Genomic DNA, 72,089 nt, shown 5'->3' on the forward strand with positions numbered 1-72,089 from the left:
ATATGTCAAAAATCTTTCATGAATCCAAAATCATTGTTTTGAAGGTTTTAATAGTAATTTTTCTATCTTCCTTGGTGATTAAATAAAAAATCAAAGAAATTAAAAAAAAAATATATATATATATATATATAACCTAGGCAAATTTATCAAAACATGCATAACATATAAATTATTTACCAAAATGGTAAACTGTACATCTTATTTTTGAAAACAGTAATTTATCATTTTCGAAACTATTTTATTTATCAAAATAGTAATTTTTATATTTTTTCTACCAAAAACACCTTTTTTGTTAGAAAAACCCTTCTAACATGTGATCAAAATATATTTTATATAATGCCAGAAGGATCATTTAGATGAAAATGTATTTTATACAACTTTAGAAATATCCTTCTGATATGAGATCAAAATGTATTTTATATACTGTCAAAACAATCCTTCTGACATGAAATCAAAAAAGGGCATTTTCGATAGCATAAATCTAAAAATTATTATTTTTACCATTTTAATAAATTAAAATATTTTTAAAAATGATAAATTACCATTTTCAAAATAAGATGTATAATGTTCCGTTTTGATAAATAAATTTGAAAAGTTCTCTGTCTTGATAAATTTCTCTAAAATCTAATCTCGATCGATTCAACTTCTCACAAAATTCAAGAGGAGAGAGAGAGAGGTGAGTTTTTTTTTATCATTAGGTTATGATGAATGCAATAGAAAATGAGTAAACTTGTAAGATGTTTTTTTTTTTATTATTACAATTTTTACTTAAAATAAGTACAATGGGTCATTTTGGTGTGTGCAAATAGTCATCCAATTAAAAATCAATCTAAAATGGTCAACTTGACCGAACTATCAAAAAATTGAGTGAATCAACGTAAAAGGTTTTTAACTCCATGAAGTGACCCATAACGGAACTCACTAGGCAGATTCCATGTAAGTTCTCATCGTAAGGACGATTATTTCCAAATATTACAAACTTAACTTTAGCTTTTTAATATATTGTAGTTTGGAAATTTCAACAAAGCGATGATCATTTTACTAGAGACTGCTATTGCCTCACCAACCTACTTTTACTAATCCAACACTAGTTCCTATGTAAATCCCCAAAGAGTTGCACACAATAGATGTGGCATTAATAAAAGTTGGTGTGGCAATCTCTTTTATTATTGGTTCATGAAGTTGTGCTGATTGGTAATTTATAGCCATGGAATTCATTTTCTCTCATCATTTGTTTTGACCATGTGTCTATTCATAATAACAAAGACAGATTGAAAAAAAAAATGAATATTTTGTATTGGATGTATAGAAAATTAGAAATCACTAATTAAGTTATTAACAGTCCTTTGGCGTGCTGCAATTTCTAACCATTTAAGCTATCATTTAGGGAAAATTACTTAATAGACGCTGTGGTTGAGGTTTCTTTCTCAATAGTCCCTCACTTTTGGATGTATCTGGATGATACATTTAGTAACTTTAAAAAAAAAAAATATTTATCTAAATGGTCCCTCAACCTCTCATCTACTCTCATAAAGTTTTGGAGTGTAACCAAACTACCCTTTTCTCTTCTTCTACACAAACTAACGTTTGCAACCATTCAGACGATTTTTAAAGGTAAATTAATGAATGGAGAATGGAGAATGATAAAAAAAAAACATTGAATACAATCGAAGTTGAATTCTAATTTTTTTTAAATTTCATTGTAATATTTTATTCAACTGTACCTTTCCCAACAACAATATATGCATTTCAGATCTTTCGAGAACATTTATCTAGTGTTCGAAAAAACTCACAACCAAAAAAAATCTGAATCACATTTACATTTTTGAGTTCACCACTCTATTGTCAGAGTTCCAATTTTTATTTTATTTTTTCGGGCGGGGGAGGGGGGGTGTCCAATAGCATTTTTGAAAAGTTCTTTTGCGGGATTGACTGATCGCATTTTGGTGAACCGTCTCCTAATACATCACATGATTGTAGAATTCCGAAGGAGGTATGGCCTAAGCTATTAACTATTCCTTCCCATTTACTTTCAGTTGCGATACTTGTATATGGATTCCTAAAAATCAGTTGACCAAATTAGATGCTAGGTTCAAGTATGGCAATTTTGAACTATGTACATGAAATAAAATCGTACAGTCGGAGCCTACAACTCATAAAATCTTTATTAGCCGAGGCATTATCTTCAATAAAGATTCGTTGTAGAATGGAGTATGTATGCATACTCAAAACAATGGAAAATTTTGAAACTGAATCTTCAAATAACATTCAAAGTCTTTCAAATATTCCAAAAAAAATATATGAAGTTGATATAATTGAAGGCATGGTTGATGGTGAGCAATATATTATTGGGACTCAAGCAATCAGGGATCGCAAATGTCGACCTCGGAGATACAAAATTCTCCTAACTTATCTATAGGCTTAAGTGAAAAATGTATATGCCACTCAAGAGCCTGAATCTATCTCATATCAGGAGGCATGTAATCTTGTAGATGCTATTGTATAGGATAGAATTTTGACTAAATCCTAGCCCTACATGTGGCGGGATTTAAGAGTGGTTGGAAGGGAATGAGGGATTGTATTCCAGCTCAGTTTAACCCAAGGGTACCTGTGGCCTATATCAACTTAGCTTGGCTGAGCTGAACTGGTCACTTTCCGAAATAGGAGAGCAGATGGTTGGGACAAACTCAGCCAGGCTTCCAGTGGAATTAGGAAAGTATCCCAAGAATCTCGGAAGGGTTGATCATGTTGTTCACATTCTTTCCGAATTGATAATTTTCTATCTTGCTAAAGCTCTCTCTTAAAGAACCCGAAGATCCAGAAGAGGATCATCAAGAATCGCACTCCACAGGGACAAGGGTGATGTGTAAAGAATATGGTAAAGGAAAGGGAATGTCCTATAAATAAAAGAAACCATATTAGAAGAGACTTTTTAGGTGGTGATTCAACTTTATAACCATTACTTTCTGCAACTTATATACTAACTTGAGCGTTGAAAGGTATTTAGCAGGTACCAAATAGGTGCCCCTAATCGGTGAAAGTAGACAGATTCACCATTTAAAGCTAGTGTTAAGTTGTTCAAGGTACATCCAAGTAAATACCTCTATAGCTACCATTGAAAAGTTTCCATAGATGAAAAGATAAAAGCTTTTGTGATGGGGACATCAAATCTTGGAGACTAGATTTAATTTTTATTTTAAAGCTTTAATTTCATATTTTTTGAGCTTATTTTGATGTTTTATTGGCTCATCGTCTTAGTATAATATTTAGGGGTAGTTTAATAACTTATGTTTATTTTTTATTTAATTTTATTAGGGTATGAAAATTAGGAGAGAGAAAGTTACGAAAATTAGATTTATTTATTTGATATTTTAGTTTGATTAGGATTCTTGATTTATTTTCTTTGTATAGATTGTATTGGGTTTTTTTATTAATGAAAAATGAAGATTTTAATGAATAAAAAATGACTTTATTTGATGGAGTGAAATAAGTTATTCACCAATTTTAGTGTGATTCCAAGAAACCCTTAGTGTTATTCCAAGGTTCTATCTTTTATCGTTGTTTTTTTTTTTCTTCTAATCTTTATTTTTCTTTTTTCTTTTTTTGTTTATTCTTGATTTTCTTTTAGTTCATTATTCTTGATTCTTGAAACCTACAAACCCCATTTTATTTTATCATTAATCCTTCCCCACTTTCTTTCACCCTTACTTCATTAATCTCTTTTCTAAATCTTAATCCTTAACCATTTTCTCTACCTACTAAAATTTTTGTAGTTACTAAGAAAAAAATATATTTTACTTTTGGATTTATCCTATCCTAACCCAAATCGTAAACCCTAGCCCAAATCTTTAATCCAATCCCAAATCGAATTTCCTAAAACCCCCAAATTTTCTTATCTCCTCTCATCATCCTACATCAGATTTGGTATCAGAGCTAAAACCTAGAATAGATAGATATGGTATTGGGAGTCAAAACCAAATTTGTTTTAGCTTCTGGAAAATCATTCAAGGTATTGTGCAGTGATGAATATGAGAAAAACTTGATTTCCACAATTTTTCTGAGAAGATTTGTAGAATATTGAAAATAAAACTTATTGTGGTTATCGTGATTACAACTATATCATCCAGTTACGTTAAGGAAATTTTATCTATGGTGTTGAATGCAAGGTGGTTCCTCTAAAAAATTGTCATATTGTGTTTGATCTTACATGTACAAGTTATGTTTGATGTTGAGCGAAATATTTTACATGTTACTTCAAACAAACAATATATACTCAAGGTATGTCTATGGAAACAACTCCTGTGGTACCATCAGTCCAAGAACAGATTGAAGAAAAGACAAATCAAACATCAACTTCAAAAGATAATGTGTCTACAACTCCAGAATCAACGTAAGAACATGATTATGGAGTGGAAAATACATTAAAAGAACCTAAGAAAGATATTTTGGAGACATCTACAGTTTTTATTCATGATGCAGTTGTTTCATCACTACCCCAAACCGATTTAATCCTCTCAAACATGCATAATGGAGACCTTACCAAGTTAAAAAGATCACTATTTGCAGTTAATGGTTCAACACCACATCAAGACATGAGGACGAATCTTCGCCAAAAGGGATGAACAACAAATTGTCATGATCATTCTCAAGCACTTTAAAATTCGATAACGAATTTTCTCCAACCAGATGAAAATAATGCGAAATGCAATTAATAATGAGAATTACTACAATTTTAATTCGCCAGAACCGAAATCTTTCGATTCAAGGAAAATTGATAGGGACAACAAGTGTTAAAAAGTAGATTTTAATTTTTATTTAGATTTCTATTTTAGGACTTAAATTTTCTGTTTTTTGGACTTATTTTGATGTTTTATTGGCCCATAGTCTTAGTACAATATTTAGGGGCAGTTCAGTAATTTAAGTTTATTTTTTATTTAAGTTTATTAAGGTATGAAAATTAGGAGAGAGAAAATGACAAAAATTAGATTTATTTATTTGGCATTTTAGTTTGACTAGGATTCTTAATTTATTTTCTTTATATAAATTATATTAGACTTTATTTATTAATGAATAACGAAGATTTTGATAAATAAAAAATGAGTTTCTTTGTTGAAGTGAAGTGAGTTCCCCACCATTCTTTGTGTGATTCCATGATTATATCTTTTTATCATTTTCTCTTTTTTTCTTCTAATCTTTATATTTTTTTTTTCAATTCTTTTATTTTTTTTTCTTGATTTTCTTTTAATTCATTATTCTTGATTTTTGATTTTTAAGTCTTAATTCTTGAAATGTACAAACCCCATTTTATTTTACCTTTAATCATTCCTCATTTTCTTTAACCCTTATTTCATTAATCTCTTTTCTAAATCTTAATCCTTAACCATTTTCTCTATCCTACTGAAATTGTCTTAATTACTGGAAAAAAAAATTTACTTTTGGATTTATAATCGTAAATCCTAGCCCAAATCCTAAACTCAATCCTAAATCAAATTTCCTAAAACCCCCAAAAAAAATTTATCTCCCCTCATCGTCCTACATCATTTTGCATGAAAACGAAACTTAGGGCTTTTTTGAACTACCTAAGGGCAAAAGGTTTATAGATGGCAAGTGACCTTAAGCTCACGTCCCGCGTTTCAGTGTTCTTTTTCCCAAATGGGCTCTTTTTTATTCTTCATTCGAAGCATCCGTACAGGGTAGCTATGATATCTTCATCCAAGCTTTCTAATTGTGAATGAAACCTCTCCCTAAAGGCACCTCCACTTAAGAAAGACCTTGGCAATAGGGACATTTTTTTTTGGTAAAAACTATAAAATATTTGGAGTCGAGCCTGCACTCCTACCGATCGAGCATTTTTAGCATAGTGTTAGAAAAAGTCGTTCCCGCTTCAATAGCTGGATGAAAGGTGTTGTTTTCCTCAGGTTCATGAAATTCATCGAAAACCTAAAGTTTATAGAAGTCGTTTGCCTCTAAGAAATCATTCACCCGAGAACTAGCGAAGTATATTTTAAGAACCTTGGCTAGATAGTGAAAGATTAGTGTTTTTTGTGTACTTGATTCGCCATAAAGAAAAAGTTGCTTCGTTTTTAGGGGTCTATGAAAGCAGAGTTAGCAGGCTATCCAATCCAACAAAAGATATTTTCCTCTATATCGTACTCCTTCTATAGGTTGTGTTCCTTAAGGTATTTGCAAATTCGTTCCTGGACGGTTGACTTTCTTTTGGTTGCGATCTTTAGATCCATTTAGGTTTTATCGAAGAATGTGCGGTTAAACACCTTTTGAAAAAGTGGGGGCCTTCGATGAGTGTGTACCAGTCTAGACTTTCCACATATTTTTTTGCTAAAATTTCTAGAGTGGGCTCTAGCTCGTTGAATCTTTTGTGGGCTTTCTTCACCAGCTGTATCGCTAGTGTAGACACCCAAATTTGACCGGGCCCTCGACGCAAAATGCCCAAAAAAATAATAAAAAACGAATTGAACCCTCAAAACCCATACCTCCAAAAGCCCTCTATTTCTTTCAATTAATGGCCTAAAGCTTCCCACGTGGCCCATGGACCCCAATTCCTCACCACCCTTCTAAATTCTTCAACTCAATCCAACTTAAGTCCAAACCCATTTTTATTTTACCCATTACCTAAGCCCATTCAACTCAACCCAAACCCATTATTATTCAACCCCTCACTTAAGCCCACTCAACATAAGTCCAAACTCATTCTTATTCTACTCATTACCCAAGCCCATTCAACTCAAATCCATTCATATTCAACCCACAACCTAAGCCCAATCCAACACTATACCTACCCAACACTCTACCCAAGCCCAATTCTCAACCCAACCCAACATCACAACCAATTACCACAATCATCAAAGTGGGACACATGTCACCACCCCAACTCACCTCCCTCATCCCCAATCTATCCCATCACCTTTTCTCTAAACATCATCTACCCACACCCCTAACCTATACCTCCCTCTAATCTACCCACATCAACCCATCACCTTTTCTCTAAAAAATCTAATCTACCCACACCCCTAACCTATACCTCCCCCTAATCTACCCTCATCATTCCCTACAAAACCCACATCTACAATCTAAACTCACACCCCTCCTCTCAAATCAAACACTCATACTTTCGTATCAATTCATCTCAACCCTTCATTTCCACCCATTTTAACACATGACATCATCTCCCACACCCTTCCAAAATATTATAAACCACCCTCTTACACCCCCCCCCCCCATTCTTTCAAATCCAAACACTACTCCCCAAACACTCAACCCATCCATCACTCTCTTACACCCCATCCTCGCCATTTATTATCCTTCACCTAACACTCAACCCAAATGGGTTGAAAGATCCAATCCATTTGGATTGTAAAACAACTCATTTAACCTTCTTACACAAATACCCTCCAAACACTTCTAATTTACCCCTACCTTTCTTTTAAACCCCACACCATTCTACCATTCCTCCTCATTTCACCCAATTTTACCCTTAAAAATAAATCTCAAACTCTATAAAAACCCCCCCTCATTCTCAACTCTCACTACCTAATGAAAATTTGAGAAAAATACTCTCTAAAAAAAAACTCTCTACTCACCTCACTACTCTCAACTCACCTCCATTACCTCCAACTCTCACTACTAACAACTATCATCAATTCTCACCAAATCTACCAATCATCATCTCTTATTAACTCCACACCAAGTCTCACTAAAAAAAAAATCCCTACTCTCTCTAATCACCTCTTTGTATTCTCATATTCTCATACTCTCATATTCTACTAAGGATTCAAGAAGACTCAAAGAAGAAGAATGAAGGAAAGAAAAGAAAATATTGAAGCATCAAAGTGGGTTTAAAATACGCCCCCCCCCCCCCTCTTTTCTTCTTCTCTACCCTCTCCTCTTCTCTCTTCTATTATCCCCTCTCCTCTTTATTTTGTTTTAGATGGGCTTAGGATGAATGGCCCCCCAAGGCAAAGGTTTATAAGGATCATTTCCATCAATGGAATGATCCTATAATCGAGTCGAAAGCAAATCCTATTAGGGTACAAACGCACGACACGTGGCACTTTATTTTTCACATTTTTTTTTTAAATCAAAATGACCGAGTTGAGTTGAGGTTACCACTATTTAATGGGGAGAAAATGGTGTCTAATACCTTCCCTTTTCTCCAACCGAGCCGCTTACCCCGAATCTCAAGGTTCGATTAGTTTCTATCCATCATAAGTCACTAAATGCCAAAATGTCATTTTTTTCGAAAAATATACATCGGGTGACCATTCACACCCACTTACAATATGAATGGTGGTGACTCCTAACAGTAGATGTGGTCATCGTAATCGAAAATCACGTATCTACAACTAATATTCGTTCTAAAGTATCGTCCCAAACGAGGGGCTGTTTATCCTCTTTTGTTGCGTAAGCACACATGGAGTCCCACGCTTTGTGGAATTTTACATCAATTTGCTTCCCCTCAAACTCAAGGAAGGTCTCTCTTATTTTTTTTTCATGGTGTCCCATGCATTTTGCGTTTCAACCAGGATATGAAAGTAAAAACCCCCATCTTCGTGCGTTTCACTAGCGATAGTTACTCTTCTGCAATTGAAGCAACTCAAGACCCTTTTTAAAGCATCGCTCTGACTAAGGTCCTTGTTTTCTACATGACTTAAGGTGATGAACACCCAAGCTCTAAAGGTAGATACCTTTCTTGTCATTCTCATTATGTCCTACTTCCCGTTTTAAGAGTAATTCAAATGATAAAAATTCCTCTCTATTTTTTTCCTGATTTTTGACTGTACTTTTCCACTTCTGAAAAAGGATGTTAATGTGAATATCACGTATTGACTTCAACAAAATATTTCTGCAATTGTTTGTTTAGTCAACATCCATGTTGTGTGTGGTGTTGTGTTGTGTTGAGCATGGCGGTAATTCCCGACTTAGAGTTCAAGCAATCAGATGTTTTAACTTCTTGCATGATAATTTCAATGAAGAAATTTACATGACTCAACCGAGAGGCTTTATGGATGAAAGCAAGAAGAACCTAGTCTGTTGACTGACCAAATTGCTACACGATTTAAAACATCTGCTAAGGTTCTGGAATGAGCGATTCAACCTTTATTTAGAGCTTGAAATTTCATAGATGTGAAGCTGATCTTTATAATTACTATCTTGTTGATGATATTGGTGGCTTATCCTCTTGTTATTATACGCCGATGTCATGTTGGTTATAAATACTAAGTGACATTGTAACATTGAAAGCTAAATTGGCTATGAAATTTGACATGAAATATCTAAAGGATGTTAATCAGATACTTGGAATGATGGTACTTAGAGAAAGGAAGAACAAGAAAGTTATCCCAGACAAGTTATGTTGAAAGGATTTTACACCACTTCAATATGCGCAATGCCAAATACTTCATTTTCTATTGGCTTGAAGTTGTCTTTTGAACAATATCCTAGCACAGAAACAGAGAAGCCTGAGATGTCCAAAGTACCAATTTCATCTGTGGTAGGAAGCCTAATATTTGTTACAGGGTGTACTAGACTCAATATTGCACAAGTAGTGTAATCTCAGGATTGAGCATTGGAATGTTGTAAAGTGGATCCTTCATTATTTGAAAGGTACCAGTGCTACTGAAACCTTACTATTCACTATGGTGAAAGTCAAAATTTAGATTTTGCTGATTTGTTGATTTAGATTAGGTAGGTGTGAAAATAAAAGGAAATAAAACCACATCACAGTTTTCCTTCGGCTGGGCTATAGTTAGTTGACTATCAAAGATTCAGTTTGTGGAAACCTAGTCCATTTTAAAACCGGAATACATGGCAGCTATGCATGCAGGTAAAGAAGGTATGTGATTGAAGAGATCGCATAGACTTGGAATTTTAGCAAAAGAAAGTGATAATTGATTGTGATAGAGCACATCACATTTGGCAAGAAAACATGTTTACCATGCACGAACTAACCATATTAAAGTTCAGTATCGTTTTGTTCATGATGTGGTGAAAGACGAGATACACACTGGCGATGATGTAGCACATATGTTGATTAAGCTTGTTCCAAAGGAGAAGTTCGTATGGTCTAAGTTCTCTCAGGCTTCTTATTACCTGATCATTGGTGAAAAATGGGCAGTTTTTCAGTGGGAGTATTTATCATAACTAAAAGAAACTAGTCTTCAAGTAGCTAAGTGATAAGATGTGTGGAGTGTTGTTTCCAAATCCTAGGTTCAAACCCCCTTGAGCCCAGCTTCATTTCCTAACCACTAACCCTATGCCTATCAAAAATAAAAACCAATCTTCAAGTAGGAGAATGTTGGAGATAGATGTTGCTGTGTGGTGTTTTGGTAGTTGATAGGGTAGTAGCAGGCCTATTATTATCCCTTGAGTACAACCACTACCACTTCAAATGTAAATCCTAGTTAATCTTGTTCCGCATCTTATATTTATTTTGGATATTGGTTTGAAGTCAGACTTAAAGATGTATTGCGGGGTGATTGCGATCAGCACACCATTGTACAATGTTTTCCCTTTATGTGGAACCCCATGGACGTAGGCAATCTTATTGAACAACAACAAAAATAATAAAAATAGACCGCATAGTTTTAGATAGACTCTTCAAGGATTGAATAGGATGTTGCCAACACCAAATACTTGGGAAAAAGGCACTAATAATGATTAAATTTAAATTAATGCAAGAATAATTCAAAAACTACAAGAATAACAATGTCGTGAAAATTATATTAATCGTATCTTACATCAAACACTCTCACGCAATGATCAGCTCCACAAGAAGCAAGTTGCATGGTTTGGCTATCTCCATTCTCAGAGTTTCTCCATGCCAAACGGTGTACCGTAGAAACATGGCACATTAATGGATCAAGTCGAACTGCAGGAGCAGCACTGAAATCATACACTGCCACACCACTACCATCAGTTCTTCTGCCAGAAAGAACCCAGATTTCGATGAGTCCACTTTCCATTCCAACTGCAAGAAATCCACCATTTCTTGTAATATTACTACTGAACCAAGATAGTGCCGTGACACTACTTTTGAACTGTGGCAAAGTCATAAGCAGCTTAACTGAAGATTCCTTATCTACAGCCCAAATCTTCACAGTCTTGTCTCTGGATCCCGTAGCAAATTCATGACCAAATGGGCTCCATGAACATGTCCATATTATCCTTTTATGTGCTTCCTGCCGAGTGACAAGTTGATAACTGACTTCTTCCACCCCTAGAATTTCCAGACCAGTAAGAGGTTTTGTAATTGAGTCAGACCTTTAATCAAGCTTCTATAGAAATAGAAAAACTGGAATATAGTATCATTAAAACCAATCATGGAGCACTAGGTCCACTCATTTTGGGCTGACCAATAGAAAGATCCAAAGTAAACCCATCTGACTGAGGATAGTCCTCCATGGATTCAAAACCAACAATTTACAATTTTATGTTAAGTATTTCATAAAGGTGCATTCAAAGTATTAAATACAACCAGGCACCGTAAATGCATGGCTATAAGGCTGAAAGGACCGATATGCCCCCAGCAAAGGATTTAATATGAATGATGATTTAAAACTGCACCTGGCAAAATCATTTCCAGAGAATTATAAAGAATTCACTAAAAGAACAAACTGATATTCACTGAAAGATAGCACAATAAATCAAGTATAATTTACAACCACCCACACAAAAAAAAAAAGGAGTAAATTCCTGGAATTTAATTATAGCAGTAGACCCTTTTTTATTCCATTCCTTGGACTACACAAGAATTTGTCAATATTTCCAATTAAATTTCTTTATTCGATGCTGATTTTATCAATGCTTTTTTTATTTTCCAATACTTGAAAGGGAATAGGGCTTAAAAAGGAACAGGTTCGGGCCGAATGTTAATATATATCCATATCCAAATCTTTTTTTCGGATCCGTATCTGAATTCGACTAGGATCCTATTTAGCTTAAACCATAACTGAACCATTTTGCTTTCATTAAATCCGGATCCGACCTGACCGAATTACTTGATTTGGGTCTCTTGGAGTAGACCTGGATCCGACCCGACCGAATTACTTGATTTGGGTCTCTTGGAGTAGACCTGGATCCGACCCGACCGAATTACTTGATTTGGGTCTCTTGGAATAGACCTGGATTCGACTCTAATTGCTATACTATTATACTTTTTTTACCTCATAAAAATTCATGTTATATTGAAGTAGTAAAAAAAGATACTTTGAAAAACACAAAATATAATTTTTCAAAGCCGTATCCAACCTGGATCCGACTCAGATCAAGGGACATCGACCCATATTTGACCCATTTTTTTTAATTCGGGTCTACTCCTGAAGTCCAAACCTACTAAATTCAGATTTTGGATCACTCAGATTTCGGATAATATCCGACCCATTCATACCTTCTATTTATATATCACAAAGGATGATTCCATATTTTATACTATAAATGAAGGATCACAAAAGATTAGACAGGCTCTCTTTTGTTGATCAGTAGAATTTCTTGATTCCCATTTAAGATATATACTTGATGGGTTTTCTTAAGTTCGAAGTTTGAACGATCTCAAAGTTGGTTATGTCTCTAATTGTGAGACATCGGGCATAAACAAACTTGATCCAGTTTTCGAATCAAATCGTCAAGTAGCTGCTGATTGCGTCAATCGACTTGAGTCTACTCTAGTCCACTAAACCATGTTTCGAGTCAGGTCAAAAATTTTAAAACCTTGACGGAAACGGAAACAGCCAAACAGCAATCAAATTGTTTTAAGGGCACAGTTTCGGAAAATTGCAAGAGTTTCGATATACCTGTTTTTTTAATTAAGAACACTGAGAAGTGGCGATCCCTTGACACAGCCAGAAGCATAGAGTCATCATGAGAGAATTCCATTTGTGTCACAGTCAGGGTGTGAGCCTGTAATCGACCAAGTGCCTTCCATGATCCTACTTGCCATAACCATATCTCTGCCACAGTTGCTGATTGGGCCTGCGAGTTGATTTAGAGTAGTCATTTAAGAAGTTGCCTATGTTTGCAAAATGGACTTTGCATGACTATCAGATGTAACAAACAATCAAATTATTTAATTAAAAAAAAAACATGAAAAGATAAAAGTAACCATGTCGGTTGTCTGGATTTGGACATGAACATGGACACAGATACGGGATGGGAAGTCGGGATATGTTTCCAAAGCCCAGGGCACAGATTTGGATATGGGTACCCAACCAAATTCCCAAAAAATACCTAAACATATAATGGTTTTAAAGTGTGGAGACACAATTTTTTATGTACATATGATGGTGAAAATAATAAAATTATAATTACTATCATGTTTCTAATAAAATTAAAAATGCCAGAAGTACCCTGCCCCTATCCAACCAGAATCCTTGTCATGTATATATTTCTAATAATGGTCCTTCAGCCCACTTCATTGATCCTCTAAGTATTCACTTCAGACTCCATTCAAAAAACAGAATCCCAGTAATAAACGATTTTCCTTTAATAAATTAAAAGGCAGTTTGTACAGAAAGTAAAGAAACAGTGAGATCCGATTGGAATTTCAAGGAAGATAAGGAGATCAGCTACTCTTCTCGATTTTAGGAAATCAACTTGTATTGATTCTCATTAGTTGGGGGGTTTGCTGTTGTGTCCATTGGTTGTGGCGCTTTTTTTTTATTATTATTATTTCTTGCATGCGGGTCCTCTTACCTCCTTTCTTTTGATAATATAATCTTATATTCATCAACAAAAAAAAAAAGTTTTAGGGCTTGTTTCCTATAAAGAGATGCAATGGAAACATGTAAGAAAAATACTATTGACAATTGAATATGATTTCCCTCAAGGATTCTTTGGTTTCCTATGAACTTTTGGGCATTTGTTTTAATTAGCATCTTCAGGTCCCTAGATTTCCAAGTAGTCTTGGCTTTGCCGGAGATTAAAGTAAAATCACTTTGCCCTACCACTCTTCCAAATGTCCTACATCATATTTCATGTAAGATGTAAGGTCATGATACAAAAACTGACAAGAACAAGTCAATAAATCAATAAATAGCTGAACATAGTGTTGAAATTTCGTATGCCATCCAAATTATCATATTAGCACAGAAATTTGGGAACAAGTAACAAGACCATTGACACATCAATCACATCATATAACACATAGGACCTAGTAAGCCATTAACAAACTCATACAGTATTTACACCACATATAAAAAGGTATTGCAAGAAGCACAAACAATTCCTAGAATGCCTTCGGGCATCCATCCATATGCACTAAAATTTGTTGGAATCCAGGACAGTAACATCCAGAGGAAAACTACAACATATTAATTCAAAACAGTTCGTGAGAACTAAACACAACAAAACTTAGGGAGAAATCATAATATATGACGACAGATGCCAGCACATCAACAACTACTAGAGAATACTTGTCCAAATTACTTTTTCGTAAAAATCTTACTTTATAATAATTATGTATAAAGTAATCCCAAAAGAAGTGACCAATACAGAATCGAACTGAAATGAGCTTTACGAGACTCACTGCCCATAGAAATATAAGATGCAAGATCTTCAATTATGAATTTGTGTCACCTCAAAATTGGAAAAAAAAATGCAAGTACAATTGGAACAGAATTTATACCTTACATGATGAAGCAACGAGCTTCCCCTCATGGTTACAGCATAAAGAAAATAGCTCATTCCCATGACCATAAAGCTTGTGTGACTCTGGCCATAGTGTATGCCATGCCAGTTGTTCCTCGATAGGTGGTTTAGTCAAAACTATTGGAGCTGCATGTGGAATAGTTTCCAGTGAATCTATAACATCACTACCAAATTTCTCTGGGGCCTCAGTTGCAACTACATGAACAAGTAAACCATACAATCAGAATTAATTTTTTGTACACAACAAGGCCTACATAAAGTTATCTAAAGAAACTCAGATCATCAATTCAATACAAACTAAAAGGTCGAGTGAGGATTTCCCTCTGAAAATAGAAAATTTTGCACCAAAACATAATCAATTTCTCTTGACGAATCATTGATAACAAATAATTATGCAAAATGAAAGTAACTGAAAAAGCCCCTGCGAATAAGCCTTATAATGGATAGAAGCCTATTGGAAGGAAAATATTGTTTGGTCCAGCGTTTCCACCATAAAATGGAAACAATCAAATTCCGGTACTATTAGTTGGATTAAAGGAAAAGTTGCTAAAACATGGTCAGCAACAATCAACAATAGTACTTTTCTTTATTTTCTTTCTTTTGATAAGATTAAAATGTACTCGAAAGAGGGAGCACGCCTGCAAAGACGACAATATATTTTCTTTCTTTTGATAATATATTTATGCCACATTCGTTGTTGTGTGCTAATAGGCAAATTGTTCGAAGCAAAGTGAGCACATTTGTATTGGACACCTTGCATTGCCGATTGCATTGATCTAATGTTGGAAGATATTGAATGCTTGCCTATTGTTGAGAGAGTTATAAAATAACACCGACGAGTGGGCCTCCTCTGGATTCAAGATCGAACAGGGCCCCTATGGTCCTATAACCCCAAGTAGGGCCTCGAAAGTTGAGCCCACAACCAGGCTCACTTGGCAACTGTTAGCCTTGAATGATTCGATCTTATCCATTCCATCCAGGGAATCAGACACATGGGAACAATCTTCCCCTAAGAAATCTTTGATGGAGCCCCTCTCACGTTGACTCGCAGCTAGCACCCTGGCACATATTTCTCACAAGCAGGAATCCCTAAGGCGTTGAGAGATGTGCGCCAAATGTAAAGCCTTCTCTCTCTTCAGCAAACAATCAGCCTCCAAGGTGTCGTAACACGATTGAGCACTTCCCTTAAAGAAACCACCTGGCTCTTTGCAGAAAGAAGGTTCGGAATTCAAAATATTTTGAAAATTCTCCCCATACAATGATAATGCCACGCTCCCCTTGTTAGCACCAGAGTTGCTTCCTCACTTGCCCTTTCTAGACCCCGACACTACGCCAAAATCTCTCCAACCAATTCTCCATTCCAAAAACACAAACCTTCATTCTCAGCTCCCCCACACCTTAATCCTCAAGAGCACGAATGGCTGCACTAGGGCTGGAAACGGATCGGTTCAGTACTGGATTAGTACCACTCCAATACCGATCCGAAATTTTTTAAACATGTACCCGATCCGATTGGATTAATGAATATGTGAACCGAATCCGATCCGTTTCGTTTCATCCTTAATCCGAAACCGATCCGACCAAAACACATGCCTTATTTTTAAATTATCAAGGTTCAGAAAATTAAAAATATATAAAATCATATAAAAATTTTAAAAACCCACTTTTCAACTACAAATATAGAGGGAAACCAAAAAGACTAAAATGTTTTATCTATATGCATTTATATGAAATTAAGAATAACAAAAACAATTAAAATATATGTTCGGATAGGATTTTCTTTGGAACGGTTAGGGGTACAACCGATCAGAAATTGTATCAAATTTAAGATGTCAATCCGAATCCAATCCGCAAATCTGATTTTTCATTTTTTTCAGATCGTAACAGTTCGGACCAGTTAGGACATCGGATATTTTTCAGATCATTGTCAGCCCTAGGCTGCACCTCAAGGTTAGCTAACCAAGAGGACAAACCACTTTATAAGCACCAGCCTTCTCTGGACCCCTCTGCAACTTAAGCCCATCCTTCTTATTGGGAAACAATGTCTTATTATTTCAAAGTTTTCTATTCTCTCTATGTAAGGACATTTATGTCCATTCACTTTGGTTCATATAAATATCCTGACAAATCTCATTGTGAGACTTGACTAGTCTTCTTCTACAATTCTTCTTGGTATTAGAGCCCTAGAGGATCTGCTGCTCCTTCTTAGGGTTTCTCTTTTGTCACCTCCCTCTCTTCTCTTCTCTTCTCCATCAACTCATTTAATCTTTGAGACCAAACCCTAGCCAGTAGCCTTTGTTGGAGGGTCTCCCCTTCAGGGGTTTCTTCTTTTATTTTTTGATTCTCTTCCCCCAATTGCAAGATGCGATAGAGATTTCAGGATGTTGGTTCCCTGTGATAGGGTTCCTCTCTGCTGTGTTGGGCTGGCAGTAGTGCTTCTGCTGGCTGCAAAAGGGTGCTGCTGTGATAGAGACCTGCTGGTACTGCTGCGACTTGGCTGCAAGAAGGCCAACCTTGTGGACATGAAACAGCAGCACTGCTGCGACTGGGCTGCTGTTTTTCATCTCAACTGGGCTGCTCTGTTCTGCCATGCTGCTGCATCATGGCTGCTGTTTTTCATCTCGACTGGGCTGCTCTGTTCTGCCACTGCTGCGATAGGGATATTGTTACTGTGGTTTGTGCTGGTTCGGTTCTTATGGGCTGCCCTTGCCATTTTCTGCTTGGTATGGGCTTCTCTTTCCCCCTCCTTTGATCTCGCACAGTGGTTTGGGACTGCGAGAGACCTCCCTTCAAGCCAAGGTCTCAAGTGGTTTGCCTCTCTTGATGCATCAGACATTCTCGGCTGATTTTCCTCTTTGCACCTTCTATTGGTTCTCGCAATAAACGTGTTTGTCAATTGACCCTACTCTTGTTTTTGTGCTATTGTCTTGTTTCTCTTCTTATCCACTTGTGTTTGTGAGATATGACTTTGAACCAAGAAAACAAGGACTCTTCTATTCTAGGGGGAAATTCCTCAGCCCAACATATTACTAATGTCATATTGGATGGCCGAAACTTTTAGTCATATTCTCAGTCTGTGAGACTCTATTTGGGAAGCAAAGGCAAATCTGGATGGCTTTTGGGCACTATTAACAAATCACCTACTACTGATTCCAAGTTTGAACAATGAGAGATTGATAACTGTACTATTATTGGATGATTGTTTAATTCCATAGAGCAACGTATCTATACTGTAGTTAGCCCTCACTCAGGCATATGCACATGCTAAGAATGATTCAAAGATTTATGAGCTCTACCGAGACATTTCCCAGGCTACTTAGGGTATAGCTAATTATTTTAGATTTCTTCAGTCTCAATGGTAGGAATTTTCTCATTATAAGTCTATGGCTGAACTATTTGCTAAAATTTTCGAGACATTTCCCTTGATATTGTGCTTCATGTTCCTTACATATCTCTTAACCTTTTGTCTATGAGTAGTATTACCAAATCTCTAAATTGCTCAATAACATTTTTTCTTATTCACTGTATTTTTCAGGATCTGATTTCGAAGAAGATTTTTATAGCAAGGGGTATGAGCGAGATGGGTTGTACCTATTTGGATCTCCACATAATGTTGTTCCAGCTTCTGTGCCTCCTCTGGGAGTCATATGTTTTCATCTCAGTCTTTAGATTTGTGGCATGCATGCTCGTTTAGAACATGCTAATTTTCAGCACTTATGTTCTTTATTTCCTGCTTTAAAAAATTCTTATAATGGGCACAAGTTTATGTTCTCTGTGTGCAACCTATCTAAACAAACATGTACTTCATATATTCCTCGTATGCATCAATTTATACAATGTTTGATTTAATTCATTATGATGTGTGGGGGCCTTCCCCTGTTACTGTTTTTACTGGTCATCGATATTATGTTATATTTATAGATGACTATTCTCATTGTACTTGAGTCTATTTGATGCATTCTCATTCTGAGATGCTCCTTATTTTTGTTAATTTTCTTAAAATAATTCAGACTCGGTACAACATTACTGCAAAATCTCTTCGATCTAATAATAGTGGGGAATATGAAATATAATTCTGATGAGATTCATTCTCATCTTCATGAGCATAGTATGTTTCATTGGTTAACCTGTCCCTATACTCCTGAGTAGAACGGGGTGACGGAATGCAAGAATCATCACTTGATGAACATTGTCTGTTGTCTTCTTCAAGGAATGCATGTTCCTAAGTTATATTGGAATATGCAGTCCTCACTGTGACTTTCCTTTAGTGTTACAAGTTATACCTTAGGAAGACAAGTACTTCATGTTCTTCACCCTGATAACACACCATCTTCCCCCATTACACTCAAAGTTTTTAGGTGCACTTGTTTTGTTCAAGATAGGGACCCTTAATCGCACGAAATTAGATGACAAAGTCATTCGATGTGTTTTCATGGGTTATTCCTCTATGTCAAAGGGGTATCGGTGTTATGATCTCATTTCTCATCGTTTCATACATTATTTTGATGTCACATTTTTTAAAAATGTTCCTTACTTTCATGCCACATCTTCTTTGCAGGACTCTTTTTCTTTGCAAGATCCTTCTCCTATAGTAATACCTACTCCAGTCTTCTCTTCATTTTCACCAACGCTTCAAGTTTACTCCCGTCGCCCTCGCCCTTCTCCAACCTTGCCAACCTCCTCCTTAGACTCAGGTATATTCTCTCCTACCCATGCCTTTATCTCTTCTATATCCGACTCTCACTTACCTATTGCACTTCGCAAAGGTAAGAGAGGGCATGTTACTGATCATCCTATTGCCCAGTTTGTTTCCTATAAGGACCCTCTCCTTCTTATCAGGCCTACCTTACTGTCATTAATTCTATTCGAATTTCCCGATCTATATCAGAGATTTTACGAGATCTTCAGCAGATTAAAGCCATGACTGCTAAGATGGATGCTTTGCAGAAGAACCATACCTAGGAGCTTGTTTATCTTCCCTCTGGGGAGCGAACTGTTGGTTGTAAATGGGTTTTCACTGTTAAGTATCTCACGAATAGCACTGTTGATTGATACAAGGCCCTCCTAGATTCTAAGAGATTCAAATAGACTCCAGGAAAAGATTTTTATGCTACATTTGCCCCTGTAACTAAACTTTCTATTGTTCGTTTCCTTATCTCTCTACTTGCATGTCACTCATGACCTCTTCACCAACTCGATGTGAAGAGTGTCTTTCTAAATGGTAATCTGACTGAGATTATCTATATGGACCCCTCCTACATTTCGTCTTAAGGAAAAGTATTCTGGGAAGGTATGTCGCGTTCTCAAATCTCTGTATGGCCTGAAATAGTCTATGTAAGCCTGATTTCAACACTTTTCTGAGGTCAACTTATGTATGAAGTTTTCCAGATGCCACTCAGATCATACATGTTTTGTTCGTCGAGGATGGGATGGCCATTGCACTATTGTTCTGGTTTATGTGGATGATATTAGTCTGACTAGAGATGATGTCCAGTGGATTGACAGGGTAAAGATGATACTAGATCATGTTTTTCAGGTTAAGGACTTGGGTCCTCTTAAGTACCTCTTAGGGATAAAAATGGCCTACTCTTACCATGTTATTTCTCTATCTCAGCAAAAATACACATTGGATCTTCTTCAAGACACTGGTATGCTTGGGTGTCGTCTTCCTTCCTCTCCTATGGATCAGAATCGCCTTCATGGCAAATCTGATGATCTCATATCTAATTATTCTTCTTATCAGAGACTCGTAGGCCATCTAATTTATCTGACTAACACTAGACCAGATTTGACTTTTGCGGTTAATGTGGTTAGTCAATTTGCATACTTCGCGCACTTCTCACATTGACGTCGTTTATCATATTCTTCGCTACTTAAAGTCGCGTCTTGGTCTTCTATTTGTCTAATACTTAACCTTATTTATCCTGCTTCATTGACGCTGATTATGCTGGTTCTATCACGAATAAGAGATCTACCTCTAATTTCTATGCTTTCCATAGCAGTAATATAATCTCGTGGAAAAGTAAGAAACAAAGTGTGATTTTCTATTCTTCTGCTAAAGCTGAGTATTGAGCTATGGCCCTTGATAGATGTGAGCTTATTTGGCTTTAATCTTCGCTGACAGAGCTGGGATTTCATGTCACTAATTCCCCTACATTATTTTGGGACAACAAGTCCTGCTATTATGTTTGCTTCTGACTCTGTCCTTCACGAGAGAACCAAACATATAGAGGTCAATATTTACTGTCTCAGGGAAAAGGTTCGTTCTGGTGCCCTTCAGACAATTTTCACATCTTTAGATTAACTTACCGACATGCTTAAGAAGTTTATTGGTCCTAATGTCACTAACTCTAATCTTTTCAAGCTAGGGTTAGTTGATATATTTACCCCAACTTAAAGGGGAATATTGGGAAATAATGTCTTGTAATGTCCTATTATTTCATAGTTTTATATTTTCTCTTGTAAGGGCATTTATGTCCATTCATTTTGGTGATTATAAATATCCTAGCAAGTCTCACTGTGACACTTGACTAGTCTTCTTTTACAATTCTTCTCTTCTCTACACCAACCTCAACAAGGAAGCCAACATGTGTAACCAAGATGATCACAAAATGAAAACCCTCACAAAAAACTCTCAACCCTCTTGGAGTACACCATCAGCTCCAACCAACTCTGATTCTCGCAAAACACAAGCTCTCCAAGCTTCTTCGAAATTGGATCAATCTTTGACAGGCCACCCAACTCGTCCCCCCAATTACCTAAAAAAATTAGGGAACCCAACGGTGGAATGGGAGCCCGACAATGCAAACCCAATGTCCTACCTCCTTCCAGCTATCATCCAATCGATTCACCCAACAAACCAAAATTGATCAAACACTCCTCACCACCACCAACTCTCTTGCCTACAAATTTGTTTGGCCAAAGCAGCTCTCTCTGAAAGCAAGACACACCCTTCATCCCCCCCAAGGAATCAAGCGGGCCCTCACTAGATAATGCCAAATCTTGCACAAGACTAATCGTGTAGGGCATCTGACACGCAAACCACCACCCAACGCCACCAACCGAAAGACTCCATTGATTTCCCTCCCCCCTTGAGCTTCCCAGACTCCTCCCTCATAATCGTCCTCTCAAGATCAACTTTCCTCTTAGATTCAACAACTTCCTTGAGAAAAGAACCTCCAAGGTGCTGCTTTATTGGATCAGCCTCCATTTTCTCATCAAGATCGACCAAACTCATCAGAGCCAAGGTCAGCTTTTTCCATCCAATTCCTTCGTCCTCTTCAAGAATAAAAAACGGCCTCACCCACCCTTTATCACATACTAATGGATTCTCACAAATCCACCATGCTCACTCCTTTCACCCACAGCAAGGAACACCGGGTTCCCCAAGACAAACTTGGACCATATCGGTTTCACCAAAGTCCCAGCGTCATCCAAAGCATGGCTGAACCAGCTAACCTCTTCTTTCGAAAGGCTCCACGAATACTCTCCACTTTTACCCTTTTCAAACACTTCAAAATCTCTCCGATTTTTCACCCACCTTCACCTCAAACAATTGCCACTCCACCTGAGACAAATGCACCCTCCCTTTTGAAGAGGCAATGTAACCTACAAACACAGGTCCACCCAAACACACACCCTCAACACCTACTATGCTTGATTTTCCTTATTCCTTATAGATAATTGGGACCAATGATCTTCACCAATTTGAAAATTTAAGAAAATAAATCAATGATAGACTAGGCCCCTAAAAATTTATGGTATCATTAAAAACTAACAAAAAGTATTTAAGTAAATGTTTTCAATTCAAAATCGATAGCACATTCATCAGCTCAGAAAAAAATATGATCACATTACATTATAAACCAAAATCAGTACAGCCAACATAAACATGGTATAAGATAATATTTTCATTAGTTCATATATCATACTCAGAACATGTGAAACAAAGATAAATGCATGATGCAAAGTTTTTTTCTACTTTTGCAATTTGAATAGAACTTCAAGGGATGTAGACCAAAAAAAAATAGTACCTTACGTAAAATAATATATAGCCAAAGTCAATAGATACATAAATTAAGACTCTGGTAATAGAGAAGGCAATAGAAACACAAACACGCTCAAAGAGAGAACTCATGCCCACCTTGAACATAAATAGGTTTTTGTGATAGACCAAGATTCTCTAATTCCTATATTCTAGTACTTATCCGATAAAATAATATATAGCCAAAGTCAATAGATACATAAACTAAGACTCTGGTAATAGAGAAGGCAATAGAAACACAAACACGCTCAAAGAGAGAACTCGTGCCCACCTTGAACATAAATAGGTTTTTGTGATAGACCAAGTGCTGACATATTTGCACCCAAAATCTGAAGGTCATCTTGAAAATCTTCAGATACATTATATTTCTGAAAATTGGCATGCTTTAATGTTTTCAAAAATGATAACGGGGCTTCAAACACTCTGGCAACTTTTTCATCTGCTCCACTGACAAACCGGTGATTCCCTTTTCCTTGAATGACAGTGACACAGTTCATATCATGACCATGAACTTGAGGACGAGCTATTTCATGCCATGAATACTCATTATCTTTATCACATACTTCATTTTTCCATGGAGCGAAAGTTCGAGTAGTCTGCAATTTGTTTAAAATTTGGGAGTTAATAAGATCCTCTAAAGTACAGAACCAAACTCAAACATAATAATAACTAAATTATGTACATATCCTCGAGTGAAATTTGAGAAATATTAACTGGAAACACCTTAAACTGTGTTAGGACTTCTTTCACAAAACATGAAACTATAATTTGTGACTTTCATACTCTGTTGCTGAAATTAAAATGGAACACATCTTGCTAATTAAATAAGTGAATAAATAGATTTAATGTTATATTTTTTTTGGAATGAAAACTGAGAAAGGGTATAACTCATGATCTAAAGTATGAAATTGTAAAAAAATATATTGCAATAAAGAAATAAATAAATAAATATTAGAAATGTCACACTAGAGTCCATGGTGCATCAGAATCAAACACGGGCACTTCACCCTTTTAGGACAGTTCATTCAACATAATTAATACTAAGTTTGCATGGGATATTAAATAACTAATATTTCCCTGTGACAAGATTTTAAATAACTACTGTTTCCCTTGAACTAAATGAATATACAAAAAGCATGAAACAACTGATCTAAGAAACAAAAAAGATGGGAAAACTAGGTGGCAATGGATCAGATAAAGTTCAAGATGACACTTATGGCCTGGCCCGAAATAATCGTCTGAAATGGGTTAACCTGAACCCGGAAAAGGCAGAAAAATTGGTCAGATTAGCAGCGTGTCGGGAAATTTCTGAGCAACAGTTAATTTCATCATCATGGCACTTGTGGCGTTAACCCCAACTCAGGCTAAAAAACAGAGGGGTACAAATTGTTCTGCGCCTAGACCATTCAAGTGTCTAAGCCCCCCTACTCGCTTTAAGCGAGGTTTCAAAAGTGAGGTTAAAATGATAATTTCATGCAATATTTTTGTAGAAACTGTGATCTAATGGGTATTTAATCAAATTTAGAACATAGGGGGTGTCTCAAATATTCACCTAAACTTCGAGGACATATCTAAAATTAAACGTTAGTTGAGAGGGGGCATTAAACCACTTGAATATTGGCGATTACAAGATTTTTATTTTGCTTACATGTAAGTTGTGTTGATTTATGAGCTTGCTTGGTAGTTGGTATTATCTTGATAATTGATATATTTATAATACTTTTTGTCTTCTTTTTTTTTTTTTTTTTGCATGATATTTTCTACATAAATAGAAAGTGAAACAATTTTTTTTGGGCCGCTTAGACCCCACCTAAGCCTTAAGGGGGGGTCCACTGCCTAGGCCTCACCTGTCGCTTATAACCTTCGTTAGCACTAGTTCATGAAACTTAATGATAATGGATAATATATTACCTGGTCATGGCTAACTGAGAGCATATAGTCGCCAGAGCGAGCCCATGCAATATCTGTTACTGCTGCAAAGTGGCCAGACGGAACTTTTTGTGGCTGCCAATTATCAAAGTTAACACCAACATTTTTCCACAGATGGAAAGATCCACCATACCCATGAGCTAGAATTGAATCTCCACCTGGGCTCCAATGGCCACCATAAAACCCTAAAGCACAATGACTTAATTCGCCGACAGTAACTACATTCATCCAGATACCCGTGGTCCTTTCAGGTTGCCAAATCATCATTGTCTTGTCCATAGATGCAGATAAGATGCAATGAGGTTGGTAGAAACCATTCTCCTCCGTAGATGAACTTGTAGGGGGTCTCCACTCAACTGAATATACCCAATCCTCATGTCCGATAAGTAAAGATTCTAGAGAAATCTGATAAGAGGAAGAGCCAGCAACGAGAACAGGACCTTCAATATAAGAAGCTAAGCCTATTTCTTTTGTGTATGGCGTGTTAGAATTAGCTAAAGAACTGTGCGAGGTAAACTTCCATAAGCGTATGCTTCTGTCCTGAGATGAACTTACAAGGAAAAGGCTATCCTTTTCGCCACTAGTGAAAATAGGTAAGGAAAAATCCAAACATCGGATCCAGTCACGGTGCCCTTTCAACTCACAAGCATGAATAAACTGGAGAAAGAGAAAAAAAAAATGAACTTTTCAAATAACTGAGAATATGATATGTAGGGTATGGGAAAGGTAGATGTATTTGAGGTTACAAACCTTTCCTGTCCTTCCCCCACAATAAAGGTGAATCTTGTTATCTAATCCCCCCATTGCTAATACTATATGGCCAGCATTTCCTGGCAATTCTGCTAATGAAAGGGCAACCATAGGTTTTGAACCCAGAACGAGGGACTCCAAACATGATAATTCACAGTTACCTACAATAAACACAATTAAAGATTTATGACATCAAGAGTACAAAATGTTCAGTCATATTGGATCAGGATGAAAATGCCAAAAATACATATTTCAACATTTGCAAAGGACACAAAAGAACACAAATCAAAACTAAGTAGAAAAATATATTTGAAATCAATCAATCGATAACATGATGAAGGAGATTTTGAGCTCATATAGCTCAACTAAAATCAGAGCAACCATGAGGTTTCATGTTGACTCCTAGCTTACAAATATTATGTTAATTAAACGACAAAGCATTCTTGGGACTATGAAATCTTAAGTTTTGAACCAAGATAATCCAAATCAACTATTATGTCAGCAGTTAAAATTGTAAAAGATAAGCTAAGAAGCATGCACAAGCAAAAGGAAATCTGCCACGCCCCAAGATCTGGAATCAGTATTATCCCAAATCTCAAGAGTGATTAATCACAATCTAAACCATTAGTGCTATAAAAAAAAATTGGACAAAGTCGCCTCTATAATTTCACGATCATAGCGAAACCTATAAAATATCACCTATACCAATTTTCAATAATTCTCACTTAATAGAAGTGGCAACCATGGTTTAAAATCTCGTTTCGGTTCGTTGTTTCGTTCGAAAAACCGAAACCATCACAAAACATATCATACCTTAAAATATTTTTTTTTTTAAGTCTCACATGGAAGACTATGGTCAAGGGGCATGTTATCAGTTCAAAGATACAAGGTTTATCAAATATTTACCAAAATGCAAGGGTTTTTGGTTAAATAACCGTATCTTTCATAGAAGACTGTCAAGAGCATGCAAAGTGAAAATTGTTTCACTTTCAGTCGAAACTTCTGAGTTTCTTAAACAAATGGAAGGAGAAGAAAAAAAAGAGAGAGAGAGAGAGAAAAGAAGAAGATGATGATCTTACAGCGTAACCTCTAATGACCTTGAAACCCTCAAAAACCTTGGATTCGAACCATCACAGGTTCTCTCTCTCTCTCTCTCTCTCTCTCTCTCTCTCTCTCTCTCTCTCTATCTGTGTGTGTGTGTGTGTCATTTCCTTATTCTTCTCTCATTTCCCAAAGAAATCATGAAAATTTCAAATGTTTCGTTATCCGGAGTGTTTCGTCTCGATAAATTGAAAAAGTCAGAACGTTTCGTACAAAACATTCTGAAATGGAACGAAATTTTAAATCATGGTGGCAACTTAGCTAAGTGACAAGACGTGTGGAGTGTTGTTCCCACGTCCTAAGTTCAAACCTGCTTGAACCCAACTTCATTTGCTAACCACTAACCCTATACCTATTTTTTTTTTTTTTAAATATATATATATATAATATATATATATACATTATAACTATCCTAATATGACGTGAATAACAGGTAACTAGTATAACATATTGGGCATGGTTGAAAATAATTAATAACCAAGGTTAAAAATCTCATCTTGAGACAATATTTTAGTTGAAAGAAAAAAACAAGACAATCTCGACCGATGTATCAATAGATGTCCATTGACACCTCAATAGGATCCTTACAGTCGATAACCTCATGGTGAGAGGTGTCTCATGTGAAAGTGAATTTCATTGTGAGTTTTCTAGGTCTGTTTAGTCTCATTTTTTTTATCTCTATACCAAACTTCCTAGCTATTCCCAAAATCTATAGTTGATGTTAGATGCTAGCTATTCTCATGCTTTAGGGGGAGGAAGATAATTTTACAGAATCTTTCACCATTTGTTGCTTGTTGGTGCCTTTGGAAGGAAAGAAACATGTACCTTTCAAGGGATGGAAAAATTGCTCTCCAAAATTGTGCTAGGGCATCTATTTTTTGGGTGTAAACTCCATGCTGAATTCAAAATTTCTTCTTTGAGGATTTCTAGGCTATATGGGAATATGTTTGATTCAATAGGTAAGAGGGTTAGTCTTGTTGTTGGCATAGGCTTGCCTTGTTGATTTTGTTTTGTTTTGTTTTTCTTGTTTGTTTTTGGGTTTTGTGTGGTTAGATTTCTTGACCACTCTTATTTCTCTTTGTTGCTTCAATAAAATTTTATTTATTCAAAATAAAAAATAAAAATAAAACTGAGAATTTCAATGTTTGGGGTTCAATGTATCATTATGGTCTTGACCAAAACCAGATGTCTAAGACGAAACATTCCAAAGTGGTATGCAACTTTAAATCATGCTAATAACAATAAAAAAAAATGACCATTACTAAAGCCATGGCTTAAGCCTTTTAACAGTATAGACATGTTGTCTCATTCTTTAACGAGTAGCAACATTAACAAACAAGAAGCAGATCCAGCTACCAAATAGAATAACCAGCTTTATCATTGAGGCTCTAATAGGCATGGTCCGCAATGCAATCTAAAATCAATACAATGAATCATTTGACTTACCTCCAATTGTGGATGGTAGGACCATTTCCCATATATTAACAGTGCCATCAGAAGAAGTGGAAGCAAACATTGCCACAGTTTGAGAAACCATAGTTCCACTAATGCAAGTAACACCTTTTTTGTGTCGTTCTGGTACTTGTAACACATGCCTCCACTGTGAAAATTAACCCCAGAAAAAGAAAAAAAAAATGAAAAAAAAAGTAGGTCAAAACAGTAGCAGATTTGAACAGCCACATGACACCAGTTGGCCAATTTCAAAATAAATCATAAAGTGTCGGAAAATGAATTCTACAAATATAATGCATTTAAATTTTCAATGGGTCAGGTCACAACAAATATAAAAGAAGCATCAACAAGTACCGTTTCGCCTTTAAGTGCCAATTCCCATACAGTGATGACACCATCTGCATCTCCCGAAAGTAGATAATGATTCTTTAGCTGATGAACTGGGGACAAATTCGAAGAGATTTATCAGTATGAAACTGAAAACCAAATATTTATTACCAATCATAGCTCAAGAAATAAACTTGGTTTGTGTATTTTCCAAAAGAAGCATGTTTATATGCTATCAATTTGAGTTTATTTAAGACCAAAAAGTATCTTAAGCTTTCAATTATTAATTCAACAAAAAATTTACTTCTAAATGATATTATTATGACATTGAAGCCTTGTCCAAAGATTCAGGTCAGGTGAAAGAATTATGTTCCCCCATTGTTATTGCAAGTAAGTTCACATCAGCTTTCACAGCCTCAATCCAATTTCTTTTGGATCTTCTCCTCACTCTTTCAGAATATTCAGCTTGCAAATTCCTACTAGTTGGAGTTGTAATCAGCCTTTGTGATGCTAATTGGGGTTGCAAAATCCCAGCTGAAAGAAACCAATCAACTTTCTCTTAGTTTATCCTCCTTGAAGTTACTCAAACATATACCTCAAGTCATTCATTCTAATTTTTTCTTTCTTATCCTTTTCATTCATACATCTCAACATCCTCATCTTTGCTAAAGCCCAACCTATTAACATGAAGCTTCTTGATCACCCCACATTCAGCTCCACAAACATATCTGGATCACTACCATTCATGGTTCTAAATCTCATCCGAGGCCAAGATGACTTGCCCAAGTCAACTCGGTATCATTCACTATCGAGACGGATTTACACCATGTCTCGGGTTTCACACCATCTCACAAGACAAATGAGATGACTCGGACGATATTTTGAATATCTTAACCCAGACATTAAAACTCAGCCAAATCAATTGGGATTTTGAATTTTTATTAAAAATAACTATATTTATGACTTAAATATGTATTATTTAAATATAAAAATTGATCTTGGGACTAATGATCTTATAATTTATCTTATTTTATAAAATAAAATATAAAAAAAAAAAAATTATTTATAAGTAAATATATTTTAATAAATAATTGTAGACCGAGTTAAATGGTTTATCTCGTCATCCGAGATGAGATGAAATGAGCCATTCGAGATAACTCGATCTCGTCCATGAACGACGAGACTAGACGTCTCACCGAGATCAACCATTTTCACAAAATTTTCCTTTTAATTCAATATTCATCGCAGAGATCACTCGAGCATTTATATTTGACGGATAAGTTTGAAACAGTAAAATACATGCTTTAGAAAAATTAGGGTTTTAAATTTTTACAAAAGTGAAGCAAACTACTACAACTGCCTTTGAATGAATGATCATAAAATTGTACCTTTGAACGCATCCTTAGTGCTTGGAACCCATTGGGTGCAGTTGACAACTGCCTTGTGCCCAGGAAGTGTTGCCAAAATTTGAGCTTTCTGAGGACCCAAAAAATAAAATAAAATTCTGTGAAAATAGTTTAAATTGAAGCTTTTAGAAAGAAAGAAACAGATAGATAGACAGACAGACCTTGGGACAGAAAATAGCGACTGCGTTTTGGGCTCCAAAAGCGACTAAACCTGAGGAGCCCCAAGAGACGTTGTTGACGACTCTGTTGCATCCAGCCCCTATGAACGCTCTCTCCACTTCAATGGCGCCACCAGGGGAAGACATGCTAAGAGAAAGGTTCAAGCTTTCGGCCAAGTATTTTGCTTATATGAAAGCAGAGGAGGTTATGATTCTGAACCCTATAAGTTTCCAGCATGTAGTTTGAAAAAACGGATTCAGGAGCATTGATTCTTTATTACATTGGTTTAGGAACCCGAAATCACGTCACGTCTCTTCACTTCTCTTGTCTCGCTAATACCGAGTTGATTCGCCCGAGTCATCTCATCTCAATCTAAAATACTCGTAATAATAAGACCCGCCCTCCTACAAACGCCCCCATCAGAGAACCTTAGATCATTTGACCTCCGGATGAGTATAACTATAAATATTTTTCTTATGTATCCGGAGGCAAATGATCTACAAACCTGTGATGGGGTGTAGGGGGCATTTATCATAAAAGAGCATCATTTTGTCAAAGGACAATTATATTATCCCACGATTATTAGAGAGATTCTATTGACACATCAACTTTTACTTATAACACACCAATCCTTCTGAAATTTGAAGGTTGAATTTCTATTTCGTCTACTTAATATGATGAAATTTCGAATTTCATACATTGTTCATTTTAATTCTCAAAACATGTTTTTCCAATGAAATCATCACTTTTATAATCTCGAAAAAATTATCACAAAAAATCTAATATAACAATTATTTAACAAAAAGAATCGAATTTATTGAAAATTACGAAAACGACAATTGATTTTTTTTTCTCTCCTCTTTCTTAAATAAAAGATTGAATTTTTTTTTTAATGAAACGGCCATTCAATTTCCAATTCTTTCTTTCTCTCTTTTTGATTTTTTAAATATTAAAAAAAAAACGGACATTCAATATGAATTTTTTTTAAAGAAACAGTCATTGAATGTCCGATCCTTTCTCTCATGACCGTTTTTTTTCTCTCTTCTCCTTAAATCTGTTGACCAGCCATCAAGGGCCAAATTCTCCTTCTTACAATCCAATCGTTACTTAGCCGTTTTCTTTTTTCAATCCGACCCTTACTTAGTCGTTTTTTACCGTTATTTAACCGTTATACTATATGTATGTATATATATATATATATACATACATATAGGGTCCCTATCCGTGGCCAACAGTTTGGCAAACATTTTGGCAAACACTTTTTCAAAACATGGGTTAGAGGTCTTGGAATGGGCTGATTTTTGGTGAGGATGATCTCTACGGTGAGGAGATCATCCTCACCAAAAATCAGCTCATTCCAAAACTTCTAGCCCCATTTTACAAGTTAAAAAATCGTGAACCGTCCATTTTTTGTAAACCATTTTTGATGAGGTTATAAGTTTTGGAATGGGCTGATTTTTGGTGATGATGATCTCCTCACCATAGAGATCATCCTCACCAAAAATCAGCCCATTCCAAAACCTCTAACCTATGTTTTGAAAAATGTTTTGCCAAAATTTTGTTGCTGAACATTTCCCTATATATATATAGGGTCCCTATCCGTGGCCAACAGTTTGGCAAACACTTTTTCAAAACATGGTTAGAGGTCTTGGAATGGGCTGATTTTTGGTGAGGATGATCTCTATGGTGAGGAGATCATCATCACCAAAAATCAGCCCATTCCAAAACTTCTAACCTCATCAAAAATGGTTTACAAAAAATGGACGGTTCACGATTTTTTAACTTGTAAAATGGGGCTAGAAGTTTTGGAATGAGCTGATTTTTGGTGAGGATGATCTCCTCACCGTAGAGATCATCCTCACCAAAAATCAGCCCATTCCAAGACCTCTAACCCATGTTTTGAAAAAGTGTTTGCCAAAATGTTTGCCAAATTGTTGGCCACGGATAGGGACCCTATATATATATAGGGAAATGTTCAGCAACAAACATTTTGGCAAAACATTTTTCAAAACATAGGTTAGAGGTTTTGGAATGGGCTGATTTTTGGTGAGGATGATCTCTACAGTGAGGAGATTATCATCACGAAAAATCAGCTCATTCCAAAACTTCTAACCCCATCGAAAATGATTTACAAACAATGGAGGGTCCACGATTTTTCAACTTGTAAACTGGGGCTAGAAGTTTTGGAATGGGCTGATTTTTGGTGAGGATGATCTCCTCACCGTAGAGATCATCCTCACCAAAAATCAGCCCATTCCAAGACCTCTAACCCATGTTTTGAAAAATGTTTTGCCAAAATGTTTGTTGCTGAACGGGACCCATATATATATATATATATATATATATATATATATATATATATATATAGGGTAGCGTTATTTGGCCAACAGTTTGGCAAACATTTTGGCAAACACATTTTTCAAACATGGGTTAGAGGTCTTGGAATGGGCTGATTTTTGGTGAGAATGATCTCTACGGTGAGGAGATCATCATCACCAAAAATCAGCCCATTCCAAAACTTCTAACCCCATCAAAAATGGTTTACAAAAAATGGACGGTTCACGATTTTTCAACTTGTAAACTGGGGCTAAAAGTTTTGGAATGAGCTGATTTTTGGTGAGGATGATCTCCTCACCGTAGAAATCATCCTCACCAAAAATCAGCCCATTCCAAGACCTCTAACCCATGTTTTGAAAAAGTGTTTGCCAAAATGTTTGCCAAACTGTTGGCCAAATAACGGGACCCATATATATATATATGGGTCCCGTTCAGCACCCTAAGCTTTACCACACATTTTAACAAACGTGTTTTGTCTTACATGGGTTAGAAATTTTGGAATGGGCTGATTTTTGGTGAGGATGATCTCTATGATAAGGAGATCATCCTCACCAAAAATCAGCTCATTCCAAAACTTTTAACCCCATCAAAAATGGTTTACAAAAAATGGACGGTCCACGATTTTTCAACGTGTAAACATGGGGCTAAACATTTCAAAATGGGCTGATTTTTGGGGAGGATGATCTTCTAATCATAGAGATCATCCTCACCAAAAATCAGCCCATTCCAAAACTTCTAACCCATGTAGGACAAAAAACGTTTGTTAAAGTGTGTGGTAAAACTTAGGGTGCTGAACATTTCCCTATATATATATATATATAGGGAAATGTTCAACAACAAACATTTTGGCAAACGTTTAGGGACCGTTGGATATAAGATAATCAGACGGATCAGATTCCATTTAACGTATAAATCATAAGTTATATGATATTTACAGCGCCACCCTTATTCTTTCCTATATTTAGTGCCTCATCCCTATCTCTTTAAAATCAAAATATTTTTACAAAGAGTGAGAACTCTCTACATACGCCCTTCCCTCTCACTCTCTGCAACACTCTCGCGATCAACAACCCCTCTCTCTCACTCTCTCAAACCCTTTCTTTCACTCTCGATCAATTTCCGACTGCTCCATCGAACTGAAACCCTCTCGCCCTCTCCCATTTGAAGTTGCCACCACATTAAGAACCCCATTTGAAGTAATTTGCAACTTCAAAAAATCTCATTAAATAATTACAGATTTTTCCACTTCAAATCAAAGCGTACCTGTCTTCGTCGAAAGGGAGTTGCAGCGAAAGTTGCAGCAAGAGCGAGAGATGAAGAGGGAGTCGCGAGCGAGAGATGGAGAGGGAGTCGCGAACGAGAGAGAATGAGTGAGAGGGTCGAGAGGTAGTTGCAAACGAGCGAGAGAGGAAAGAATGAGAGAAAAAGACGAGTGAGAGAGGGTGAAGGAGAAAGAAACACGTCTCTATTATGCTGTTTTGGGGTTTTAAATCGTAGGGTAGGTAATAATAAATATCATTTTGTTTAAGGATGACGTTGTAACATTTGAATTACTTTATAACTTAAACGCACCTTTGGCTCTCCTTCAATCTGTGACATCCGTTGGCGTCATATCCAACAGCCTGAAGATGTTTGGTAAAATGTTTGTTGAATTGTTGAGTGCCGAATGGGACCCATATATATATATATATATATCACACATTTATTTTTTCACAATTCTCACTATTTTGATTCTCTCATAATTCTTACTATTTTGATTTTCTAATCATTTTTTATATTTTTATTCTCTTATAATTTACATCAAATATGAATTCAAGAGCAATTATTTGTTGATATGATGATTATGTTGAAATTATCACGTATATTGGTGGAAATACACGACTTTTATCAACTTTATCAGAAATTACATATGCGGAGTTAAAAGCTCTTATTATTTCAATCTACAATATTCAACGATAATTTTCAATAAAGTCAATTATCAATTTAAATAATGAAATTTTTTTTAATTGATATTTTTTATCAAGGAACTTGGGAATATATATTAAATTATAATCAAAATTCCCAAAGTACAATTATTTTTGTGATACAACATGAAAATTTTGTGATGTATCAATTAAATTATGGTCAAGGTGAGCTTAGTTCTTCAAATCAATATCAAAATATTGATATTGACCATAATATTACATACAATACAACTCAATGTAATGTTGTAACACAAATAATTTTGAGAGTGATGTAGATGAATTTGTTGATAACAATTTGAATTCATCATCCGATGATAATGAAAATATATTAGATATTTATATTGATAAAATTTTTAATAATGTAATTGAATTAAGAAAACATATAATTTCTTTAGTTATTACTTATAATTTTAAAATAAAATATGTTATTGATAATAAACAAAAAAATTATAGTTAAATACGATATTCCAAACTGTGATTGGCACATATGTGGCGCCTCGCCAAACGCTAACACAAATCCCAAGGCCACCTCGAAATTCAGACATGGCTCCCCTTATTTATATTAGTGTTTTACGGAACTCGAGAACATCGTAATCTAATATACCACAAATTCTGACTATATATAAAGGTAACACGGAAGACTGAAAATATCTAATACGTGAGTATATCAGAATGCGGAAGTTTACAATAATGTACGGGATTACAAAAAGCTTTCACCTTATCATGAATCTAATCACTCACCCCTAAAACTAGATACATCTCTTGAGATGAACAAACTCCTAGTGAATGTAGTCTCAATGCTCACTGGATAACGGATCCTGGTCGTCGGTATGACCCACCAGATGATCCTCACTCGATGGCTCTACGACTACTTCTCCGACTACAAGCTCTGAAACTAAAAAAAATAGGAAGAAAAGGGTGAGTAACGATGGTTACCTAGTAAGTCCACAACCAATTCCTACTAATAACCTCCCCTAAACATGATCGAGTAAGCAATGCTGAACAGTTTAACATATGCAAAGTTTTACAAAAGAAAATATGATTAACTGGTATATATAGCCAAGGATGAGCAGCTAAACAGTTTAAAAGTTTACATCACATCAATTATCGGTACTCACTATACATTTTTCATCCTATACAAATATAGTTGACAACATTGAAATAGTATACACGTTTTTCAGTTTATACTTCGAAATATAGCTATAGAAACATAATACAATTGGTGAAGTATTGGAATTAAAGAGTTGGGATTCACGACTAGATCGCTCCCAGTCGGGACATGATATTCCTCAATAACATCTTAGTTCCTGATTTTGTGGTTGGTCACTATTTACCACGCTTGCGGGACCATTTATCCAATTCAGACTGGCCGTTTGATGTGATCATAAGCAATGGGTCTCTTTTCGATGTGTTAGAACGTTCGACTACTACTAGATTATTAGTAATCACTGACCAATCATCTTCGTCTATGCCTATCAGGCGTGCATGTGATTCCCAAAGTAACACTCCACTCGTATACGACCACCTTTACAATACATGTTCACTGGTAAAGATAAGAAAGGAATGGACCCGGATTCCAATTGTGACTCCACTCTCATACGCGTCCCATACCACGTATGAGCTTGGTGGTCCCTACCGTACATCCTAGGATAGTACATCCTTCTGAATGATGTGACATACTATCCCTTCAGGCATTCACAGACCCTTTAACATGTCACAAAATAGCTATATATATATATGTATTATTTTTCATTTAAAACAAAAAAAAATTAATAGAACAGGATTGAGAATTGATATCCAGTTCCTACCATGCAACTGTGACCACTTGGCCTAAAATAAACAACAGTACTCGAAGCCTCTGCGCTAACATAAATTTAAATAAACATGCAACCCTTTCATTAATAACTTGGATATCCTTTCACCAACCTACATACAACATAAAATGCAGACACCAACCCTCGGTATGATTATAACATTTTATCGATTCATCCCTTTCCTATTCTATCGTATTTTTACTTCTCGACTTTTCGAACAAAGTATTTCTTTTTCAAGCTTGCACAATCACTTTTATCATTCGATCGAAAACTATCCAATTTTTGTTTAAACGGAGTCCCAATAAGTATGCGAAGGCAAACTGCTAAAATTGGGAAAATCGATGAAAATTTGGCTAAGTGTCGGAAACTCGATTTTTCAAAGTTGTCGAAAATGAAAGTGGATTTTTGTAAATGAAGGCCCTTGACAACATGAGAAGAGTCATGTATTTTTGTAACATAATTCAAAGTAATGCAAAAGATATCACGCGAATACTTAAAACATTCCCGTCATGATGAAATTTTTTTTTTCTGTTTTATTTGAAGGAGTTACGAGGGGGTCGTTTTAGCATGTTAAAAGTATGAGGAATCCAAAAAAAATATCAGAAAAAATTTTTGAGCACTTTTTGATTTGCACGGTGGCACCGTAAATAGTGCATTGTGGCACCGTCAGAACGTTGGAAATTCACAAATTTTTCTATTTTTTTCTTCGTTTTTCACTCGTTTTCGATTCTAATAACCCACCCACGAATTAAATATTTAAATTACGATAAAACACATCAAACATAACTATTTCTAGCATGAATTTGAAGTAAATTAAGCGACATTCTATAAATTTAAAACATACAAAAGTTTCGAAACATCCCTAAATGCAATTTTTCCAAAATTTACGGTTATTAATAAGAATCGAGAGTCCCTTACTCTTGTGGTTTGACACGATAAACTAGCTTGAAATGAAGGAGTGGCGGTCCGGAATATTGAATTTGGTGGAACTTCAATGCCAAACGAATCGGTTTGATTGCAAAACCCTCGATGGAAGTGTTCTTCCCCTTTCTAATGACAAACAATGACTCTCCTACGATTTGGATGAGGCTCCAAGTGGTTATAAACAAACCCACTTATTGATTTTTGTGGGAGACCAAGAGAATGAAAAGAAAATGGAGGTTAAATGAGGTGAGCACGTGGAGCTCAACAACGCCGACGACTTTGCCTTCTTCTTCGAGGCTCAACTAGGACTCACTTGCGATAGATCTTGATGGGAAAGGTTGAAACCCTAGGTTTGGAGAATGGACTGATCTTTTGTGAGTTGGAGAGTAGAAAGTGAATAAAAGAAATGAGTTGATTCTCTTTATAATAAAAGCTGAGGGCATTTTTGTATTTTTCTTTCGTTTACATTTTCGACAAAATTTTGACCATTCGAACTCAGAAATTGACATATGAGTACTCCATTTCGAATAATTTTTTGTTGCGGACCTCATAATATGGTTATTAAATTTTTTTGATTCTTCCTCTATAAAAAATTCACTATTTTGGGTCTCACTTAACGCGAAATTCAAGGATTTTATAACTTTTTTATCCGAACTCGAATTCGAACTTGCTTACATGCTAAAGTATATATTTAGACCTATTTGAATCCAATGACGGAGTCAATTTTTATTAAAAATGATCAAAACAATATCCCAGTGTTTTACTCTAATTTTCTTCTTTGGCATTTTTCTCGAAATATCACCATTTGACTTCTTCGAGATATGAGTTGAAAATCCGGGGTATTACATTATATATGCAAAAAAATTATAAATGATGATTTATTTACTATACGTAAATTTAACACAACTCACACATATATAGGTACAATGGACTTATGACCTCATCTTCAAGCTAGTAGTAACTGGATAAAGGATAAAATATTAACTCGACTAAGAAATAATTAATTTTATTCTTCCCAATCTATAATGACTGATATTAGATATGAATATAATATATCTATCACATATATAAAAGCTTGGAAAGTAAGGGAAAAAGTTAATTGTGAAATACATGGTTGTGAAGTTGAGGCATATAAAAATATTGAATATTATTGTTAAATTATTTTAGAAACAAATCCAAAAAGTTTTTGTTATCATAAAATTAGTTCAAATAGTCATTTTTAATGTTTTTTTATATATTTTTTAAAGTTTGTATAGATGGTTTTAAAAATAGATGTTTACTAATTATAGGATTAGATGATACATTTTTTAAAGATAAATATCAAGGTATACTACTTGCTGCGATTGCTCACGATCCAAATTATGGTATTTTTTTCACTTGCATATGAAATAGTTGAACAAGAAAATAAAGTTACTTGGGAATAATTTTTAAATTGTTTTGAAATGTCACTTAGACCTTATAATTTTAATAAAATTTTATTTATTTCAGATAAATAAAAAATAATAATATTTGCAATTAATAAATATTTTCCTTCATCATTTCATTTTTTTTTGCATTCAACATTTTCAAGCAAATTTAAAAAGAATTTATAAATCAGATTTATTTTGTAAACTTTTAGAAAAAGTTGCTAAAGCTTATACTAAAATTGACTGTAAAATAAAGTTAGAATTAATTAAGAGAGAAAATATTTAAATATATAATTAGATAATATCAGAGGAAAATCCGACACATGGATTAATTCATTGGTAGTAAGTCATTCTCCAATACCTCATTTTAGAATAATAAGATCAAATGCAAATGAAAGTTTTAATTCATGGATATTAAAATTGCGTATGAAACCAATAATCGGATTATTAGATGTATTAGGTGTAAAATAATTGAATTACATAATAGACGTAGATTAAAGAGTCTTACTTGGGATTCTCAATTAGTTCGAAGGATTGAAAATAAAATTTGAAAAAGAATACAAAAAGTTATTAGTTGTAAATTTTTACCTATTAATGATATGAGATTTGAAGTATATGATCACAAGAAATAAAAAACACACGTACTTCAAATGGATAATAGACATTGTACTTACGGCGAATGTACTCAAACACTTATTCCATGCCAACATACAATCAAAGTATACGATATGAAAAGATTTGATAAATATCAATTTTGTTCTAAAGAATTTAGTGTTGAAAGATATAGACAGTGTTACACAACTTCTATGAAAGGTATTTTTGATCCATATGAGTTAGAAAATCCTCCTCAATAAGAAAAATAAATTTTGTCGCTTATGACTCAACATCGACCTGGTCGTCCAAAGGTAAATAGAAAGAAAACTAACGTTCAAGATGTGCGACCATTGCAATGTAGTCGTTGCAGAAATATTGGACACTGTGGACATGGGATTTTCAATATTTTAAAACATCCCTCCACTTTGGGGTGTTTTGGAGTCGTCACCATTCATTTTTTGAGATGGGTGTGAATGGTCACCCGAAGTCGTATTTCTTTAAAAGAACATGTCATTTTGACATTTTTTTGTTGACTCTCGTAGGATAAGGTACATGGTCCAACCTTTGATTCAAAGGTAAGGGGGTCCATTTATGGAGTAGGGAAGGTGTTAGGCACCCTACTCCATCCACGTAATGTGGTAACCTCGGATTTGGCCTTTTGAAATAAAGAAAATGAAATTGAAAAAAACATTTGATGTGTGCCCTCAAGTGTAAGGGACTTTCGATATTGATTCAAATCATTGTGGACACCTTTATGAAGAAAGGGGCCCTTTGGTGATTTAAATCATCGTGGTGTATGCAAATGTGTGGAGAAAGGGAAAGTAAAAGGGGGGAGTTGGGGGGTGTTCTTTTGTCCAAACCCACCTTGTTCCTTCCTTGACTTCCTTTGACTTTCATTGACTTCTTTTTCTTTGTTTGATTTTTTTGAGAGAAGGTTGAGAGTTGAGAGTTGGGTGTTGAGAGTAGAGAGTTGAGGGTTGAGAGTAGTAAGGTGAGTTGTCTTTTTTAGAGGATTTTTTATCAAATTTTTATTAGTTCTTGTAAGGGGAGAATGGAGGGGTTTTTATAGAAGTTGTGGAGTTATTTTAGGGGTAAAGTTGGGTGAAATGAAGAAAAATGATAGAATGGTTATGAATTTGAGAAAGAAGTAGGTGTAATTTAGAGGAGATTGGAGGGTATTTAGGGAAGGAGGGTTAAATGGGTGAATTTTGACCCAAATGGTTTGGATCCTACCCAACCCATTTGGGTGGAGTGTTTGGTGAGGTGAGTTTAAGATGGTGGTTGTGATTAAATGGTGTTTGGTTTAAGAGAATGGATGATTTAATGAGGTGGTTGATGATATTTTGGGAGGGTGAGGGAGATGATGCCATGTGTCAAAGTGGGTGAAAATGAATGGGTTGAGATGAGTTGATGGGAAAGGATGAGTGTAGGTTTAGATTGTAGACGTAGGTTTTGTAGGAAATGATGGGGATATATTAAGGGGAGATATAAGTTATAAGTGTTTGATTTGAGAGAATGGATAGGATAGGTTAGGGGAGATGTGTAGGTTGGAAGTGTGGGTAGATGATATTTAGAGAGAAGTTAATGGGATATTTAATTATTTAGAGAAAGGTGATGGGAGTTGGTAGTTGGATGAGGGAGGTGAGATGGGGTGATGACATGTGTCACACCTTGATGATTGTGGTGATTGGTTGTGATGTTGGATTGGGTTGAGTTGGGTTTGGGTTCAATGATTTGGGCTTGGGTAGAGTGTTTGGTTGGGCTTAGATTGTTGGTTGAATAGGAATGGATTTGGGTTGAGTTGAGTTGAATAGGCTTGGATAATGGGTTTGGGCTTATGTTAGATTGAGTTGAGTTGGGTTTAGAATGATGGTAAGGGATTTGGTCCGTGGGTCACGTGAGAGGCCTTGGGCCGTTTATTGAAAATAGGATGACAAAATACGTTGTATTTTATAGGTTTGGGCCTCGGAGCCCATTCCAAATTTTACGATTTTTGGGGCATTTTGCGTCTAGGGCCCGGTCAAATTTGGGTGTCTACAGCTGCCCCTCTTTGCAAGAATTACGTGTAAAGAACTGCAAAGAATAGACGAAACTGATTTGTACGGGCCCGAGGATTTTGCTTAGACAAGTTTGGAACCTCCGATTTGATTTGACGAATTTGATGGTAAGAAGTGGCTACCCAAGCACGGGGTCTGACAGGGTGAGCCTTTTGATTTCCTCAACCTCGTGGCGCGGAGCTCGTGTGAGGTCTCAGATTTGTGATAGTTTGGAAAAAAACTTTGGAACGGGAGTTTTCTAACAAGTCTTGGACAAATGAGTTGAGCTTTTGCAAAAATGTTATTTTTCGATTTTTTTGATTTTTTTTTATTTTTTGATTTTGATCTTTTTGATTTTTTTTTTGATTTTTTGATTTTTTGATTTTTTGATTTTTTTTTTATCTTTTGATTTTTTTTTTGTTTTGATTTTTTTTTCGTAATGGCGCATTTGATTCTCAACGGTGCAAACAACATGGTTGTTAATAGTTGCCACAGATCTAAGAGAGAGTTTTGATGTTGTTGGACCACATGCAATCTGGTTGTTAACAGTTGTCACTAATCTAAGAGAGAGTTTTGCTGTTGTTGGACCACAAGCAATATGGTTGTTAACAGCTATCATAGATCCAAGAGAGAGTTTTACTATTGTTGGACCACATGCAATATGGTTGTTAACAGCTGTCACTGATCCAAGAGAAAGTTTTGCTGTTGGAACACAAGCTAATCCCTTCGGCATGTTGTTTACAATACCTTACAAAGAAACTCTCTCAAGTCGAAACCAGAGGTGGAGGGACTTGAAATTCTGTTATCATCACTTGAAGGGTTCCTTTATAGTTTTCTACTAGCCTGTTGATACGACCTCAAGAGTCATTGTTCTTGGAACAATGCTGTGATTTATGATAACAACGGCGGTTTCTCGAGAAGCTTCTGACTTCAATCCAAATGGTTTTGGCCCAATTCCCCTCGGGAATGTTTGCATGTACTCATCTTCACTTAGAATCTCATAAGCATGATCAATGTTATGTACCCACAATGGATCCCCTTAGTAGGCCAGGAGAGTGATCTGAGGAGAGGCTTGCTCAGGGTCCCGATTTTGATGCCTTCGTGTCTTACCTGGTGAGTCATGATGTTTTGGACGCTAAGGTAGTGATGATGGGGAAAGCTGCACGAATCCATGCCTTGGAAGAAAGATTTGATTCTCTTTTTTTTTTTGTTAAGATGCGTGATTGGCACACATTTTTTTCTTTTTAATTAATTAACTTTTTTAAGAGAAAATAGGTTTTTTACTTACTTGGCCTCAGATGTATCTATTACTTTGAAAACATGAAGTTTGAGTAAGTCCTAGATTTTTCATCATTGGCCAAAATAGTAGTTTTGAAAACATTTGGATTTTTGGTGATTTGTCTTTGTCGAATAGATATTGTAGATCCAAAATAAGAAGATTTTGGAAAAACCTTTGTTATCTCGATGATATTTGTGCTTTTGCCAACTACTGAGGATATAGATGTCAGCAGTTTTCAGGCTCTTTTTAGAGTCATCCCTCGTGCCCCAATATTGGGTGAATATCGATTGAGCATGGGATTTGGGATTTTGGGAAATTTTCGCTGTTCACAGTTTATACCCATGCGAGTTAGGAGTTCTTCATTTTGTTTTTTTTTGTTCCCTTATTGCCCCTGGTGCCAGTTACGGTTTTCACCAGACCCGGTTTCCACATTTTTGCCCATCGATGCCTTTTTGGGTTTTCATCGTGCCGGTGACTTTGATCTTGCCATAGTCTGGTTTTCTTACTCATAGCGCCTTTGTAGGTTTTCACTATGCCCTTTCAGACTATGCTTGTATTTTTTATTTTTACTTTACATTACAAATCTTGTTTGGAGCCGCTGTGTCTTTGTGGCTTGGTGACTCAAGTTGAGCTGCGAGATCGGCGACTCTACTCTTGTAGTGGCACTCTTTCTTGAGTAACAGATCTAGATTCCCCTCTCGAGTTTTGCTGACGACTATTTGTGGCTTGGCAACTCAAGTGGAGCCGCGAGATCGGCCACTCTACACTTCGAGTACTCTTTTTTTTTCGAATATCCGACCTGGATTCCCCTCTCGCGTCTTCCAATGACTAATAAGACTTGGGGTCCGGATCAAGTTGCCAGATCATTGGTGCTGCCACCGTCATTATGACGCGTTAGAACATTTCCTGATTCGAAAGGACTTTTGATGGGACGAAGTGTTGGCTAAGGCTAAGTGTAGTGGAAAGATACAAAAAAGTTAAGGTCTGAGTTTATCTGAAGTGGGCTAGACATGGGATTCATCTATTTTGTTTCGAAAAAGTGATCTATGTCTCCTCCCAGCATCTCTCGAACTTGTTTAGGCTGAAGATTTGGGTCGATCTCAGATCAAATGTTTGAGTTTTTTGAATTTTTGATTTTTTTGTATTTTAGCCGTTCACGGTTTATCCTCATGCGGGCCAGGAGTATTTTGATGCTTTGACTTTTTGATTTTTTTTTCTTTTGTCTTTTTTTTTTCATTTTTTTTCGCATCGTTTTGTAGTTGTTGACTTGTCTCAATCTTAGATTAAGAAATGAACGTGATGGCTCAAAAGGGTTGACTAGGGTTGGATAGTTATTTTCAGGCTAGCAAAGATGGCCTTTTGTCATCTCAAGGTCAGATCTCAGGCGTAGTACTTCTTAATGGTGTCAGCATTGATCGGTTGAGGGAAGACTTGTCCGTCCATCTCTGTAAGGATCAAAGCTCCTCCCGTCATCATCTTCTGTACTATGAATGGTCCCTCGTAGTTTGATCGAAACTTTCCCCTAACATCTTCTTGGATTGGTAAAATCTTTTTCAAGACAAGGTCTCCCGGTGAGAAATTTCGAGGTTTGACTTTCTTGTTGTAAGCTCGAGCTATTCGTCTCTGATAGATCTGTCTGTGGCAAATAGCTACAAGCCGCTTCTCTTCAATCAGATTTAGTTGATCAAATGGAGCCTGAATCCATTCTGTTTCATCCAACTCTGCCTCTTTTAAGATCCGGAGGGAGGGAATCTCAACTTCAACGGGTAAGACTGCTTCCATTCCATATACCAATGAGTACGGAGTTGCCCCAGTTGATGTTCGAAATGAAGTTCGGTAAGCATGAAGGGCAAAAGGTAACATGTCGTGCCAATCCTTGTAGGTGACTGCCATTTTCTCGATGATTCTTTTGATGTTTTTGTTGGTAGCTTCAACTGCTCCGTTCATTTTGGGTCTATACGGTACAGAGTTGTGATGAGTGATCTGAAAGTCCTCGCACATCTTGATCATATCCTTGTTTTTGAAGTTCTTGGCGTTGTCAGTCACTAACCCGCTAGGAAGCCCATATCTGCAGATAATGTTGTTCTTGACAAACTTCAGAACACTGCTCTTGGTGACATTAGCATAAGAAGCTGCTTCTACCCATTTCGTAAAGTAATTGATAGTGACTAGGATGAAATGGTGCCCATTTGAAGCTTTTGGCGAAATCTGTCCGATAACGTCCATGCCCCAGAGTGAGAAAGGCCAGGGAGTAGTCATGTTGTACAATTCTGATGGTGGCGCATTGATCTTGTTGGCATAGATCTGGCAGAGATGGCATTTACGGACGTGTTGATAACAATCACTTTCCATGGTAGTCCAGTAATATCCCATTCTCATGATCTTCTTAGCAAGCATGTAACCATTCATGTGAGGTCCGCAGACTCCACCATGCACGGTTTCAATCAGTCGTCTTGCCTCTAGTTCTGCCACACATCGGAGTAGGACTTCATGATGTGATTTCTTGTATAGAATGCCAATGCTCAGGAAGAATTGGCTTGCCAGCTTCTGAATAGTCCTTCGATCATTAGACGTTGCGTCTGATGGGAGAGTTCGATCTTCGAGATAGGCTTTGATGTCTGAATACCAAGGCTTTTCTTCAGATTCTTCAACTTCGACGGGTAGACAGTAAGCTGGCTCATCTTGAGGTCCAATCTCAATAGGATCAATGACTAAGTCTTCTGAGATATTGATCATAGAAGCGAGCGTTGCTAGTGCATCAGCAAATTGATTCTTAGCTCTCGGCATATATGGAATGAAATCCTGTTAAAGCTTGAGCTTAATTCTTCGAGGTGCTCGTAGTAAGGGATCAATCTTTGCTCTCGAGTCTTCCATTCTCCAGTCGTCTGATAGACTACTAGGCTTGAATCTCCGAAAACATCGATTTCATCTACCTCGAGATCCAGTGTTGCTTTCAACCCTGCTATGCACGCTTCGTATTCAGCCTCGTTGTTAGAACATTAGAACTTCAATCTGATTACAATTGGCACGTGGGACCCATCTGGTTTGATCAAGACTGCCCCTATTCCGTTTTCCTTCTGATTTGTTGCTCCGTCAAAATACATTTTCCAGCCTGGTTCTTCATCATCGTCCTCAACCTTAGTAAGCAATATGGCTTCGTTAGGAAAGTTTGTCTTCAATGGCTCATAATCATGCAACGGATGCTCAACTAAATGGTCGGCAATGGCTTGCCCCTTAATGGCCTTTTGAGTGACATAGGTGATGTCGAACTTAGATAATAGTAATTGCCACTTTGCAGTACGACCCGTTAACGCTGACTTCTCAAAGAGGTACTTGAGAGGGTCTATTCGAGCGATGAGCATAGTCGAGTAGTTGATGAGATAGTGGCGTAGTAGTTGAGATGCCCAGACCAGTGCGCAACAAGTCTTCTCGAGTGCCGAATACTTTGCCTCATAATCAGTGAACTTTTTGTTGAGATAGTAGATGGCTTGCTCTTTTCTACCTGACTTATCATGTTGTCCCAATACACATCCCATAGACGTTTCTTGCACCGAGATATACATCAATAAGGGTCGTCCTGGAGTAGGGGGAACCAAGACTGGTGGATTGAGCAAATATTTCTTTATCTTGTCGAAGGCTTCTTGACAGTCTTCGTTCCATGCTTTTGGCATATCTTTTCTGAGTAGCTTAAATACTGGTTCACAGATAGGCGTGAGTTGCGCGATGAATCTGCTGATTTACTGTATTCTACCCAGAAATGCTCGGACGTCCTTTTCTGATACAGGTGCTTTTATTTCAAGAATGTACTTGGTCTTTGTTGGGTCTATCTCAATGCCTCTTCTACTGACAATAAAATCCAATAACTGGCCTGATATTGTCCCGAATACACACTTTACTGGATTGAGCCTTAAGCTGTATTTCCTTATCCTGTCGAACAATTTCTTAAGGTTTACCAGATGATCTTCTTCTATGCCTGATTTAGCGATCATATCATCTATGTAGACTTTCATTTCTTTATGGATCATGTCGTTGAATAAAGCCGTCATTGCGCGTTGATAGGTTGTCCCTACGTTTTTAAGCCCAAAGGGCATGACTTTGTAATGAAAAATGCCCCAGGGTGTAATGAATGCCGTCTTCTCTTGGTCTTCTTCTGCCATTTTTATCTGATTGTACCCGGAAAAACCATCCATGAATGAGAACATACCATGCCCCGCCATGCTATCGACTAGAGTGTCTATGTGAAGTAGTGGAAAATCATCCTTAGGACTGGTTCTGTTCAAATCCCGATAGTCGACACACATTCGTACTTTCCCGTCCTTCTTTGGTATCAGAACGACATTGGCTAGCCATTCGGGGTACGTGGAGACTGCGAGAAATCCTGCTTGGAACTGTTTCATCACTTCGTCTTTGACTTTGAGTGTCCATTATGGCTTAAGTCTTCTTAACTTTTGCTTGATTGGCTTGCTCCTAGGTGCGATCGGCAACTTATGAACAATAAGATCTGTGTCCAAACTGGGCATATCTTTGTAGGACTAGGCGAAGACATCTTGATAGTTACACACTAGTTCAATCATTTCTTCTTTCTGCTGAGGGGTTAACAAGGCTCCGATTTTTACAACACGTGGGTCATCTTCAGTGTTGAGATTAACTGAGTCCGTATCCTCAATGTTTGGTTGAACACCTTTTTTATGTCGTTCTAACAGGTCCTTGATTTCTTCAGGAGGGTATTCCACTTCGTCCTCAGACTCTTCTTCGATTCCCATGAGATCGAAGTCGAGTTCAAGATCGAAGTCATACTCATCATTTTCATATTCTGTTCTGTCCAAAGGTCCATTCGATTGAGACAAATCCCTTAAATTTTGTGAAAACTCTTTTTTTGATTTTTGGAATATATCTATTTTTTTTGAGATTTTGAAAGTTTTTTGATTTTTTGATTTTTTGAAGGCTTTTTGATTTTTCTAATTTTTGAAGAATTTTTGATTTTTTTGATTTTTGAGTGATATTTTCCGGACATCTGAAATAAGAAGAGCAATCATGCATTAGTAAAGATAGGGAGCCCTCAAAACAATCTTTACCCGAGGACGATGGCTTGTTATGATATTCGGGCAAACTGATATTGTCTAACGGCGTTTTTTTTAAGGCTATGGTAGCCTCAAGGGTTAGAGGGAATTCCTCCCAATTATTCAAATTTTGCCCTTCTCTGAGGGGGCGGATGAGATGTGAAAGTGATTTGTTAGGTGATTTGGTTGGCGGTTCAGAGATAACCAGGACCTCCGATTGATTTTTTTCAGGTGGGGGTATAGTCCCTCCCAAGCTTGGTGGGATGACGACTGATGCCCAGTCAATACTAGTAGGGAAAGGTGATTTTTTTCCCTTACTCTCGATTGCTTCCTCTTTTGTGGGCTCTTGGGTAGCCATTGACAAACCCTTGTCGAATCCCCATTGAATAAAACATCAATGCCTTCTACGAAGGATGGCTGGGACTCAACGACTAGATCTTCTTGGATGGGTACAGGTTTGAAATTTACCATTTTTGGCCTTTTTGCAGGTAGTGGTTCCGATAAGCTGTTAGGTCTAGCATGAGATTTCGGGAAGCTAATGCTGATAAGCGGAACTTTGCCCAGATTCTAGACATTTGGTTCACGATTTTGCTTTTTCGCTAGTCGAAGCTCTTTTTTCTTGTCGTTCATTTTTGTAATATCCTTTTTTGTGGGCCTGAACCCGAGACCAAAATAAAGAGTATGCTTTTTGGCTTTAACCGGTGTAGCTCTTCCTCTTCCTCCCGGTCCCAACCCTTGCTTGGGTCAATAACCTGCCCTTTTCATAACCCGACCAACCATCAGATTTGTTCTTGATAGCTTTGCTTTTACCTTCTCCTGCCCCTTTTCAATATGATTGATAACAGCGAATTGATAAGAGTGATAGAGTAATTTGTCCTTCGTCATCTCTATATCGATAAATGGCACGTCTGGAGCTCTCCCAGCTGGAATGAGATTTTCTGCTAGCACAGATATCATCTTTTGCCCCATGATGAACTTGACTATTTGGTGTAGAGAAGATGGTACTGCCCCAGCAATATGGATCCATTGCCTGCCCAGTAGTAAGTTGAATGTCGTTGGTATCTCCATGACCTCGAATGTTACTTCGAATGTACATGGGCCTATTGTGAGAGGTAGATTCACTTTTCCTAGAGAATCCCTTCTCGAACTATCAAAATCTCGAACGACCTTATTGTTAGGCTTGACATGTGACTAATCAACGTTAAGCTTTCGAAAGGTTTCAAGAGGACAAACGTTAAGCGTTGAGCCGTTATCTATCAGTACTCTGACAACCATCATGCCCTTGCATGTGACCATAATATTTAGTGGCTCAATGTGCCCCGTTCCTTCAGGCAAAAATTCACTTTCAGTGAAAAAAATAGGATTGGGGGCCATGATTTGGCCAACCGTCTATTCCAACTGTGCCGGTGATGTAGTTGCAGGTACTTGCGATTTTCCCAAGACTCTTAGCAATGCCTCTTGGTGCTCTTCTGAGTTTTGCATCAGTCCCAGGATACTAATTTGAGCTGGCTATTTGTTTAGCTGGTCTACAATATTATGCTCACTCTTACGAATGAGCTTAATGAAATCTGCAGCTTCCTTGTCCGTTACTTTAACCTCAGTTTCTTTATCTGTTGCTTTCACTTCCTCTTTTTTTCTAGTCGCTCTCGCTCATTTTACCTTTTCCTTTTACCTTTCTTTTCTCTTCATCTGTCATCCCTTTTGTAGTTTCTTTAGTCTCTTCCCTGATGCTTACCCCCTTTGCTGATATTTTTTTGCATCTCCCTGCCCTTGTCATATGACCGATATCAACTACCATCGTTTTCTTCATGGTCTCAACCCTTGAGGTTGTGGTGATGGTGGTCTCATAGCTCCAGGGCACTGCCTGGTCAGAGCTATAGGGGAATGGTTTAGGTGAGTGTATGGTCATGGGAGGCGGCTCGGGTTTTACGTTGAGAATCAGGGGTGGTGGCGATGATTTGGATATAGTGGTAGTAGGAGGGGTTGATGGAGTGTATGGGATGATGAGTGGTGGACGTGAAGATGCAGTATATGGTATGTGGAGAGGGGGTCAGGTTGATCCTTGAGCGTTTGGTAGTGTGTAGGAGATAACAGGAGGAGGTCGGGCTGAGTTTTGATGGTTTGGCGATCCATAAGGTATAACTAGAGGTGGTCGAGTAGTAGCATTTTGATGAGTGGGATAGATGGTGAGGTCGGCCAATCTGAGTGGTGGTAGTGAATTTTGGGGTGGGTTTGTTGTATAATGGTTGATTGTGCTGATTGTTGGTGTTTCTGATCACTGAGTTAGATAGACCCTGATTTTGGACCCGATAGGCGCTATCAACACAGAATGGTTGAAATCGAATTCCTCTCTTATAACCATGTTCACTGTAGGTCCATTTCCTCCTCTGTTATGGTTAGGTAGAGGGTTCTGATTGATATTTTGTTGTGATGCTTGGCTTGCTGGACCGTCCAATATGATGGCTTTTTGATTAATCAGATTCTGTACTTGGTGCTTGAGCTACCAACACTGATCAGTGGAGTGTCCTGGTGCACCCATATGAAACTCACAGAAGAGGTTGGGATTGTACCCTGGCCCTTTAGAAGCTTCTGGATTTGGTGGTCTCTTAGTAAGATACTCTCCCTGTAGTAATGTGGGAAGTAGTTCTGACAATGTCATCGGTAACCTGGGGAACACTCGATTAACCCTATTCGGTCTTGCTTGTTGATTCTACCCATATAGTGGCACCTATTGTGCTTGTGGAGGAACTGTTTGGAAGGGATTCTGTAGTGCTGGAGCCCAAGCAGCTCGAGGTACTGGCGCCCAAGGGGCCTGGGGTGCCTGTGGCCTTTGAGCTGGTGCCTGAATAATGAGAGGTTGGTTGGGTTGTATATTGTTGACTTGAAGCTCATCTCTTTTCTTGACTGATGGCACTGGTTTCTTCACTGCCGATGTACCTGCTGCTGCGCTTAGGGCTGTGAAGTCAAATATTAGACCAGTTCGGATCCCGTCCTCGACCCGATTTGCTACTTGAACTAAATTTGATAAGGTGCCCGTAGTGTGTCCAACCAAATGAGTGTAAAGGCATGCCCCAGTGTTGAGAAAAACGTAGTGTTCATCTCTTGCTCAGTCATTGCAGGCCGTACTTGTGAAGCGGACTCCCGCCATCCTTGGGCATACTCTTTAGATCTAGACCCACATCTGTATTGAACCGATAATTGTGCCAGAACATCTCAGCTAAGTCCTGCCAACTCTTGATGAGTGTATGGTCCAATCCCGAAAATCACTTGAGGGCTGGTCCTGTTAGGCTTCTTTGGAAAAGTTGTACCAACAATCTGTCGTCCTCGCCATATTAGCACATCGATCCACAATACAATTTGAGGTGCGACAAAAGACACCCAACCCCGTTGTACTTTTCAAATTCTGGACACTTGAACTTGGCGGGCAGCTATGCGTTAGGGTAAAAGCAAAGGACCCTAAATCTTGTCCCTCCTAAAGTATTTGTACCCTTCATTCGTCTCATTTTTTCTTGGAGAGACTCGATTTGTTGGGCCATTTTGTCATCGGTAGAACTTTTGACTTCGGGAACATTGAAGTTACACTCATCGTCTGGGATTACCATTGGAGGTGGTTGATTTTGTGGGATGTAGAGTGGAGGGCCCTGGTATACTAGTACAGCAGGAGGCGGGGTGGCCTGTTGATCTAGTCGTGTTTGTTCATGGAGTTCAAGGTTTGACCCAAATGCTTGGTGTTGAGCTACCTGTGCTTGCAGAAAATTAGTGCCACTCAAAACGGTCGTCAAGATTTGTTCCTGCCTTTTCGTTGTTTCCAACAACTTTGCTATCATCGGATTAGCCTCTGCTAGTTCATTCATGGCAAGTTGTGGGTCTTCTGAGTTACTCATACTTGATGAAGATCGAAGGAAATACGGAGGCTACTCAGGATGTTTGTACTTCTTTCGTTTGGCTACCTGTGGGTACAGAAGACCAAGCATTACCATCTTACTTAAAAAAAATGAAAATGCATGATGTTTTATTAAGTCCGGTAATTATTAGGGATGGTACTCAAAAGAGAAATTTAGTTAGGTGAACTTAAAAATGTGCTTTGTCAGCGCGGAGCTGGATCGTTTAAAAGAAAAGAATTACATCAGCATGAAGCTGGCATTGACATGGAGTCGGTAAAACATTTTGAAAAAGAAATTTCATCAGCATGGAGCTGGCATCGACACAGAGTCGGTAAGCATTTTGAAAAAGAAATTACATCAGCACGGAGCTGGCATCGACACGGAGTCGGTAAAGCATTTTAAAGAAGAGATTTCATTAGCACGGAGCTGGCATCTACACGGAGTCGGTAAAACCTTTTGAAAAGAAATTCCATCAGCATAGAGCTGGCATCGACACGGAGTCGGTAAAGTATTTTAAAAAGAATTTACATCAGCACGGAGCTGGCATCGACACGGAGTCGGTAAAACATTTTGAAAAAGAAATTTCATCAGCACGGAGCTGGCATCGACACGGAGTCGGTAAAACGTTTTGAAAAAGAAATTACATCAGCACGGAGCTGGCATCGACACAGAGTCGGTAAAGCATTTTGAAAAAAAAATTACATCAGCACGGAGCTGGCATCGACACAGAGTTGGTAAAGCATTTTAAAAAAGAGATTTCATCAGCACGGAGCTGGTATCAACACGAAGTCGGTAAAACTTTTTGAAAAGAAATTTCATCAGCACGGAGCTGAAATCGACACAGAGTTCGTAAAACATTTTAAAAAAGAGATTTCATCAGCACGGAGTTGGCATCGACACGGAGTCGGTAAAACATTTTGAAAAAAAGTTACATCAGCACAGAGCTGGCATCGACACGGAGTCGGTAAAACATTTTGAAAAGAAATTACATCAGCACGGAGCTGGCATCGACACGGAGTCGGTAAAATATTTTGAAAAAGAAATTTCATCAGCACGGAGCTGGCATCGACACGGAGTCGGTAAAACGTTTTGAAAAAGAAATTACATCAGCACGGAGCTGGCATCGACATGGAGTCGGTAAAGCATTTTGAAAAAGAAATTACATCAGCACGGAGCTGGCATCGACACGGAGTCGGTAAAGCATTTTGAAAAAGAAATTACATCAGCACGGAGCTGGCATCGACACGGAGTCGGTAAAGCATTTTAAAAAAGAGATTTCATCAGCACGGAGTTGGCATCGACACGGAGTCGGTAAAACATTTTGAAAAAAAGTTACATCAGCACAGAGCTGGCATCGACACGGAGTCGGTAAAACATTTTGAAAAAGAAATTACATCAGCACGAGCTGGCATCGACACGGAGTCGGTAAAATATTTTGAAAAAGAAATTTCATCAGCACGGAGCTGGCATCGACACGGAGTCGGTAAAACGTTTTGAAAAAGAAATTACATCAGCACGGAGCTGGCATCGACATGGAGTCGGTAAAGCATTTTGAAAAAGAAATTACATCAGCACGGAGCTGGCATCGACACGGAGTCGGTAAAGCATTTTGAAAAAGAAATTACATCAGCACGGAGCTGGCATCGACACGGAGTCGGTAAAGCATTTTAAAAAAGAGATTTCATCAGCATGGAGCTGGCATCGACACGGAGTCGGTAAAACCTTTTGAAAAAGAAATTTCATCAGCACGGAGCTGGCATCGACACAGAGTCGGTAAAACGTTTTGAAAAAGAAATTTCATCAACACGGAGCTGGCATCGACACAGAGTCGGTAAAGCGTTTTAAAAGAAATTATATCAGCACGGAGCTGGCATCGACACGAAGTTGGTAAAATATTTTGAAAGCGTAGTCTTTTGAGATAAATCAAGTTAAAATAACCCAAATTTTTGGTAGCCTCCAATTCAGTTATCTGAAATCATTGTCGGCCAGGCAGATCTCCAAGGAAGAGGCGACGTACAATGACACTCTTAAATCACCTTGTTCCGTGAATAGACGCAGTCTATCCCCCTCGTATCAACAAGGTAAGATCTTTCTAGGCACTGACTTTGATCAAGGACTGTAATTGGTGCTTTTTGAAATCTTTTTTTTTTTTTTTTCGTTTTTGATTTTGTTTGTTTTTTTTGTGTAAAAGTTGCATGCATTTGAATTGATTGATCAGTTGTTATCTTTATTAGATCATAGATGGATCATGGACTTGATTCGATATGGGTCGTGGACTCGATTTGTTGTGGATCTGGGTCGTGGACCCAATTCAGGTGGGTCTGGGTCATGGACCCAAACGAAATGGATCTGGGTCAGACCTAGTTGAGATGGATCTGGGTCGAATACCCAAACGAAATGGATCTGGGTCGTGGACCCAGTTGAAGTGGATCTGGGTCATGCCCAGTTGACATGGATCTGGGTTGTGGACCTAGTTTGGTTGGATCTAGGTCGTGGACCCAGTTTGACATGGATCTGGGTCATGGACCTAGTTTGACATGGATCTGGGTCGGGGACCCAGTTGGAACGGATCTGGGTCGTGGACCCAGTTGACACGGATCTGGGTCGTGGACCCAGTTTGGTTGGATCTGGTTCGTGGACCCAGTTTGAAACGGATCTGGGTCGTGGACCCAATTTGATATGGATCTGGGTGGGGACCCAGTTGGAAGCGGATCTGGGTTGTGGACCCAAATTGAATGGATCTGGGTCGTTGACCCACTTTGAAGTGAATACTCAATGAAGGACGGGTTTGATTATGACGAAGATCAATAGTGAGCCGCGTCAGGCAAAATCCATTTTAAGCGGGATCGATTCTGAGTAGTAGGCCTTGAGTTTTATAGTAAAGTGATTCGTTTAGTCATTTTCAAGTTTTAAAACTCAAAACAAAAAAAAAAAACTCCAAGAAGGAAAGTTGTCAAGACTGACATAAGGAACAAAATGAGCAAATTTTTTTTTTTAGGGTCCGTTTTTCAAGTACGGACCTACCAATTTTTGGCTGGTCTGTGCTTCAAATACGGACCATAACATCAAATTATATTTTTTTTTTGGGTCCATTTTTCAAGTACGGACCTAACATTTTTTGGCTGGTCCGTGCTTCAAACACGGACCAGAACCTTAAAATTTTGTTTTTTTTTTTTGCACTGGTCCGTGCTTCAAACACGGACTTTACCATTTTCTTAAGTCCGTGCTTCAAACACGGACCATAACATGTTTCTTGAGTCCGTGCTTCAAACACGGATCAGAACCTTTTCTGACTTTTCAAACTTGCTATGTTTTTTGTCTTCATCCCATTTTAACCCAGAATTTATGGGTTTTGAGGCACATAGCCACTGTTTTTTGGCTTGGGCTACAAAAATGTCACTTTTTTTTTATGATGCACATGATAACATAAAAAAAAAAATAGATTTCCCCCTTTTACCTAGGGGGACATATAAACGAAAATAAAATAAAAATATCCTAAAATCTATACAACTTGCCTTCGTGGGCTAAAAATAAAAAATAAAAAATTACATCACATATGAACATGGGATGGATACGGAATTGATTTTGCAAGCCTTAATGTCCTTTGTTTATTAATTACGCTTTGATGCATGCGGTTTGTAGATGAATTTTCGACTACCCATTTTCAAACCTCAATGTACACCGAAGTGTGCACGTCTTAGGTTGGTGAATGGGGTGAATGTTCTCCTCCCAGCCACCCAAAATAGCGATCTCGAGGGCTTGAGAGTACCGACATCCGGGGTTAGAAATTTAAAGAGGAGGGAGGTGACTTATGCATTAGGCTATGAATCGCATGTGCATGTGTGTGCATTTTTTTTTTAACCGTACCCATCTTTACATCCCTTGTCCAAAAATAAAAATAAAACAAAAACATATGTAAATAAACATTACAACCATTCCCATATGGAACTTGTGAAATAAATAAAACAAAACAAACAAAGCAAACGTTAGTAGATAGACAAAAAAAGAAAACAAAACAAAAAGGAAGGCAAACATTTTTTTTTAAAATAACCGAATCGAAGAAGAGGGTTGGACCCACTAGTATGTACTCCCCAGTGGAGTCGCCAAGCTGTGGACATGGGATTTTCAATATTTTAAAACATCCCTCCACTTTGGGGTGTTTTGGAGTCGTCACCATTCATTTTTTGAGATGGGTGTGAATGGTCACCCGAAGTCGTATTTCTTTAAAAGAACATGTCATTTTGACATTTTTTTGTTGACTCTCGTAGGATAAGGTGCATGGTCCAACCTTTGATTCAAAGGTAAGGGGGTCCATTTATGGAGTAGGGAAGGTGTTAGGCACCCTACTCCATCCACGTAATGTGGTAACCTCGGATTGGCCTTTTGAAATAAAGAAAATGAAATTGAAAAAAACATTTGATGTGTGCCCTCAAGTGTGAGGGGCTTTCGATATTGATTCAAATCATTGTGGGCACCCTTATAAAGAAGGGGCCCTTTGGTGATTTAAATCATCGTGGTGTGTATAAATGTGTGGAGAAAGGAAAAGTAGAAGGGGGGAGTTGGGGGGTGTTCTTTTGTCCAAACCCACCTTGTTCCTTCCTTGACTTCCTTTGACTTTCCTTGACTTCTTTTTCTTTGTTTGATTTGTTTGAGATAAGGTTGAGAGTTGAGAGTTGGGTGTTGAGAGTAGAGAGTTGAGGGTTGAGAGTAGTAAGGTGAGTTGTCTTTTTTAGAGGATTTTTTGTCAAATTTTCATTAGTTCTTGTAAGGGGAGAATGGAGGGGTTTTTATAGAAGTTGGGGAGTTATTTTAGGGGTAAAGTTGGGTGAAATGAAGAAAAAGGATAGAATGATTATGAGTTTGAGAAAGAAGTGGGTGTAATTTAGAAGAGATTGGAGGGTATTTAGGGAAGGAGGGTTAAATGGGTGAATTTTGACCCAAATGATTTGGATCCTACCCAACCCATTTGGGTGGAGTGTTTGGTGAGGTGAGTTTAAGATGGTGGTTGTGATTAAATGGTGTTTGGTTTAGGAGAATGGATGATTTAATGAGGTGGTTGATGATATTTTGGGAGGGTAAGGGAGATGATGCCATGTGTCAAAGTGTGTGAAAATGAAGGGTTGAGATGAGTTGATGGGAAAGGATGAGTGTTTGATTTGAGAGGATGAGTGTAGGTTTAGATTGTAGACGTAGGTTTTATAGGAAATGATGGGGGTAGATTAGGGGGAGATGTAGGTTATAAGTGTTTGATTTGAAAGAATGGATAGGATAGGTTAGGGGAGAGGTGTAGGTTGGAGGTATGGGTAGATGATATTTAGAGAGAAGTTAATGGGATATTTAATTGTTTAGAGAAAGGTGATGGGAGTTGGTGGTTGGATGAGGGAGGTGAGATGGGGTGATGACATGTGTCACACCTTGATGATTGTGGTGATTGGTTGTAATGTTGGATTGGGTTGAGTTGGGTTTGGGTTGAATGATTTGGGCTTGGGTAGAGTGTTTGGTTGGGCTTAGATTGTTGGTTGAATAGGAATGGATTTGGGTTGAGTTGAATAGGCTTGGATAATGGGTTTGGGCTTATGTTAGATTGAGTTGAGTTGGGTTTAGAAGGATGGTAAGGGATTTGGTCCGTGGGCCATGTGAGAGGCCTTGGGCCGTTTATTGAAAATAGGATGACAAAATACGTTGTATTTTTGTAGGTTTGGGCCTCGGAGTCCATTCCAAGGTTTGCGATTTTTGGGGCATTTTGCGTCGAAGGCCCGGTCAAATTTGGGTGTCTACAGACACAATCGATCCACATGTAGAAATTCAATTGGAAAATAATTGTAATTTTTTAATTTTTGTTAAATGTTTGTGTTTAATTTTGTATATCAATTTGTAAGTTGAAATGTAATATGTACGTATGAAAATAGTGAATTAATTCGTAAAAACCCGAGGACGTAGTTGCTAGATTATGCAACGAACCTTGTAAATAAAGATTGAGTACTTTTTACTTTAATTATGTTATTTTATTTAATAACTTAGTGTTAAGTTCACCACTTTTTAATTTAATTAACTTACTACTTAGTGTTGAGTTCACCATTTTTTATTTAATTACCATCGAACTCAACAATAATTAAATAAAATGTGATGAACTCTACACTAAGTTAGAAAATAGTGAATTCAACACTACACAATGTTAAAAAATGGTGAACTCACCACTTGTTAACTTAATTAACTTACTACTTAATGTTGAGTTCACCATTTTTTATTTGATTACCATCGAACTCAACAATAATTAAATAAAATGTGGTGAACTCAACACTAAGTTTTTAAAACCAATGTGGTGAATTTTATGTTATGGCTAATATTAAATGCAACCTAAAGTTAAGTTAATCTTTCCATCTTATGTATTTGCATGACCCCGGAAGATAATCGTGCAAAATACTAATATTTTTAAAATGCATAATTGGATAATTGTGTAACTCTAACAATTGTAGAATTCAAACTTTATATCATGGCAAACTTAATTACGTGAAAAACTTAATTACGTGGCAAATATTTTGAATATAAATTTAATCACGTGGTAAACAAACATAATAAATGACTAATAACGACAGTGTTTGTCTCGACTACAATCACCTTTTAATAACTCTCGAACAGATTTTTTAGACATGTTTCTTTTTGGATTACGTCTAGGTAAAACAATACCTAATTCTTTATCAAATGGGGGCTGAGATTATTGAAGATGTTGAGTTTGTGGACTTTGTGGAGTGTATGGGTATTGCATCAAGTATTCATATGCAGGTTGAGATGATTGAAGATGTGGATCCTTTGGAATATGTGAGTATTGTGTATGATATAGCTCTAAAGGAGAAAATGGTGGGTGCATGTTATAAGGGGGATCCAACAAAAATGAAAAATAACCTGTCCCGAGATTTGCACGCATCATTTCCTCATCCTGATCAGCACATACTAGAATATAATCACCCTGACTCATCTGCGTGTAATATCCAGTCCCATCATCTTGTTGCTCTCGAGACTCCTCATATTGCTACTCTCGAGACTCCTCATCACCACCCTTTTCCTCCTCATCCTCATCTTCATTGTCATTGTGCATATCATCCTTAGGCTCAGACTCAAGCTCAGGTTCTGGTTCAGGATCAAGTTGACAACGTCGATGTTGCGAAACTGTATAGACTAGCTCACCTGGTTTAGACATCTGAAGAGGTAAATGCGGTAGTAATGTCAAAGTCGAGATAACGGCTTCCAACTGATTTATGACTCATCCATGGACATCCATCTCACGGATTTGTGGAGTCAAAGAATTAAGAACACTGGCCTGAAAAATAATACACTATATTATATATAATTTTTTATTTAAAAAAATTAAATTACTAACATAAATGTTATAATTTACCACGTTATAACATATGTCTCTGTATAATATGCACAAGTCATCCGTATAACCACGAGTCATATATCGCGGTTCAAGAAAATACAGTGTCGGATTATGCATCCAAGGACAACCATATCATCTCCGAAATTCCTCCAATGGTCAATCATTTAAATATTTTTAAAATTATCATGTAAGTCTAAACATAATTTACATAAGTGAACTTCACTTTAAAATTACTTTGCAAGTTCTGACATAATTGATTATGTACGGGAAATCTATTAAATCTTTTTTCACTATCTATCATTATTGTGGTATCTATTATTCCCCTCCTTCCCACTGTAACCTATTGTTGGATGGGACCCGAGATAAAACTGTTATAAATCGAACTGTCACATACATCTATCCGTGGGATGATATAATGCAGTGTGTAAAAATATTATAGAAGATCGGTACAAACTCAGATTATGAGTTGTATGTATAATCTCCATATCTCTACCTGTAATATGAAGATATGGGGTCCAAATAACCTAAAAAGAATAAATAAATAAGAAGAAATATTATAATAACAATTTAATTAGATATATAAATTAAAAATATTTATATTTACCATATAGAGAAGAAGAAAATCCAACTCGATCCGAGATGGTAAGACACTATGATGCGGATCACCAATATATGTCATATTATACGTCATCCATTTACACACTCGAGGGAATGAAAGATCATCACTTGTAAGTATGGGCCTACCTATTGATAATCGTTCGTGTGCCCATACTTGTAATAACGGTGTACATCCTATAAGTTTTGATGGTCGCTTCCTCTCGTTTCTTATAAATTTGCTAAGAGAAGAATATAAAAATGCAAGAACGACGACACCCCAAACATAATTTGACGTAACAGGTACATCCTTAAATAAATGAAGTAGACTACTATCGACAACATTACTCGATGCATCTGAAAATAGTGTGGCTCCACATAGTGCCAAAATATATCCACGAGTATAATTATTTACTTAATATAAAGTAAAATATTAATAAATAATTAAAATATATTAATTTTAATTTAATATTTTTATAATGATACAAATTAAATTTTACCTCATTTATAGACATTTTCTTTATTTAGTAATCTCCCAAATGTATCGCATATCCATGTAAGGCTAATAAAACTGTTAGAAGAGCTTCCATCAGTAGGAGATAGTCTTTCAAGACACTCATAGATAAGATTGGGATACTCCTATTTCCTTGTACGTGGCACAACAATAGGGTACCCATTGATCTTTAGTCCTAAACAACGAAAAATGTCATCTAATGTGATGGTCATCTCTCCGAGTGGAAAGTGAAACGTGCAAGTCTGTGGTTAAAATCTCTCAGCTAATGTATAACAAAGGCATGCATTATGATGCAGCCACCGGATGCGTTGGTAATGCTCAAAATCAGCAGCTGTAGCAAGAGTCTCTCGTGGACCACTAATATCCCAATCTCTAAAAAATTGCCAATGATATCACAAGCGTAAATGAGAGTCGTAATCAATCTGTATATTATAAAATTAATTATTAAATAATTATATAATTATAACCAATCTGCATTATTAATTTTTAAATAAAAATTCTAACATGTCCCATCCATATATTATTGGATATATGATATTGTCGATCGGTTAAAACAACATCTATGGTCAGACTTCCAAGAATACGTCCATTATTGGTTGCCATTTATTACAATAAATCAAGATCACAAGTGAAATCACCTCGACCCGTTTGCATTAAATAACGAATAGGGGTCCGATTGGTAAATTGAGGATTTTTAGGGAATAAGGAGTAGCCACTTAATTTAGGTCTAGGAACCATAGATAACTCCAAAATGGATTGGATCGACTATGAGTAAGAGAAACGGGTAAGGGATCATATTATGAGTTTTGGAAGATGTTAGCCACCAAATCCGCTCGATAAAGATGATCGGTCTCTCCTATGATGCAAATTATCCTATGATTAATAGGTAAAGACTAAAGTCAAGCTAGGGTCTCATCCTCATCAAACTATATCGAATGTGCTAAATGAATTTTATGGCCAATATTTTTTCAAATATCACATAATTTCTCAAATTTTACATAAAAATAGAAATATTTGAAAAAACCTTAATTCTGACCTATGCTTCAAAGTCCACGCAACAATATTTCAATTATAAATCCAAATATAAAAAGATTTTCTAAGTCGACTAAAATAGGAGTTTGCGAAAATATTCTAAAATGGAAAATTGGAAATATGAAATTTCTAATTTGGGAATTCATGGAGTTTCTGTGGCGCACCGTCAAACGCTAACACAAATCCCCATGTCAGATCTTGAGGTACTAGGTGGCACCTTGAAATTTTGGCATGGTCTCCTCTATTTATGTTAGCATTCCAAGGCGTTCAACTTGCACCTGATAGACGACATACAATTCTGCATATATACATACAAAATATAATAGCTAGCGAAAGCCTATATATATCTAATAACATACGATATATCAAAGTGCGGAAGAAGGAATTAATATATAAGATTATACAAAACTCCTCGCACTAACAAAAGTCCTAATACTTAGGACAAATCCATAAGACTACCTGGATGAATGGACACTACTAGGGGGTATTAACCCCAGTACTCACCAGGTAACAGACTCTTGTCGTCTATCTGACCCACTAGATGGTCCTCACTCGCTGGTTCTACGCCCGCCTAACCAACTACAGGCTCTAAAACTAAAAAAAATAGGAAGGAACGGGTAAGTAACAATGGTTACCCAGTAAGGAAAGAAACAATTTTTGCCAATAACCTCTTCTAGCATGAACGAATAATCATATTAAATCATTTTAACATATGCAAAGTTTTACAAAATAAACTACGATTAACTGGTACATATAGCCAGGGATGAGCAATTAAATATTTTAAAACTGACATTACATCAATCAACAGTACTCACTATAACATTTTCTTTATATACAAATCTGATTGACCAAATAGAAACATTAAACATGTATTTCATTTTATAATCAAAGTAAAGCAACGGATACATAATATACTATGGTGGAGTATTAGAATTAGAGAGTTGGGATTCACGACTAAATCACTTCCAGTCGGGACATGATGTTACAATTCTTCTCTAGCTTTCAATTCCTAATTTTGTGGCCGGTCGCTCACTTACCACACTTGGTTGACCATTTATCCGACTCAGGCTAGTCGTTTGACGTGACCATAAGCAATAGGTTTCTTTTCGATGTATCAGAAAGTTCCACTACTATAAATTGTTAGTGATCATTGACTAATCATCTTCGTCTATGCCTATCAAGCGTGCATGTGATTCTCAAATATACAAACCATTCGTATACGACCACCTTTACATTACAAGTTCATTGGTAAAGATAGAGAGGAATAAACCCGGATTCCAGTTGTGACTCCATTCTCATACGTGTCCCACACCACGTATGAGTTTGGTGGTCCCTACCGTACATCCCAAGATAGTGCACCACCTTGGATGATATGATGCACTATCCCTTCAAACATTCACAGACTCTTTAACAGCTCACAAAATAGTTACATATATATATATATATATATATTATTTTCATTTGAAAATAAAAGAGAAATTAACAATACAATGTTGAGAATGGATATCCAGTTTCCTACCATGCAACTGTGGCCAATCGGCCTAAAATAAATAACAGAAAGGAAAAGTAAACAGCGCCTCGTGCTAACAGAAAGTAAATAAACATGCAACCAGTAATATTATCCCTGAATATCCATTCACCAACCTACACACAACACAATAATGTAAAATGCAGACATCACCCCTCGGGTATGACTTTGTCATTTTACCGTTTCATACCCTTTTTCATTTTTTTTTTCAATTTTTACAGTTTTCAATCTCTCAAATAAAATATTCATTTTCTGATATTCATCAACTCAATATGAGTTAATTGAATATTAAATCATATTTTTCAACTATTGAATTCATTTTTTTATCAATAATATTGAAAAATACAAAATTTATATCAAAACGGGGTTCGAGCAGTGCACAAGACCCAACTGATGGAAATTATCCGGTGAAATATCTTACCCACGTATAATTTGTTATAAAATATAGTTAAACATATCAAACATGCAAGTTCTGGTGTGAATTGAAATAACCAATTGAATTCTATATTTTTGAAAACTCACTACAAATTTTTAATAAAATCCTAAATGAAAATTTCAAAATCTACGATTACTAATAGAAATTGAGAGTTCCTTACAATTTTTAGGCGATGGAATTCAAGCACATGCGAGGAAATCGAGGCGATCGACACAGAAATTTAGACGAATCGAATTTTGAAACGATTGATTTTTAAATCTGACCCGGTAGTTTTGAAGATCTTGATGTCGTCATCCTTTCTCCCTTCTATGACAGAAGACGGTTTGACCCTGAAATAGGCGAAATTCAAGGTCGAAGTTTTGAAACCTCCGTATATGTATATGACTAGTTTTTGATGATATGGGGTAAAATAGAAGATGAAATAAAGGGATCTTGAGTAGGTTTTGTAGATGTCGAAGCTACGAATCTTTTTTCTTTCGGCGACGATCGTCGAAGGTGTCCGTTTACGACGAATCTGATGTTGAAATTTTAAAGAAAAAATAAAATTTCATTTATTTTTTTTTACGTTGGCTGTATTTTGACGGGTTGGAGAAGATGAGGTGTATAAAAAAATTAAAATTTTATTTATATAAAATTTGGGACGAAATTGGTATTTCGCTTATTGTTTTGATTGATGATAACTTAACCATCCGGACTCCAAAACTGAAAAATGAATACTCTATGTCATCTAATTTTTCGTTCTAGATCTAATAGTGTAGTCAATTTCTATAAATTTTATCTCTAACAAAAATGTACATTTTTTGCCTAAGGTGACCCCTAAACTTGACGTCGTTTTCGTTTTTGACGATAATTCGACTTCCTGATCTCCAAAAATGACAAATAGATAGTCCATGTTTAATAATTTTTCGTTACGAATCTAATGGTATAATCAAATCTTAATAATTCTTTCTCTAGCAAAAAAAATATTATTTTAGCCTAGTCTAACTCGGTAATTGATGATTTTGTAACTTTTATGTTTGGACTCACATTTGAGCGTGCTTACAAGCTAAATTATGTTTTTCAATCACTTTGAATCTAATGGTGAGGTCAGATTCTATTAAAAATGATTAGAAACATCCTAAAGGTTTATCCCTAAGTCCCATTTTTAAGATTTTTCTCAAAATTTCACTATTTATTTTTCCTCGAGATACGAATTGAAAACTTGGGGTTTTACAGTTTCTAAACTAGAAATTTGAAAATTTCTAAATTGGGAGTTTATAAAAATATGAAAAACTCCCAAATTGGAAACTTGAAAAATATAAACTTCCAAAAATAGAAATTTTCAAATATGACAGTCGCAAATTTAGAAGTTTGTAAAAAGAGTTTTCCAAATTAGAGAATTATCAATATTGGATTTTTCAAATTAGAAATTTACAAATATTAATTTAAAAAATAGAAAATCAATATTTTAAGAAAGTCACAAATCAATGAAAAGTCCATAAATCCCCAAAATTAACAAGTTATGATTTTTTTTAAGAATCCATTTTTGCCATGTATGAATTCTTTGAATTTCGCATGGTGAAATCTCACGTTTGATAATATTTATGTGGCACCAAAAAATTAATGAATTAATTCAGACACATTTTGAAAAAGATAAAATCAATTTTGATGTCACGTGCATACAAATCAGTGAGTTGACTCATTGATGACATTTTGAATAGTAAAAATGAATTTTCACTCCCTTATGCCCACAAAATCAATGAGTTAACTCGACATCCATTTCATAAAAAAAAAATCGATTTTGAGATTCCTATGTACATACAAATCAGTGAGTAAACCATTCGCACATAAGTGCAATTTTTATCTAAAAATATAGGACAAATTACAAGTACTCGGTAAACCAACAAATCGACGAATTAATAACTCATGTGTGTAAGATTTTTGAAATTAAAACGTTAGTGACACATGACCATGAGTCATTCGTTCACATACATACACAAAAATGAATTTTTGAACAAAAATAGGAACACATTGCAAATTAATGAATTAACTATTCTTATTCATATGTGTATGCAAAGATCTTGAATGAAAAATGAGGAACATATTGCAAATTAATCAAATCAAAAGAAATCATAAACTCGTAGCAAGTCAACAAATCAAAAATTCAGATTTGGATGCAAAAAATTTTACTTAAAAAATGAAGGAACACGTGGACACATCTACAAATCAAAACTTATGCATACGTTTAATATTTTTTGATCGAAGAAAATTAAAATACATGATGACGCGGAAGTGCAGAGAAAAGAATGAATAAAAAATATAAAATAAAAAAGAAAAGAAAGAAAAACACAAAAAAATATATTACCTTTGTGATAAAATGTGGTTGTTGCGATTCCTTCAAAATTGATAAGCATGTGGTTGTGAAAGAGGAAGATGATGAAGTGAGATCTAAAATTGAGAGAGGAGTGTGGCGATATGAGACTAAGATAATAGAGGGATTGGGAGATGATGAAGTCGCGTTAATGGAGGTGACAAAGGGAAAAACTGTTGGTTGCGTGGTGAAGATGATAATGGAGTTGGTTATGACTGCTATAGGATGTTAAGAACAGAGGATGAAGAGGAAGGGTGCTTGAGAGAGGATGATAAGGGTTGTTATGTGCGTGAGACGGCTGTGATATGTGTGGCTAATGCATTAATGGGTGATGTTAGTATGATTCTATGATGATATGAGTATTGATAATGGTGGAGCGTGAGTGAGAAACAAAAAAGGAATGGAGGTAGGAGAGGAGAGAGTGGAGATAGTACTGATGGAGAGGGCCCCCATCAGACCTTTCTTTTCTTTTTGATGTTTTAAAGAATGTCAGTCCTTTTTCAGAATGTCAACCTCATTTTTTCCAAAAAATGTTAGCCCCATGTTTTTCAAAAATTCAATTTTTTTATTTAAAAAATAAAAAAGAGAGAAAGAAATACTGTCTCTTTATTTAAAAAATCAAAAAGAGAGAAAGAATCAAACATTGAATGGCCATTTTTTTTAAATCGATTTTTTTATTTAAAAAAATCAAAAAGAGAGAGAGAAAGAACCAGACATTGAATAGCTATTTCTTTTTTTAAAAAATAAAAAAGAATGAGAAAGAACCAGACATTGAATGGCCATTTTTTTTTTTAAATTGATTTTTTTATTTAAAAAATCAAAAAGAGATAGAGAAAGAGGAGAGAGAAAAAATTGGCCATTCAACAATCGATTTATTATCGTTTTCGTAATTTTTAATAAATTTGATCCTTTTTATTAAATAATTATTGTATTAGATTTTTCTAATAATTTTTTCTATAATCGATGTAGATGCATGATTCTCGATTACAAGCATCACTTCTATAGAGGTTTGGAGTCGCCACCATTCATATTTTAAGAAGGTGTGAATAGTAACCCAATGTACATTTCTTTAAAAAGTGTCATTTTTGGCATTTAGTGACTCTCGATGGATAATGTACTAATTAACCTTGAGATCGGAGTAAACGACTCGATTGGAAAAAAAAAAGAATGTGTTAGGTACCATTTTCTCCCCACCAAGTAGTGGTAACCTCAACTTAACTCGATCATTTTGATTGAAAATGCAAAACAAAATAAAATGCCACATGTCGATAATTTATACTGTAAGTAGGGATTTATTTTTGACATGATTATAGGATCATCCCATTAAAGGGGATGATCCTTATAAATCCTTAGCCTTGACAATTATATGTGTTTCTTTTTTAAGTATTGGCTATGGTTGTGGGTCCATTCTCATGAGTTGAGAAGGACCCGAAGACCGAGTGCCTCAAAATGATTTAAAAGGTTTAAAAATCGATTTTATTTTGAAAATAGTTACAACCCCTATACTTTCAATCAAATCGAAGTCCGATTTACCGGAGATAGGGAAGGGGAAGCATCACATCTTATATCTTTTTAAAAAGAAATTAAAGAGATGAGGGGGTAGTAGAATAAGGATATGGAAAAGGTAGAGAGAGGGGGGTATGAATTCTTTTGACCCACTTTGAGACCTTTTCTTCCTTCTTCTTCTATATCTTCTTTTTTGAGTTGTTGGAATATGAGAGTATTTTTTTTAGATTAGTGTGATAGAGTGAGAATGAAAATAGAAAGAGAGTTGAGGGAAGATTTTCAGTGTGAGACTTTGGAGTTTTGATTTAGGAGATGAGGTGGGTATTTATAGGTGTTGGGAGGATACTTTAGGGATATACTGGGGGTAAAGTGTTGGGAGAGTAGAGAATGACATAAATTTTGAAGGTGAGGGGTATGAAATTTAGAGTGGAGAGAGGGTAGTTGTCTAATGAAGGTAAATAGGTATTGTTTTGATCCAAATAATTTGGATCTTACCCAATCCATTTGGGTGGAGTGTTTGGTAAGGTGAGATGATGGGCGTTTGGTTTAAGAGAATGAGAGTGTAGGGGAGTGATGTGTTGATGGAGTGTTAGATTGGTTGAAGAGGTGAGGTGTTTAGATTAGGAGAATGGTTGTGTAAGGGGTTGGTTGGATGGATTTTTGGGATAGTTAAGAAGATGATGACATGTGTTAAAAGGATGGGGAGATGATGTGATTTAAATGAATTGATTGGAGAATGTATTGGATTGGAGATGAGGGGTGTGGGTTTGGTTTGTAGAAATGAATTTGTTAGTGATGATGAGCGTAGGTTAGAGAAGGGTATCGGCTGAGATGGGGAGTAGATGATTTGTTTAAAGAATGAATGATTTGGTAGGTTAGGGAAGGGTATGGGTTGAGGTGATTTTTAGAGAGAGGTGATGTGGGTAGATGACTTGTTAGAGAAAGGTGATGAGGGTAGGTGGTTAGATGAAGGAAGTGAGAAGGGGTGATGACATGTGTCCTATTTGGTGATCAAAATGGTGATTGGTTGATATGGATAATAGTTTATAGGTTAGGGTTATGGGTGTAGATGTGGATTAGATATAAATAAGGATTGGTGGGCTTTAGTGTATTGGACTTGTGTTATGGAAGGTTTAGGTTATTTGGGATTGGGTAAGGTTTGTTTATGATGGGTTGGATGTGTTGGTGATTTTTTTAGGGTTTGGATAATGTAAAATTAAGTTTAGGTTAGGTTGGATAAGGTGAGAGATTAATTTTGGAGAGTTGAGGGTTAGTGGGCCCTAAATGGGCTTGTGGTATTTTTGATTCGAGAATAGACCGGTGAAAGGTAGAGAAGGTGATAAGTATCCCAAGTCTCATTTAAAATTTATTCATATTTTTAGGTATTTTGGAAATCATCAGATTGATCAAAGTATCATGTTTTGACGCATTGGGCCATAGAGGTCTGTTGGTGAATTTTATTGAAAATTTGGCATTTTTGGTTTCGAGAGTTGAACGGTGAAGGTAGGGGTACGCTAATTCTTTTTGGTAGGCCTATTAAACCCTTAGGGGGTTTTGGGGACCTCGGTTCGATCAAAATGTCGTTTTTTATTGATTTGGGCTTTCAAGGCCTATTGGCCAATTTATTTGGAAATCTAATATTTTTGGGCCCTTTCGAGTGAGGGGTCATTCAAATTGGGGTGTCTACAACTACCCTTCTTTGCAAGAATTGCATGCAAAGAACTATAAATAATAGACTAAACCTCTATTTGTAAGGGGCCGAAAGCTTTTGCAAAAACATGACTTTGAATTACATATTGCATTGATGACTTTTGCAGAAATGGTTACTCAAGCACGGGGTCTGAAAGAGTTTTACCTTATTAATTCATTGATCTCGATGGCGTGGGGCTCGTGTGATATCTCAAATTTGATAAGTTTTGAAATTCGAATATTTATTCGGTTGTACTTTAATAAATTAGAATTGAGTACAACTCGAAAGTGTTTTTGAAATTATTTTGAGTTTAATTTTTGATTTTCGATTTTTTATATTTATGATTAATTTTTTATTTATTTTTTGATTGTTATTGATTGATCCATGTTTGAAGCACGGATGGTGTTTGGGTCAACTTTATCCATTTTTGAAGAACGAATAGCGCTAAGTTTGTTCTATCCGTGCCTGGGAAACGGATGAAACAAATTTTCCTTATCTGTACTGGTAGCACGGACCAGTACGAATTTCAAACGTTAAAGCCTGCACGCCCTTCTATTTCTCATTTTTCTCTTCCCTTCTTCAATTCTTATCATATCTCTTGCGATTTCTCCTTCCTTCATTCATTTTCTCTTTGATTTCGTTAATTTGGTGCTCAGTGGATTGGCTTGGTGTAGACACCCCATTTTTACATTCGCCAGATTAATCAACTCGTCAACGGTTCCTAATGACGGATGTTTATTCCAATGTTTTATTTGTTACTAGATATATTTCAGAAATTCGGATAAGGTATCTCGAACTGACAAAACTATAGAAACCATACTACGTTAGAAAAATATAACCCCAAAAACGTAGAAATCATCATTTTGCTGACAAAAATAAATTTTACGATAAAAATCACTAAAAAATGATCAAATTACCAAAATACCCCTAACCCCTAGAGCCTGCATTACGCTTAGGAAAATCCATTCAAATACATAAAATAATAAATCGAAACTAAATAAATCATTTTGCCAATTTTCACAAAATTTGATAAATTATGAAAATACCCCTCATAAAGTTCACTACCATTTAATGTTTCCATTGAATTCTTTACGAAAAATCGATTCTAAAATATCTTGGAACATCAAAAATCGATTTGAAACGCAAAAGTTCTTTTCAGGGGCAAAACAGTAATTTTCCAATTAAAAATTTTAAAATTCTAAAATTAATAAATAAAACATTAAATAATGTAAAGTGAAACATTAATAAAATTAATTTAAAATTTTGAATAAAAAAAATCGATTAGACAGGCTTTCAAGCAAAATTGTTGATGGTTGCCTAGATATTTATTAAAGGACCCCTCCATTTGGGGGCCCAAAGAATTAAAGATATAATAAAGGGGGACTCTCCAAAACATTAAAGTCAATTAAGTAAGACTAAAGTCAAGATCTTAAAGTTAATCAAGTAAGGCTAAAGTCAAAATATTAAAATCAACCAAGTAAGACTAAAGTCAATATCTTAAAGTCAATCAAATGAGACTAAAAGTCAAAACCCTAATAGAGTTCTAATTAAATAATAATTCTATTCAAAACAATCTTAATTAAATAATAACTCTATTTAATATAATTCTAGCTAAAGAATAACTCTATTTAAAACAATTCTAAATAAATAATAACTCTTTCTAAAAGAAGTATAATTAAACATTAATTCTATCTAAAATGCACTTAAAAAATCTATAAATAGGGGTCCCTACAACCTATTTTTGGATTAAATAATAAATCCTAAGAGAAGTAGGTCAAAAGCTTTCCTAGTCTCCCATAAACCCTAATTTTGAAACCCTAACTCCTTACCTAACACCCATACCTCAATTTTAGCTCGAAAACACCTAGAAACCCTTCAAAAACACCCAAAAATTCATAAAAGAATATGAAAAATATAGATTTAAGAAAGAAATACCTTGTCTTGGAGATCTGAAGCAAATCCAGTGACAGAACGAAGTAAGGAGTACTATACAAAGAACTATTATACCAGATCTGAAGGAACAAGCCCGTTGTCTTCAGAAAGGTATACATATTTCTTATTTTTTTTTATTACTTAAGTCTTTTAGCAATGTAGTTTATTTGGGAATTAGTAGAGTCCGACGTTTGTCGGGCGAAGTTGGTGCCTAACACCTTCCAACCCCGTAATATGATCCCCAGACTCAGTATTTTCTGTAGTAGATTAGTTGATTTATCCGTTTAGAGTCGATGATCGATTCCTAGATCGTAATAATTAGGTGACGACTCCCAAACCTTAAAGGTTAAAAGCGGATCCGTGTACCCCGCGGATCCGCTTTTGACATTTGAGGTTTGGAAGTTGCCACCTAGTTATTACGGTCTAGGAACCGAATATAGACTCGAAACGGATAAAAATGACTAATCTACTAAAGAAAAAAAACTAAGTCTGGAGATCACATTACGGGGTTGGAAGTGTTAGGCATCAACCCCGCCCGGCCAATGTCGGTCTCTACTTATCCTAAATAAGACTACATTGCTAACAAAAACTTAAATAGAAAAAAAATAAAAGAAATTTTACCTTCGAACGCAACGATTCTATTCCCTCAGATCTGATAAAATCGCTCCTTGTACCGTACTCTTTGCTTCGTTCTGTTTCCGGATCTGATTTCTGATCTCCGAGACAAGGTAACTTTTTCTTAGATATGGATTCTTCGAATTTTTTTTATGGATTTTGAGGTGTTTTTGAAGGGCTTCTAGGTGTTTTTCAGGCTAAAATCGAAATATGAGTGTTAGGTAAGGAGTTGGGACTTCAAAATTAGGGTTTATGGGTGGCTAGGGAAGTTTTTTGACCTATTTCTCTTAGGGTTTACTATTTTTTACGAAAATAGGGTGTGAGGACCCCTATTTATAGATTTTTTAAAGGTTTGTTTAGATAGAATTAGTGTTTAATTATAATTCTTTTAGTTAGAGTTATATTTTAATTAGAATTGTTTTAGGTAGAGTTGTATTTTAATTAGAATTCTATTAAATAGAGTTATTATTTAATTAGAACTCTATTAGGATTTTGCCTTTTGGTCTTATTTGATTGACTTTAAGATTTTGACTTTAGTATTACTTGATTGACTTTAATATCTTGACTTTGGTCTTACCTGATTGACTTTAATTTTGATTTTAGTCTTACTTGATTGACGTTAATATCTTGACTTTAGTCTTACTTGATTGATTTTAATTTTTTAGAGAATCTCCCTCTATTATATATTTAATTCTTTGGACCCCCAAATGTAGGGGTCCTTGAATAAATATCTTGGCAACCCTCAACAATTTTGCCTGAGAGCCTGATTGATCGATTTCTTTGGTTTAAAATTTTAAATTAATTTTATGGAATTAAGGTCGATTACTGTCGAAGTCAAAGACAAACCTGTATATTGCTATCAGATCAACATTCCTACTCGACTATCTGATGGAAAGCCGTAGTACACAGTCATTAAAAGGGTATTGGAAAAATAAGAATTCCTGGAAGAAACATCGAGGAAGGAACGATAAACCCTACTAAAATTAGCATCTCAATTTATCCTGTGTGTAAGAAGTTTATACAAAAGGTTTTATGATGAGATTCATTTGTTGTGTGTCGATGAAGATCAAGCTGAACAGATAATGTTGAACTACATTCAAGAGAATGTGGCCCTCACATGAGTGGAAAAATATTAGCTAAGAAAATTATGAGACATAGGTATTACAGGCCTACGATGGAAACAGATTATCATCACATGGTCAAGACCTACCACAAATGCCAAATACATGCAAACCTTATACATGTGTCACCCTCTCAATTAGTTGGTCTGACATCACTGTGGCCATTTTCAGTTTGGAGAATTGATATTACTGGTAAAATATCGCCTAAAGCATCAAACGGGCATGAATATATTCTAGTTGCTATTGATTATTTTACTAAGTGGGTCGAA

At 36.3% G+C, this 72,089-nt stretch overlaps 1 protein-coding gene across 2 annotated transcripts; it reads right to left on the reverse strand.

Moving 5' to 3' along the window:
- Positions 1-10,650: 10,650 nt before the first annotated feature.
- On the reverse strand, positions 10,651-30,156 carry ELP2 (elongator protein 2). 2 transcript variants are annotated; one of them, XM_086447384.1, is made up of 11 exons: positions 29,829-30,156; positions 29,650-29,737; positions 28,289-28,374; positions 27,929-28,082; positions 25,382-25,542; positions 25,187-25,288; positions 24,614-25,036; positions 22,974-23,298; positions 14,636-14,853; positions 12,807-12,984; positions 10,651-11,233 (listed from the first exon to the last, which is right to left on the reverse strand). In XM_086447384.1, exons 1-11 carry the CDS (start codon positions 29,970-29,972, stop codon positions 10,740-10,742), a joined length of 2,373 nt encoding a protein of 790 aa, XP_086303510.1. In that variant the 5' UTR covers positions 29,973-30,156; the 3' UTR covers positions 10,651-10,739. The 2 variants fall into 2 exon arrangements, with proteins under 2 accessions (XP_086303510.1, XP_086303509.1); XM_086447383.1 differs by having other exon boundaries at positions 24,614-25,288; positions 29,829-30,150.
- Positions 30,157-72,089: the final 41,933 nt, after the last annotated feature.

This window comes from Akebia trifoliata, chromosome 7 (genome assembly GCF_017979445.1).
Source record: "Akebia trifoliata isolate Shusen 1 chromosome 7, ASM1797944v1, whole genome shotgun sequence".
Taxonomy (NCBI): Eukaryota; Viridiplantae; Streptophyta; class Magnoliopsida; order Ranunculales; family Lardizabalaceae; genus Akebia; species Akebia trifoliata.

Coding starts and splice junctions, on each gene's coding strand:
- ELP2 (XM_086447383.1), bottom strand. CDS start 29,972: ATGTCTTCCCCTGGTGGCGCCATTGAAGTGGAGAGAGCGTTCATAGGG. Junction 25,289..25,381: donor GTGGGGGAAGGACAGGAAAG/GTTTGTAACCTC, acceptor CTCTTTCTCCAG/TTTATTCATGCTTGTGAGTT. Junction 23,299..24,613: donor TCTCAGTTAGCCATGACCAG/GTAATATATTAT, acceptor AACAAATTGCAG/ACTACTCGAACTTTCGCTCC.